We start from the raw sequence: 72,089 nt of genomic DNA, 5'->3' as shown, positions 1-72,089 counted from the left end.
TATACATAATATGGGATTTGGGGAAAAACGTTTATAAGGGAGTTTATATAACAACATTTAGGGTTAATATGAATTTGAAGTAAAAAAGCACTAAGTTATAATGTTATAGAACTTAGGAAAAAGGGGAAAAAAGAGGACTTTACACGAGAAATGTGGCTTTTTGCCAAAAGTAAGAATCTGGTTTTACTCAAACCTTTTATGAAATGAGATGGAGCGATTTTCAAGGATATTAAGTAGATCTCAATACCTTGGGGGAGGTTAGTAAATGATTGGGGAGAAGTGTGAAGGTGAGTTAGTCATGCCTCATTTGAGTTGCACCAAAAGAAGTGTCCGCCATGGCACTTGTGATAGAAGTGAAAGTTAACACATTTTTAGAAACATAATCCATCACAAGTCTCATTCTGCAACATCAATCTACCTACCTAGCCTATTACACCTAACATGTTTTCTTCCTTTTTACTTGGGTGCATTTAAACTAGCAAACCCTTGCTCCTTTTTTTTCTTTTAGCTGCCATCCTATCTAAGTCTGCCCTTATTTCTTCCAAGGGCTCAGATTAAACAGTTGAGCTCCTTTACTTCTCTACCTATCTACTTATCTGCCAAGATTAAGTTGTTTGGTCAGATTTTATTCTCTATCTCTAAAACAGGAAATTTAAACATGAACTAGCCAAGATTAAACTGTTTGGCCCTCCATTAACTGTGGCAAAAACTAACTGCACACAATGAGAGTCTTTTGCAAAAATAGAATAGTAGTGGAATTTTGGACTAGCACACTTTTCTGGTCTTTTTTATTTGGGGTTCATTTCTTTCTTTTTGACCATTTCATTCTTTTTGCCCTTTTATCTTTCTTTTAGGGCATACCCTCTTTTTATTTTTTTATTTTTTGATTTTTATTGAAATAAGGAACCTTTGCAGCAAGGAAAGGATGAACATATTTAGCATTTCACCAGTCAATCATGAAATATGACACCTATTGGTATAGGAGCATAACACTGGCTCCACTCGGGGATGGCTTCTCCTGATGAAAAGCCAAGAGCAGCAGGTCAGATGGCCTTATATTCAATTCTTGCTGTATTCTGAAATTTTCCCTTTGCTGGTTGCTTTATTGTATATATGACAACACATTTTGTGAAGCTTAGGGCCTTCTCTTCAGGCTTCAACTGCAACAAGTTACTGTCCAATCCACACTTAAATACATTTTTTCATTTTTTCTTCCTCCTTGAATCCTTCTTGAGCACCTTGTCTCTTGGGCAGGAGCTTTCAGCCTTGGTCCTTTTATCAAAGTCTTCTTAATCTTTTCCTGCACAACTATGAGATTTGGCCTAAAACAAAAAGGTGCTGCACTCGTCAAAGTAGAGTAGTAAATCATCAAGATCTTGGATTCAAACATTTAAGGATTTATTTTGTAATCTATTGAAAACTGAACTAAATTAAACTGAAATCCTACCTACTCTATTTTATTGAAAACCAGGTTGAATTAAACAATACAAAAGTGCCAATGAAGCCAATCAAGCAACTGTAGAAAAGAATGAACTGCTTGACTAATAGTCAGTGAAATCAGAAGCATATTTTGATCATGTGCCCCCATAATCAAAATTGTGACATAGAAAGGCCACTGCTGATGTATTTGGTCCTCATAGAGAAAACATGTTAAAGATTTTGAGTTGAGAAGAACCTCCATATAATCTGCTATAGGATCAACAAAAGCATAAAGTGTGATAGTTTCTTCTGGGCTTTCATTGTCTAATTCATTAGCTGTATCCTCAATACTAAACCCTACAACTAATTCTTCGGTCTTTCTCTTGAAAGCATAATCATCCTCAATCTGCAAATCAAAAGGTAGTACAATTTCCTCATGGTTTGGGGAAGGAAGATTTTGTAAGAATCCTTTAGGATCTTGGAAATTATATGACCGAATTTGAGAATGCAAAAGTTCAATTTCATTTTCATATTGTTCAACAACTAAATTAAGAAAACACTTTTGGACTTTATAAGGGTATTCTCTTGTTTTGACCGTTATAAACACCACTCCTAAAAAATCTTCATCAATCTGAAATTTTGATAACACCTCCCTGAATTCATTTAAAGCTTCATCAAATGAAAGATTTTCCACAAACCCGGTCATCCTGTCTCACTATTAATGCTTTGGAATATGGACTATTTGGTTGTGGAATTGCTCTGAAACTTGAAGCTCTGGATCTTCGAACAACAATGTTTTGATTGGAAAATGATTATCAAAAGAATCAAAGAATGATGATCAAATGTGCAGGGAGAGTTTATATTTACAATTTTTAAGTGAGATAAATTAAAAACTAGTCTAAGATTTTTCTCCAAACTACAATATACATTGGAAAACTCTATCAATTTAGAAAGAACATAATGTCTTGGATAACAATCCAAGTCAAAAGCCTGATCTTTTCATACAGTTCTTTCAGGTTCGTTCCTCCAGTGGAGTCTTAGTTGTGAAATTGATGTGGAGTCGCCAGGTGGATGATTTTAACCTTTGTGTGTCTGATCCCTATCCACCGTCATAGATCAGATCTAAACCTCTAAAATAATTCTGAAGAAAAGGTTCAATTTCTCCAGGAAACAAAATTTTGAGATTTGTATGATTATTTTGATTTCTTGTGATTTTTCAAAACAACTTTTATGATTTCTTTAAGAGGCTTTTGATATGAGATTTCAACTTTCTTAAAGATTTTATTTGAGACAAGGAACTGATCAAGTATTTGAAACTAACTGTTTCAAACATAAACTAGACCAGAGATAGACTGAAGCAACTTTTATCTACTTCTGTATATGCAAAAGAAAAAAATGTTTCAAAAGCTACCTGGCTAACTTCAGGCTCCATCTGTAGCTTATACAGAAAACAGTAGCAACAAACAATTATTCTGGTCCCCAGCGGAGTCGCCAATGATGTTATCACTCAGGTTGTTCCTAAAATTTTTGGAAAAGGAATACGGCCTAGGTAACCACAGACCAATCTTTTAGACACATATTCTAGCCAATTTGCATCTAGAGAGGGTTCTCTCTTTAAAATTTAGCTTTGTTTTAAAGTATATTAGACTAGTTATGAAGTACAAGGGTTTCGTTTTGAGTTTGGGTGGTGAGATTCAATAGAACAGTGAGGCATAACTGAAGAGTTCAGTCCATTGGGCTAATGGAGTCTATGAGGATGAGCTACTGGATATGGTTTCTTTGATAGAGGGTGGTACTACAGAGCAAGGTAATCAACCATGGAACAATCTGTAAGCTGGAATCAGATGGAATGAAATCTGTGGGTGAAGGGCAATTAACAATCCTTCATCATGCAGACAAAGGGAAAGTGAATGATTATCACTAAGAAGAAATTAAGAATTTCTTAGCATGTAATCAATATGATAGAATCAGGGGAAACAAGAGAAATTAAGAATTCACTGTTTGTGCTAATTCTCAAGAAAACATTAATAATAACAGAGATTGAACACAGAGTGCAGTCAAGAAAATTCTAGGCTATTCTTTTTCTCTATTATTAAGATCATGAAACATATATGATATAGTAAAGATAGAAATTTAAAACACAAGTAAGAGAAACTTATTGATCCATGAAATGATTCAAGAATTCTGTAACATAGTCCTCTGCCATCAATGCCATATCCAGAGAGTCCAACAACAATGGATTCCAACAGCTTTTGTATTCATAAGTTCAATATTACAACAGAGTCTAAGGAAATCTACACATACTCAACCTCTTCAAAACTCTAAGAAAGGGGGTATTTATACAACAAAATATGTACAATAGGTATCTCATAAAAGCTTTGAGATAATATCTAAGTTTAACCTAAAGTCTTTTACAAGCAAGGTAAAAATAGCTAAGTTATGCTGTGCTGGAAGCTGGCTCTTAGGGTTCGGTTCACAGGGGTCTTCTGCAATAACTATGTGCATCTGATAGTCTTTACTGCTCCTTAACTCTGATCTACTTTTCTTAGTCGGCTCTGATACTCTTTAATACTGATTTGATTTTCCTTTATTTCTCCACTTATACTCTTTAAAGCTTTATCTGATACTCTTTGACTTGTTGCGTACCCTATTTTCCTTTGTTCATTTCTGTCTGGTTTTTAGCCCAAAATATCTCTGTATATATCGGTTTCCCTTTTCTGCAAGCTTTGGAAATCCCTGTTTGCTTTAAAATGTGTTTAAACGAGGGAGAAAACTGCGAAATGGTGGGTTGACTGAGGCCGAGCTCGTCGATGGAGCTTTTTCCTAGTCGGGGGCAGTTGAAAACCTGAACTGAGAGCTTAGTCGCTTTTATGCCTGGAGCACATGGAGGCGCTAAAAATATATAACAAAATGACCTTTTCACTACTTTAATTGAAAAAAATGATTTTGGCGGGAAATTTTAATTCAAATGATGGATGACATCAGTGGAGGGTATGGATGATGTGGCAGGTGATCGCAATATCGCATCAGGGGGAGACAAGAGGTTTGGAGCCTTTATGATTTGCGATTTGCGATCGGATCGCATCGCAGAAGTCAAGGGGCGAAGGTTTATATATATGCAATTTGCGACAACGCGATATGCGATCACTGAATCGCATCGTGGAAGTTTAAAGGGGAAAATGGAGGCGGTGGGGTAAAAGTGCAATTTTGCAATTGTGAGTAGATCACTTCGCACGAGGTCGAATGGGCGCGGTTTATGGGTTAAGAGCCTGGGGTTTGGTTATTAATCAACCAGATGTTGATTAATTCTTTTGGGTGCGGGGAGGGGGTTCTTAATAGGTTTCAAATAAACTTATTAATTCCTGGCAAAACATGTTTATGGTTATATTTCAACCAAGGCGGGGATATATTAGATATTGGGGTTTTTATATATATACATAATATGGGATTTGGGAAAAAACATTTATAAGGGAGTTTATATAATAAAAGTTAGGGTTAATATGAATTTGAAGTAAAAAAGCACTAAGTTATAATGTTATAGAACTTAGGCAAGAGGGGAAAAAAAGAGGACTTTACACGAAAAATGTGGCTTTTTGCCTAAAGTAAGAATCTGGTTTTACTCAGGCCTTTTATGAAATGAGATGGAGTGATTTTCAAGGATATTAAGCAAATATCAATACCTTGGGGGGAGGTTAATAAATGATTGGGGAGAAGTGTGAAGGGAGTTAGTCATGCCTCGCTTGAGCTGCATCAAAAGAAGTGTCCACCATGGCACTTGTGATAGAAGTGAAAGTTAACACATTTTTAGAAACATAATCCATCACAAGTCTCATTCTACAACATCAATCTACCTACCTAGCCTATTACACCTAACATTTTTTCTTCCTTTGTACTTGGGTGCATTTAAACTAGCAAACCCTTGCTCCTTTCTTTTCTTTTAGCTGCCATCCTATCTAAGTCTGCCCTTATTTCTTCCAAGGGCTCAGATTAAATAGTTGAGCTCCTTTGCTTCAAATAAACTTATTAATTCCCCACAAAACATGTTTATGGTTATATTTCAACCAGGGCGTGGATATATTAGATATTGGGGTTTTTATATATATACATAATATGGGATTTGGGAAAAAACATTTATAAGGGAGTTTATATAACAACATTTAGGGTTAATATGAATTTGAAGTAAAAAAGCACTAAGTTATAATGTTATAGAACTTAGGAAAAAGGGGAAAAAAGAGGACTTTACACGAGAAATGTGGCTTTTTGCCAAAAGTAAGAATCTGGTTTTACTCAAACCTTTTATGAAATGAGATGGAGCGATTTTCAAGGATATTAAGTAGATCTCAATACCTTGGGGGGAGGTTAGTAAATGATTGGGGAGAAGTGTGAAGGTGAGTTAGTCATGCCTCATTTGAGTTGCACCAAAAGAAGTGTCCGCCATGGCACTTGTGATAGAAGTGAAAGTTAACACATTTTTAGAAACATAATCCATCACAAGTCTCATTCTGCAACATCAATCTACCTACCTAGCCTATTACACCTAACATGTTTTCTTCCTTTTTACTTGGGTGCATTTAAACTAGCAAACCCTTGCTCCTTTTTTTTCTTTTAGCTGCCATCCTATCTAAGTCTGCCCTTATTTCTTCCAAGGGCTCAGATTAAACAGTTGAGCTCCTTTACTTCTCTACCTATCTACTTATCTGCCAAGATTAAGTTGTTTGGTGAGATTTTATTCTCTATCTCTAAAATAGGAAATTTAAACATGAACTAGCCAAGATTAAACTGTTTGGCCCTCCATTAACTGTGGAAAAAACTAACTGCACACAATGAGAGTCTTTTGCAAAAATAGAATAGTAGTGGCACTTTGGACTAGCACACTTTCCTGGTCTTTTTTATTTGGGGTTCATTTCTTTCTTTTTGACCATTCCATTCTTTTTGCCCTTTGATCTTTCTTTTAGGGCATACCCTCTTTTTATTTTTTTATTTTTTTATTTTTATCGAAATATGGAACCTTTGCAGAAAAGAAAGGATGAACATATTTAGCATTTCACCAGTCATTCATGAAATATGACACCTATTGGTATAAGAGCATAACAATATCAAAGACAGATTACAACCATTCGTCTTCACATTGCAATCTTCCTCTGACAAGACAAGGTTCCCATCCACTTCTGCTAGCATTCCATGATGGCCTCAATCAACAATAGTTTTAAGGCTCTTCCCTTTAGGCTTCACTCCAAACTAAATCACACTTCTCCCTCACACAACTAGATAACTACAACTAGTAATAGCTTGCTATCTACTCCAAACCAAAATAGTATAAGCACACTAATATCAACACTCTAACTCTACAACTAGCTTGTGCTTGGGAAGAAGGGAGGTTTATATAGGAAATATGGATGGGAGATGGATCCTCTTCTCATGGTAGAAGGACTTATCCCTTGAGGTAGTTCCATCATTATAGGGGAAAGGAGCCCAAACTATCATCCTCGACCCCATCTGGCCAAACCATTTACCAAACTTCCGTTACGAAGCTTCTAGAGCTGGAAGCTTCGTCTTTAATTTAAAAAACTTTCCATAATAGGATTGGAATGATTGGAACAAATCTCAGTGGCTTCAGTCGGTGCAAGGAGTAGTTCTAATCTCTACACATCGATTCAGTGGAGATAAAGGTCATTAGCGTCGGTCTTGTACACTGGGAAAGATAGAAGTTTTAGGGGAAATGGTGCAAAAGGGAATTTATTTGCTCATGAAGAGGGCCACAATGTAAGTTTCTTCATGAAGGCAAAGCATGCAAGGTTCACTATGGAGGTCCTCCAGGATCAAGGAATGGGGAGTACAGGGACAGTGACAAAATGATGTGTAACAAGCGATGACAAAGAAGCAGATCTAACTAGAGCTTGATTCATACTTCGACGAGTTGATGCGCATTGCCACCAGCCCAGACTTTCCCATCAATGTAGACATCATGCACATGTATGTTACTGGTCCAGCTACATTAAAGACAATGATGTGTATGCTTTCAGACGATTTGGAATAAGGATCCCGAGCAGTGTACCCAGATGCTATGGAGGCAAGGGTCAGGTTTCAGACGAATGTCACCGTGAAACACACGGACACCATCAAGGACTATAGATCTTGGCATAAATATGTTACTTTTGATCAGCATGAGGTTGTTGAGGAGTTGGACTTCCATGGTTGTCTAAGTCAGAGTGATGTCTAGCATGGCTTGTTCAAGCCATTTTGTTCACATGGGTACATGTGCATTGTAATCTTAAGTCATGTCAAGTGTAAGTCAAGTGTCAATAGTGGATGTAACAATCATAGAGTAGGTGAAGAGTCATGAGGGTAGTTGAACGGTCACAAAGGGGAATGTCAAGGGTCACCCCACCCTTTGCTATAAATAATCCCTCATAACTCATTATATAGGCTTTTGGTCAACCAAGCTTCTGATAAGACTATCTTGGAGAGAGCTTGTACAGTGTTGTAACACGCCTTGGCTTCTCCACCACACGGAGCTAGTTCATCTCTTTGGAGGAGCAGGTGGATGTGGCTGTAACATTCCACTGTTTGGGCTAGCGGGTTTACATGGATGTATTGTATGACTGGAACTTACACTTCCTTATATAATAAGGTCCAGCACATTTCATGCATATGTTGTATTGTATTTCAGTTGTCTTGTGTACTCTAAATAGCATATGTATTTTCTTTCTTACGCATGCATGTATGGACTACTCCGTATGAGCATGTATGAATATTTCTGAAATGTGTTGATTAGTTTAACCATCACTTCGGATTTCCAATTGACTTGATTTCCAGCTTGTGATGCATCTTTGCTCATGTTTTCCCTTCCCATCCCAGTACTGTTACAGGTTTCCAAGGTGCGCACTCATCTCAACCCATCGATGTTAAAACCTCTCATGCACCTTCCTTGACTCACTACAACAGTCACACTCTTTCTACTAACAGAGTTATCTTACTTTCCTCCGTGAAAAATCAAGGTCAAGGCGTTGCTATATGACCCACTGTTGGGACTCCTACAACAAACTGTCTGAGGTCTAATTGGGACTTCTTACTGGGAAGATCCCCTTGACATGTTGTTGGGTCCAGCACCATCAACAGGATGAAAGGACCAAATATCTGTTGATACTAAGAGACATTGAACTAGAGATTGAACAATTTAATGGACCTAAGAGTCATGGATTCACCTGTACTGATGCTAAAGAGAATTTGATCTGACTTTAGATAAAGAGGAATCCAATCCTGAAAGATAGGGAAAAAACTTGGCGACTCAGAAGTAGGGCCATCTGGTTAAAGGAGGGAGACGAGAATACAAATTTCTATCATCATGTTGCAAATGGGCATAGGGTCGTTAACACCATCTAGCATCTCAAGGATGAGCTTGGCACACAAGCAAATACCTTTCACGAACTGGCCAATCTTGGTGTGTCTCATTTTGGACATTTATTCAGAGCTCCCCCTGATGCAAACATTGCTAATATTATAAGGGTAGTTGGACTATTCCCTAGATATGTTAATTAGGATGCGTTGAAGATAATTAATCTTGTAACCATGGGGGAGGTAGAGGCTACTATAAAGTGTTTTAAGAAGGATAAGTGTCTTGGACTAGATGGCTGGTCAATTGAATTTTATATTGCGTTCTTTGAAAAAATTGGATAGGAGTTAATACAGGTCTTTGGCGAATGTATGATGCATTCAACATTTATCACTCTCATTCCCAAGTCAAATGACCCAGAGATTTTTGATGATTATAGACCCATATCCCTATGTAACTGTCTATACATGATCATTGCTAAGATCATTTCAAATCGGCTCAAACCCATCCTATCATAGCATATATCCTCAGAGCAATTTGCATTCCTTGACCATCAACAAATACATGAAGCAGTGGGCACAACACAAGGAGCACTTCACTCTATCAAATAAAATAACCTCAAAGGGATGATACTCAAAATTGATTTGGCAAAAGATTTTGATCGCACTTGTTGGTTATACATTCGAATTCTTCTTACGCACCTTGGCTTTCCTCTACTATTCATTCAATGGATTATGTGTTGCCTTAACAATGTATCTTATAGCGTATTAATCAATGGATCCACATCCTCTTTATTTCATGCAGAATGAGGACTGAGAGAAGGTTGCCCACTCTCCCCCCTACTATTCCTATTGATCATGGAAGCCATGAGCTGACTCATCATGGCGGATCGATTGCAGGGTAGACAGAAGAGCATCAAGATCACAAGCAATTGTATTCTCACCCATCTCTTATTTTTCGATGACATTCTTATTTTTCTAAATGGATCCATTGGGGACTCTATATCTTTTGCTGCTGCATTTAGTTTATATTTTCATGCTACTAGGATGCACTGTAACAATAAAAAATCCACACTATCCACTTATTGGTGTAGCCAGAATGACATCCATTCTGCTCTATAGTATTTTCCCTTTATCTCCTTGCAGATTGAGGAGGGACTCAAATATTTGGGATTCATGTTGAAACCATTGAACTATTGAATCGCTGATTGGGTCTGGCTGGTTGCCAAGATAGAAAGAAGATTAAATATCTGGCAACAGAGGTGGTTGTCTTGAGCTGGAAGACTGAATCTCATCAAATTTTCCTTGGAGGCCACTCCTGTCTACTAGATGTCTTTAGCTTGGATACCTAAGGGCATCATTCATAGAATACAATAGTTATGTTGCAGATTCCTTTGGAGGGGTAAACAAACCGGACACACCTTTGCCTGGGTTCGCTAGGACAGGATCACACTTCCAAAGAAATGGGGCGAATGGGAACTAAAGAATATTGATTATTTTGCTAGTGCTTTGGAAGCCAAAATGGGCTAGAACATTTTATCATTGAAGAACCTCTGGACAAAGGTTATCCACTAGAAGTACATCTCCCCATTAAAATGAATTCCTTTATTTACCTAATTTAGCTTTTTCGAGAAATATTAATTAACTAATTTAGTGGTTTGACCAGGATCATTAGGTCAAAATTAGCCGTTAGCATTATAGCTGTTGGAGTCTCTGCACACTCTATTTAATCACGCTAAGCCGGATTGGTTCTTCAACTTGTCCTGACGATGAACCACACTGGTTGGTTCGAAACGCGTCGACAAAATATTGGTTATGTGATTTTGCCGAAGATTATCTAAATAGCATATCTACTGTCTTGCAGGCGGTACTAAATACATTAAATCATGTTTGGGATGGATTGACCTAGAGAATAGGAAATGGTCGCTATGTCTGGATTGGAATGGACCCTTGGTTTGGATGTGGAAATGCTCATATGCTCCCACCTGGACTTATCCATCATTTATCAAATTCGGGACATACCAAGTTGGCACATATTGCTAGCCATGAGCACAAAAATATGTTTTGGCAGGCATGGAAAAATATCATAACTTTGAATATACGACCATCATGGGCAAACAATTGGCAAAAATATACAACAACTTTGATGGAATCCCATGTTTGGATTACTGAGTGGGAGGATGAATTAAATTGGTACCATGCACCGAATGGGAAATACTCCCCAAAATATGGATACCTATTTATTAATGTTGAACACAGACCCGATGTATCTGAATGGTGGTGGTCTATTCTTTGGAAACTGAAGGCGACCCCTAGGGCTAAACTATTCATGTGGTGCATCCTTCGAAACAAGGTCCCTACTGCTGACATCCTTCATAAGCGCACATTTCATGGTCCGAGCTGGTGTGTTTTGTGTAGACAGGACATGGAAACATGTGATCACTTATTCCTTGGATGCAGGACCACTATTTCCATCTGGTCTAAGATTACTACTCAACTACAGATTCAAAATAATTGGACTGGCATGGACACTTGGGAAGCTTGGCATCGATGGTGGACTACTGCACAAACAAACAAGTGTCGGAATCTACCAGTATGGTTTGTTGGTATATATGGCTTCAACAGAACAAGATTATTTTTACTGATTTAGAGCCATGTTGGGACAACATCATTGTCTCACTCATATCCGATTACCTAAGCCTACCAGAGGAGACCCGTGAACCCACAGTGCGCAACATCATACCTAAGATCATTGATTATGACATGCCATGGGCTTATTTTGATGGATCGGCACAACCATTTGGATGTGGGGGTGGAATAATCCTTCATTTAAATCATACTCACTCCTACAAGATTCAAATGGGTTTGGCGGGGTGGGGGGACAAATAATTATGCTGAAATTATATCCCTCGGGCACTTGCTACATTTTTCACTTGTCAAAGGATGTGGAAATTTACTGATTTTTGGTGACTCACAGATCATTATTAAATGGTTTAATTAAAAAATTGTTTGTCACACTCAAACACTTTGACACATTCTGGATGATTCTTTGAGACTGAGGTCATACTTTGACATATCTTCTTGTCAAAATATCTACAGGGAACGAAACAACATTTTTGATTTCCTTTCCAAGGAAGCCACGCAACTGCCAAGGGGCATCTAGTTGATACAAGAGGAACAGGACTAGAAGTCTTCAATTACTACCACCACCCATTCATGGATGGGAAATTTTTATGGGGCCAAGGGCCCTTTTTTATGAGTATTTTATGTCTATATTTTGTTGTATATATTTTGAATTATAGCATCTTATGTCTATAATATTACTGAATTTTCATATGTAATTATTCATAGCAATCTCCCTTCAATGGGATCAGCATATTTTTTGAAAAACCAATACTAATTGTGGCTAGACCACATATATCTCATATGCTACTCAGCATCTTCAGCATGTAATTTTCTTTATTTATAATGAAAATTATGATTTTTCCTTGGGAAAGAAATAATAGGGGGTACAGGGCTTTTATATGTCGTGTATAAAAAATGGAGCTCAAAGTTAATGAAAAAATATAAAGGGGTATAAAAAATGTTAATGAAAAATGGATACCTACAATATCTAGTGAAGTAAGGGTTTTTTAAATTGGGAAGTTGTATTGAATTCATATTGGTTGGGGGTTACCTAATGTGATTTTTAGAGATATTTTCCAATATGTAGTCAAATTAAGGGTATTGTTTCGTATGCCACGAATGTAGGTGTTATGTCACAAAATCATTGAGTGAAGCCCCTATTAATATTTCTTAAATCAACATTGTTCTTTGTTATGATAGTTGCATTTCATCATTAATGCATTAAGTTCACCCCATATCATCATTACATTATTGATCTACACCATTATACATCAACATATGTAATTATATAGAAAGAAACAACATCACCATCATCATCAATGCATTAGAATATAAAAGGAATAGTAGAAGAAAGGATGCACAAACATAGAGACACCAGGATTGGTCCGAGACTAGGGAAAAACCCACTATGGGGAAAACCCTTGCAAATCTTCTTCTTATTAGATCGTCATCAAATGAAGTAGCAAAAGAGAGTACAATTATCCATAAATTTATCTATGCAACAAAACAATAATGATATTCATGAAAGATATCTAATCTTGCTAGGAATCATAATCCTCATACTGATGGTCGTAATGTGATGTCACAAACTGATGTCAATTGTTATATACTAATGTCACTATGTCGAACACTATTGAGTATTGATGTCACTATCAATGAGCCCAATACATATGTTTGCAGAGGAAACTAAAAAATCAGATCTACAAATCTATAGATTTGTATAGTAGTAGAGCGAAACTCAATCTACCTAATCAGTGAAGTCAACTGAAGCCAAGATGTCAAACCCTAGATCTGAAGTTAGGTCGCTCATCCAAACTGTCTATGTGCGACCGAAACTCCTTGGTCGCTCTCTCTGTTACTATATGCAAGCAACTCTGATTGCAGAGTTGCTCTCAGGAAGCCTTCGTGCATGTGATTGTGAAATAATAATGCTAAAACCTAGATTCACTCCCTTTATATTGTTGTGCGAGTGACCCTGATGTCCTGATCTCTCTCAAGACTACTCTATGTGAGCGACTAGGGATTGGAACCTTTTGATCTGCCTCTGAAGCCATAGTCTCTACCATAAGCCTTTGTGCTAATGACTAAGAGTCTATAGTTTCTCTCATAGGCTTGTGTGCCGATGAACATGGACCAGAATGCCCTGTTCTATGCCAGTGATCGAGATCCAGAAGAACCTGACCCAGAGCGAACCTTTCGCCTGTAATTTTATACCATTGAGAAAACTCCTTCCGTCGAACTTGTGAGAACCAAGACAAGAGAGAAGAGAATATGTGTCTAAATGATCTTGAGGCCTCTTCTATTTATAGGATTTCCTGAGGGGTTACTTGGGGTTAAGACTGACCCAAGCAGTTACTCATGTGGTTAGGTCCAGCCCACTCCATAATGTATGCATGAATAAAATAACTCATAACTCAACTTCCGCTTCACCAAATTGGGTGATCTTTAGGTCGATGTTTGTCCTCTCGAAAAGAGGAATCCAATGCAATAATTATCACAATCATTTGAGCTATCCAAGGTGGAATTTTATTGTATTTGCCAAAAGTAACAACCCCTGCATTAATTACTTACCTCTTTTTAAGGCCTTGCACATAAATGTTAAGTCCGCTAAATGATAATAATGACAAAGTCTAAAAGTTATAAGTTTTTTTCCTTTTTCACAAGAAATTGGATATAGATTCAATGATTTAAATTTTGGCAAAATTAAAGCCATTAATTATAAAATGTACCTAAAAAGCACCAAAAGATAAACCATTTTAAATAAAATACACTAATGATAACCATCAACATCATTATTAACTTACTCCCCAAGTCAAGCATGTTTTGATCAATATAATTAAAAAAAACATAGTTAATGTTATTGAAACATCCCTTAATTTCAAATAAATTCATTGAATGGAAATAAATTTGGAAGAGAAAAAAAGGGAAGGGAGAAGTAAATTTAGGGAGAAATTATGGTGTAATAAAGAGTTTAAGGATATGATGAAATTAAGATATTACAAGGAAATGATCAACTTTAATATTGAGTATCAAAGAATCATTTATAAAGAAGAAAATCAACGGTGCTAAAATAAGAACAAATCCGAGTGATTTCCATAGTGAAATAAGGTGATGGAGAATTCCTAAATGTTATGGGTCAAAAAAATCATTGTAACAGTAAGAGAGTTGAAGATGAAAAATGCCTTCTTTTAAAATGTCTTATATACATCCACATTAAATCTTAATTTCAAAATATTTGTTACAATATCAACCTTCTTAGCCTTTTAACTCATCAAAACTATGGTAATATAAAAATATTTATTTAAAATAAACAAGAAATTCAAGCAAACTAAGTAATTCCTTAGCACTTTTTATGGCCTTCCACATAAATGCTAGGTCTCACTAGATGCTAGGTCCACAAAAAGTTATATAGTTCACACAACTTCTTAGTCCCATGATAATCCATTTGGTTCCATGGGTTAAAGTCCTAGCAGTTAGTAAAATATCTACGTTGCTAACAAACCCTAGATTAGGTACAAGTCCTGAGTCACGGCTCTCTTATTTTCTCAATTAGCTAAAGAAAAAATAAAAAGGACCTGAGTGGAAACTGCTCTTATTTTCTGAATTAATAACAAAATAAAAAGGACGTAGAGGATTCCACATAATTAAGATGGTCCAATCTCTAGACATGCTTATTATTTTGCTTGTCATGGCATCTTCCTCTCTTTCAGCCTCTTCCTGCACATTGGATAGTAACAACTGCTATCAGTATGATGTGTTCATCAATCACCAAGTTCCTGATGTTAAGAAAACCTTTCCAGCCATCTTTTGTTGGAAATAATAATCCCAACCACAACAATAAATAGTCTGATAGCAGCCATACCTGTTAGATGTATTTTTGCAGATTGCATCTTTGCTTGAAGATAGAATGACTGAAGCCAGAGGGGAACCATTCAGAAACTCAACAAAGGCATTTAAACAAGTTATGTACATTGGCAAACAGATATGGGCAAGCATTCATTCAGCAACCTTTGCCCACACTCCAGAAACACCTGCGCGATTCTGATCACACTCAACAACAACATCATATTAATTTCGCTCTGTCATGAATTAAATGTAAAATTGTATGCTGAGTTAAATATGAATGTAAAATTCATTTTGACTATATAGAGAGGTTAGAGAGAGTAAGAGGTAAGAAAAAGAGCGCAAGTCTCTGTGGAGAAAATGGTGGAGCAAATTTTGGTGGGTGCGTGAAAACAATAGTTACTCTGTTTTATTGTGTGTTATTCTGCATAAGTTTAAATCACTGTAAAACTTTTATTTTACTTGGTGAATGAGCCCTAGTCTCATGTAAATGTATTTTTCATGTTTAAGAAATGAATACTAAGTTTTAGTGTGTTTCTCCAAACCTATCTTGTTATTTTTGCTGTGAGTATTCATTAAGTCTCTGAAATAGCTGCGCAGTGCATGAAATCCAAGTCTGGGAAATAGCCTCGCGGTGTGCAAAGGTAGCTCCACGAAATCAGCTTCGCGGTGCGTGAACCTAGTTTTGCGAAAGTAGCTTCACGTTACTTTGTTTTACTGTGTGTTATTCTGCGTAAGTTTAAATCACTATAAAACTTTTATTTTACTTGGTGAATGAGTCGTAGTCTCATGTAAATGTATTTTTCATGTTTAAGAAATGAATACTAAGTTTTAGTGTGTTGCTCCAAACCTATCTTGTTATTTTTGCTGTGAGCATTCATTAAGTCTCTGAAATAGCTGCGCAGTGCGTGAAATCCAAGTCTGGGAAATAGCCTCGTGGTGAGCGAAGGTAGCTCCGCAAAATCAGCTTCACGGTGCACGAACCTAGTTTCACGAAAGTCATAACTCTTTGCCTCTCCCCTCCGCGAAAACGAAAATTAAATTCCTAAATTTTTCTAACATGGTATCAGAGCAGGTTAAACTCTGTTAGTGTAAAAACAAGTGTTTTTACTAACAGTGAAAATTGTTTTGAGCGTGCATTGTTTTTTAGCATATTTACCAGCAAGTAGAAAGTTTTTTTTACGCTCAGAAATGGCAACATCAAGCACAAGTTTGAATAATCCTCAAATACCTCAGTTTAATGGCAAAAATTATGATTATTGGGCTATTACAATGAAGACTCTGTTTTCTTCTCAAGATATTTGGGATTTGGTGGAGAATGGTTTTCAAAAACCAGCAGATGCAGTAGCATACAATGCCTTATCTCAACAAGAAAAAGGTGTGTTAAGGGACAACAAGAAAAATGATTCAAAAGCCCTGTTCTATATTTTCCAAGCAGTTCATGAAATTATTTTCCCAAGGGTTGCAGAAGCAACGAAATCAAAGCAGCATGGGACACCCTCCAAACAGCCTACCAAGGCATGGAAAAAGTCAAAACAACAAGCTGCAAATGTTGAGGAGATATTTTGAAACACTTTGTATGAAAGAGTCAGATAATATAGACTCGTTTTTTACACATGTAAGTGGGTTGGTTACTCAAATCAAGTCTCATGGTGAGACACTCGAGGAAAGAAGAATAGTTGAGAAAGTTTTGAGAAGTTTGCTAGCAAGGTTTGAGGCCATTGTTTTGGCCATAGAAGAGAAAAAGGATCTATCACAGTTCTCAGTGGATGAGCTTAATGCATCACTAATTTCTCATGAATATAGACTGAATAGAGCAGCAAGCTCCTCATTGGAGCATGCCTTCAAGACACAAGTATCATTTGGTTAAGGTCAAGGCAGAGGAAGATCATATGCTAGAGGAAGAGGAAGAAGCCCACACAGAGGTGGAAGAAGCAACCCTTCAAGCTCAAGTGGAAGAGGCAGCAATCAAAATCCAAGTCAAAGCCTAAGCCAAAATCAAGCACAAGGTTAGAGGTATGATAAATCCCAAGTTCAATGTCATTACTGTAAGAAATATGGTCATTATGCAAATGAATGTAGAAAGAAGCAATATGATATTAGTAACAAACCAAGTGTAAATTTCACAAGAGAAAATCAGAACCATGATAGCATGTTTTTAGCTTGTAATGTAGCACAAGAAAAACTTAGTGATATATGGTATCTAGATTCAGGGTATAGCAACCACATGTCAAGAAACATAGAAATGTTTTTTGATCTAGATAAAAGTGTGAAATCTGAAGTGACATCTGGGATTGATAACAAAGTCTCTCAAGGAAGAGTTAATATCATAACAAAGAAGGGGGAGAAGAAATACATCTCTGATGTTTACTTTGTCCCCGGTCTAAAACATAATCTCATGAGCATTGGACAGCTCATGTAGAAAGGTTACAATGTCTTCTTCAAAAATTATGTGTGCACAATTTTGGATAGACCTCCAAGAAGACAGCTGATTGCAAAGGTTCAGATGGAAAACAATAGAATGTTTCCCTTAAAAATAATATTAGATTTGCAGAAAGAAGGTGCACAAGCACAACTATCTATGAACTCACAAGAAAATGGAAGAAAAGGGGTAGTTGTCACACAAGTAAACTTTCAAGCAGAGGTAAAAGATGAAAACTAGTTATGGCACTTGAGAATTTGACATCTCAACTTTGGAGGTTTGAATATGCTACATAAGAAAGGCATGGCAAAGAGTTTACCACTCATAGAAAAACCAGACAACATATGTGAAGGATGTATCTTGGGCAAGCAACATAGAGATACATTTCTAGTAGGAAAGTCAGTGAAGGAAAAGGCACCTTTGGAGATTGTCCATTCAAACCTATGTGGACCAAGATAGACACCATCAATTGGTGGAAACCGCTATATATTGACCTTCATAAATGACTACACAAGGAAGACATAGGTCTTTCTCCTAAAATAGAATAGTGAAGTGTTTGAGCACTTTCGCCAATACAAGGCTCTTGTTGTGAAGAAAGTGGACACTACATCAAATTCCTTAGGACTGACAGAGGTGGTGAATACATCTCAAATGATTTCCTTTGTTTTTGTAGGGAGCATGGAATTCACAAGCAATGTACAATAAGATATACACTGCAACAAAATGGTGTGGCAGAAAGGAAGAATAGGACCATTATGGAGATGGCAAGGAGTATGTTGAAGGCAAATCATTTGCCAAATGACTATTGGGCTGAAGTCGTCACTTGTGTAGCATATATATTGAATAGATTTCCAACCAAAAGTGTCCAAAACATTGTTCCTGAAGAGGCATGGAATGGAAGAAAGCAAAATGTCACTCACATGAGAGTTTTCAGATGTGTGGCTTATGCACATGTCCCGGATGAGTTGAGAAAGAAGTTGGAAAGCAAGTGGGAGAAATGCATATTTGTTGGATATAGTGATGAATCCAAGGCATACAAATTCTACAATCCATTAACCAAGAAGGTCATAATCAGTAGAGATGTGCAGTTCATAGAAGAGGAAGCATGGGATGGAAGTTTAGAAAAGACAGTCAATGTCAAAGCATGCATACCACATGAGGACAAAGAGGAATTAACAGTAGCAAGTAATTCCTCAACAGTGACTCCCTCTACTCCTATTCAAGTGCAGCAAAGCAAGCAGCAAGCGACACCATCAACAAATAATAGGACAGTTTCGTACAGCCAAGCAAGTGCTTCTCCAAGCACACCATGAAGCAGAACACCAAGTGACATTTCAAGTCCATCTTCAGCAAGCACAAGAAGGCCAAAATTCAGAAATTCAAATGAAATTTATGAGTAAGATGAAGTTTATTGTGGCGCAGGTCTGAATTCCTTATTTGCATTATTTTGTCATGTAGATGACCCAATTCACTTTGAAGATGTAGTCAAAGAAGAAAAATGGGTTGCGGCAATGAAGGAAGAAATAGAAGCAATAGAAAGGAATGACACACGGGAATTAGTGAGCCTTCTGAAAGGAAAACATGTCATTGGAGTGAAGTGGGTCTATAAGACCAAAAGCAACATTGAGGGAAAGATTGAAAGGCACAAAGCAAGGCTAGTTGTCAAAAGATACAAGCAGTAGCATGGAAGATATTACGTGGAGACATTCGCACCAGTCGTGCGAATGGAGACATTGCACGCATTTGTGGCGATTGCCGCGCAACACAAATGGAGAGTGTATCAGATGGACGTAAAGTCAACATTCTTGAATGGAGTGCTGAAAGAGGAAGTGTATGTCACACAACTGCCTAGTTTTGAGATTGAAGGCCAAGAAGGCAAAGTGTATCGGTTGAGGAAAGCTCTTTATGGATTGAAGCAAGCACCGCGTGCATGGTACAGCAGGATAGATGCTTAATTGTTGGAAAATGGTTTCAACAAATGTGATAGTGAGTCTACTCTCTACATCAAAGAGAGTGAAGGTAAGATTCTCATTGTCATCTTTTATGTAGATAATTTTGTTTTTACAGACAATGATGATTTCCTCATCGCTGATTTCAAGCAAGTCATGAAGCGTGAATTTGAAATGACTAACTTGGGATTGTTAAGATATTTTTTGGGCATAGAAGTGAAAAGAATAGAAAATGACATTTTTATCTCTCAAGCAAAGTGTTAGCACCTAAATCTACCCTAGGCTGAAGGAAGGAAAAAATAAGGCTAACCACAAACCACGCTCAGTCTGGTAGCTAGCCCTACCAGAACAGGAGAGGGCTCTCTCTGAGTCACGCTCAGTGAATAGATAATCACAAAGGGTCTGAGATGACTTACAATGAAATATTTACCTTAGGCTAGTAAGTGAATAGGGATTCAGGAAACAATTTTCATGAATGACCGAGCTTCTGGGATGGTATGGGACCAACGGTCAACAAAGAACAGAGAATTTAATACAAAGGCACAAATTATTTCGTGAGGCAAGGCAGGCAGAAAGTGTAGCAATTTTAGTTTGAGATAACGCGAAATGAAAAGATTGTCGAAGAAAGTGAAAAGGGCATAGTTACATGAATCCTTTTCAAAAGAAGAAGAACACTGAACATGAAATTTTCCCACAAGAAGAGCAATAAAATTGAATTCTACCTAATCTCACTTAGAAAATTTCACTGGAAATGAACATGAATTGAATTATGAAACATAAAAAATACATATGAAAACATAAGAGACACATTTTCTACACTCACAACCACAAGAATCTCATGAAACAGAGCTGCTACCTTTCATTAATTCTCTGTCAAAAGTATACAGTGAAGAAACAGAGTTTCTTTCCCACAATCTCCCAGAAGTTACAAGCCAACCAACCCTTTGCAAATAGCTTGCATACAATATATAGAATGTGTAGGGAAGAGATAGAATGCCCAAGGGTTGGGGAGTTACTCGAATCATTAAAAATTGGAGATGAAGAGCCAACCATCAACTACAGGTACAGCGTTACAAATATGACATTTGGCTTGGGTGACCGTTTGCCTTCCTTCGCCACTTGGATAGAAGCCAATTTGGAGAAAAAATAATTTAAATGCCGCCTTTGGTGCCAAAAAACCAAAGTGTAGATGAGTGGGCCCACTTGCAGAAGTCACGAAGTGAAATTTCGCGAAACAGAAGAAAATTTGGCAATAATTCCTCTGTGCGCCGCGCCATTTTCTCTGTGCGCCGCACTACTTTGGGGCCTGTTTTGGGGAACTTGTGGGTGTCCAAAATGTGCCCAAGTGGGCTTGTTGGAAAGCCTATCCTGTCTACTTTCTAACCCAACCAGAATTTTTGAATTTGGTGCTCATTTTCCCTCCAAATCTCCATTCTCCCAACACTGCTTCCTGTGTGTCAAAAAAGGGGCAGAGAGGTCATTGTTTGGGTGTTTTTGACCTCTAGGAGACTTAGATCTTGCCCAAATTTATTTTCCGGACACCAGTAGTCGTGATTTTCCATGCTGAATCAAAAAATGCAAACCATTCCTCATTTGGAGCTCTAGAATTGTAGCGCCGCGCCACTGCACAGGGAGAAAAACCCTATTTTTTGCCCAAAAATTTTTGATGTGACCAAAAATTCCCCAAATTTCTTGAAATTTGGGCTGGAGGTTCTCTATGGGGTGCTATGATGTGCCAAGGAAGCCTTAGCCAAGATTCGAAGCCGATATTTCTCTTTTGCCTCCTTTTCCTTTCTTGTTGCTTTCCTCAATTTCGCTTTCAAACTCTTTATTCGGGCCTTGGTGCCTATGTTTCGTGCCATGTAATGGAAATCCATCCTCCTCAGTATGGTTTTGTCTCTGTCGGCCTTCTCCAGTAGTCTCCCCAGGTGGATGTTGATCCTCTTTAGCCAGGACTCATAGTCATTGTTGATTTCTTGCTCCAAGGTAGTGAGCTTGATCCTCCTTTGTTGGGCAGCTTGTCGATTCTCACGGATGTTTTGCAGCTCCATGATCTCATGTTGGTCCTCAAGCTGCTTGTTTCTCTACTCCAAATACTTGATTATCCATTTGGCCCTCTCCACATTAAGTGACAAGTCTTGAATCTCTGTGTTATGCTCTTGAATAGTCATCCTAAGTTGGTCGCTCTCCACATCTGCATCATCATCTTAAATGAGGATGAAATCGGCCTCCTGTTCACCTGATTGCCCCTCGTCATGCATAGGCTTTCTTGTCCTTGTCCTGTATTGCTCTGAGGGAAGCATCAGCAAGCAAATCCAACTTAACCTTCTCTTTTTGCCTGATTAGGGTTTCCTGGAGTATTTTCTTCAACTGCTTGATTTTGAATTTGGAGACCTGATTCCTTGTGTAGCAATGAGTAGCCATGTGTCTTTGAAATTTTTTGTCTCTTTTGGCCCTCTTAAGAAGATTGTTTAAATTGAAATTTACTTTGTCAAGCCAAAACTCCCTATTTTCATTGATTTCTGCTACAATTAGGTCAACTGAAGACATCTGCTCCCTTTGTTGCCGAAGTTCCCTTTTGAGTCCTCTAGTCTTTGAACCCTTCCTTGTCACTTGCTCTTGATGCTCATCTGAATCACCTGTGTCAACTAATTATTTTTTCTTTACATCTTCTTTGCTAACATCAACCTTATTCTTATTCAAGAGTAGTTGATTTACCTTCAATTTCTTATTATCCTGCTCTATGAATCAAACCATGAAATTGGCCTTAGAAAAAATTTCCTTAGGCTCTTGATCTTAGCATCTTTCTCCATGATGGCCTAATCTACTATCTTATGCTATTCATTAACATTCAAGTTTACTATATCAGTGTAAAGATGGAATTGCTCCTCATCTTGCAAAGGTGCCTTATGTTTTGATGGTGATCCCTATTATTGTTTTCTTTCGCCAACAGCTTCTCTAAGTGGAAGTGGATCCTCTCGAGCCAAATCTCTCAATCAGCCTCTATATCCTGCTAAATAGGTGTCTTCTTGTGTTTGACTTTATGAAATTTGTTGCTTTCAATCATAGGCATATAACCACCATATCACTCATAAAATTTGATGAACAAGTGATGTTATAGAGCCTACCTTGCAATTTGATGGGCTTCACAGGCAACTTGAGGCAATTTGGCACAATTTCAGGCCTTTTAGCCCTGTGCGCCGTGCTCTCTATGTGCGCCACGCCAGTGTAAATTTACACTGGAAATTTTCTCCCAGTGCGCCGCGCTCCCTCTGTGCGCCATGCCATTTTCCAGGTGACTTTTGGAGGCCTTCCTAGTGTCCAAATTGGGTGTAGGATAGCTCGTTGGAAAGGTATTTGAGTCTAATTTCCAACCCAACTAGAATTTTTTAATTTGGAGTTCATTTTCTCTGTCAAAAATCAAATCTCCCAAGACTAGTCAAAATGTGCCAAATGAGGCTGCCTCAAGGCAGAGTGCTGTTGTAGTCAACTTTTGAATGCCTTCCTCAACTCCACATTTAGCTCATGATAGCTCATTGGAAAGATATTTGTGTCTAGTTATCATTTGACTCATCAAGCAAGTCATTTTTTCAACTGAGCTAGGAGACAAATTGATTTTCCCAAGGTCACTTCAGAGGTGCATCAATTCTCCTGAGGCAATTGTATTTTTGACATTTCTCTAAAACCATGACACCTGTGTAAAAAGTGAAGACGTTTTTTCTTCCTTGGCCTGTTTTGGACAAAAAAATCTCTCAGGTTTTCCAAATTCATCTTTCCTTGCTCAGAAACATCATTTAAGTGAAACCTACCCCGATGTGTGGAACAAGAGATTTGTCGAAAAGAAGTGAAATGAAGGGGATAGGGAGCTTCTAAATTCTTGAGGAAATTTTGGGAAGTAGGGAGGGATGTTATGAAGTAGGGGAAAGTGGAACTATGAAATTGAGCGAGGGGAAGGGGTCCAAAAAGGCAAAACATAGACCTAACCTAGAAAACTGCCAGGTTGTAGCAAGAAACTAGGGTTTGTCTGAAAATGAGGAATTTGGGGAATCTCAGTGATGGGAAGTGTTTGATAAGGTATTTTAAGGATAGGGGAAGGTGTATGAACATCAAGATACAATTTTTTCCGATGACTTGACCGTCCAAGAGAAATTGCCTTCAAAACACTAGGAGAGGGAAATGACCATAGCTAGGCGCAACTGAAGCATGAACAAGGTGTAAAATGACCCATTGGAACCTGACATGATGATGAAAACCCTCTGAATGATGGTAGACTCAGTTGAATAGTGACATAGACTGACATTTGGATGACTTTGGAAGGAGTGGAAGCAAACCCTAGACCTAATGCCTAGTGATCAAATTTTACTTGAAGACTCACTGAAATGACAAAATTTGACCTTGACACTCTGAGACCACTTTGTAAGAGCATATTTGATCACTGGAGGAAGGCTGCAAAGACTGACACTAACATTGGCTCCAATGGGGGATGGTAGCTCCAGCTCCTTGGAGGTGCCAAGAACTGCAGACCTTTGGGAGAGCAAACAGTGCCTTCATCCATTGGGCTATGGAGTCAAAACACGGAAACTGACATTATGCAGACAGACTCTAACTGAAGACTCAAACTGAAAACCATAATAAAACCAGACATGACTAAATCCTAACTAACAAATTGGAAAGATGCTCATATTTGAGCTTATTCAGCAAACCTACCCTAATTACTCTTTCCACCACCCGATCAAGTGAGATGGAATAGCCAATGCAACCAGGTAAGCATCATGGTTGATATTTGATTTCTTCCTAAATGCTTTCTGATGCATAGGAAAAGGGAAGAATTGAAAGGCAACTCCCATGGAAACTTGGAATCAAGTTCACTTCTGACAAACTTGCAAAGCATGAACTGGCTGGATGACTTCAAGAATGCTGCAAAAGCATCTTCATAAGCATTGCCATTGATTTTCATTAACATATTACTGCTCTGGTCCAAGTAATCTTCATAGCTAGATATTGAACCTTTTCTCACATCTGCATTGTCTTTCTCTGATGATTGCAGCAAGCTGTCAAAAGGATCCTGAATTTCGTGAAGGACCAAACTCTGTTGTTGTTTCCATTCAGAGCAAAAGTCTCCTTTATCAATCTCCTCATATGACTGCAAACTTTGATCTGAGCTTTGTAATGAAAACTCCATTAAACAAGACAATGAAGGTGGCCTTGGAATCATATTATTATCAACATTCTCTTTTGTCACATGGTTGGCTGATGGAGAAGAATTTTTACAACAAATAGAATCTAACACATGAGCAAAAGGATCATCAAAAACTTGAGGAGACTACTGCGATGTATTTATTGAAACTATATGACATCCTATTGGCTGTTCATCTTTTTCTTTAGATATATTATGAAGATTCTTCCTTATAAACTGAAATGCTTCGTAACACAAGGGTACAGAATCCTCTTGCATCATTAAATCATGTATTTCGGCTGCCTCACCTTCATCTGTAATCTGACCTTGAATTGTGTGTGGTGGCTGCAAATTTGGTTCCATATCCAAAATGATTTCATCAATCATCTCAGGGGAAGATTTCTTATTAACGATATGCTCAAAAATTTCGCCATCTGTCTCATCCTCAACTTTAAAACTGAGAGATTGTTGATTTCCTACAAACTTTTCATTTGAAGATTTACTATGCAATTTACCCTGCAAAAACTAAAATGATTCAAAACAGAGAGGTAAGGAATCTTCTTGTATCGTTTGATCATATATGCCATCTTCTACGTCCTCATGTGCAACCTGACTATTAATGGAATTTGGGGGCTGGAACTCCGAATATAAGAAGTCTGGAACAAAGTTTTCATCGCCCTCAAGAGGATCCAAATCAAGATTTGTCGATAGCTGATGTCTGATTGCATGGAAATTATCTCTAATGAACTGACATGAATGAAAGCACAAAGGCAAAGATCCTTCACTTACTTCAAAATCTGCTACACTTTCCTCATCATTTCCATAGCTGATATGCCTCGGTTAATCACTGTACTCGAGCTGTTGTAAGCGAACTTCCTCATCCCACAAACTAGCTGCTAATTTGTCTTCAAGATTAGCTTCTTTTTGGCAAGCATAATCATCATCATCATACTGATCAAACTAAGGAAAATCGTCAGTATAAAACACGTCATCAAGCATACATGGCATATCAACAGGTCTTTCTTCTCCAAGATGATCTACAAAACAATCCTTATGACTACTGAGACAAGAAACAAAATGTTTTGGATCAGCCACTTGTTCATGAACATCATTTTCATCTTTTGTAGTCATTTTCCTCACCATATCTTCTACTGCACTCACCAAAATGTCAAGCTTTTCCTCTGAAGGTGTAATTTTCTCTGGATCCACCTTTTTCATCTCTTCTTCTTTCAACCTTGCCCGTCTGATCAGCAAATGAGCCTCTACATTTACTGCATTGTTTTTCATCTCTTCAAGTGTTGCGACATTCTTTTCTCTTATCTGAAACTCCATTTCTGGATCAAAGGCACCCGCGTGGTGCAAGAGAGCAGATCCAGGAGGGGGTCTTATATCAACCGGCATTGAATAATAAACTTGATTAAATCTGGCTGAAAACTGTTGTACTGTCTCCCCTAGCAGTCTTTTCAGCTGATTATACTCTTCTACGATAAGGAAAAGGTTCTGTCTGATCCTCCACCTGTCAAGAAAAACTTTGATGAACTGCTGTAAATCGATGATGCTCCCATCAGGTAGGGCTTTGAACCAACGCTTGACTTTGCCTTACAAAGAAAGAGCAAAAATCCTTATACTGACATCTCCTTCATCAATTTTGAAAAGGTCTAGAAAATTCTCAACATTCTGTACATGTTGCTCAGCATTGACATTCTTACCTTCACCATCAAATCTTGGCAAGTATAGATCATAGTTTTTGGGGAAGGCATGAAGAACAAAAGGTAAAACAAGAGGTTTATACCTATCTGGGATTATAACAGCAGTAGGAATATATACAAGAGCGACGGGATCAGATTTGTGTTCTTTAGGATCATCACTCCGAAGAGAGTCATCATAAGACATAGGAAAAGTAAGGAAGCCAGGATCAAAGGGAAAATCACTATTTACACTTTTTGAATAGACCGAGTGAAGATTTTGATCACCTTTATCATACAACAAATTCTGAAAAACTTTCAGGGCAGCTTCAAGAACAGCGAAGAAGTAATTTACAAGAAAGCAGAGTAGAACTTGAATACCATTCCACTTTGGATACCCGAACTTTGTGTAAGATCCTTCCATTTTCTCAGAGAAAGAGTTAGTCCTCTAGTGGAGTCACCATAAAGCACCGATTGTTGGATTCTTCAGTGAATGGAGTCACCAGGTGAATGATTTCAGCCGTCTTCTATCTGATCATTGTCCACCATCAACCATCAGATCTAAACTTGAGATATGAACTGGGGCAAAACAATCTTCAAGCAAACCATTTTCGTTCCCCAGCGGAGTCGCCACTATGTTAGCACCTAAATCTGCCCTAGGCTAAAGGAAGGAAAAAATTAGGGTAACCACAAACCATGCTCAGTCTAGTAGCTAGCCCTACCAGAACAGGAGAGGGCTCTCTCCGAGTCACGCTCAGTGAATAGATAATCACAAAGGGTCTGAGATGACTTACAATGAAATATTTACCTTAGGCTAGTAAGTGAATAGGGATTTGCGAAACAATTTTCATGAATGACCGAGCTTCTAGGATGGTATGGGACCAATGGTCAGCAAAGAACAGAGAATTTAATACAAAGGCACGGATTATTCCATGAGGCAAGGCAGGCAGAAAGTGTAGCAATTTTAGTTTGAGATAACGCGGAATGAAAAGATTGTTGAAGAAAGTGAAAAGGGCATAGTTACATGAATCATTTTCAACAGAAGAAGAACACTGAACATGAAATTTCCCCACAGGCAGAGAAATAAAATTAAATTCTACCTAATCTCACTCAGAAATTTTCACTGGAAATGAGCATGAATTGAATTATGAAACATAACAAATACATATGAAAACATAAGAGACACATTTTCTACACTCACAACCACAAGAATCTCATGAAACAGAGCCGCTGCCTTTCATTAATTCTCTGTCAAAAATATACAGTGAAGAAACAGAGTTTCTTTCCCATAGTCTCCCAGAAGTTACAAGCCAACCAACCCTTTGCAAATAGCTTGCATACAATATATAGAATGTGTAAGAAAGAGATAGAATGCCCAAGGGTTGGGGAGTTACTCGAATCATTACAAATTGGAGATGAAGAGCCAACCATCAGCTACAGGTGCAGCGTTACAAACATGACATTTGGCTTGGGTGACGTTTGCCTTCCTTCGCCACTTGGATAGAAGCCAATCTAGAGAAAAAATACTTTAAATTCCGCCTTTGGTGCCAAAAAACCGAAGTGTAGATGAGTGGGCCCACTTGGAGAAGTCGCGAAGCGAAATTTCCCGAAACAAAAGCAAATTTGGCAATTTTTCCTCTGTTCGCTGTGCTACTTTGGGGCCTATTTTGGGGCACTTGCAGGTGTCCAAAATATGCCCAAGTGGGCTTGCTGGAAATCTTGTCCTATCTACTTTCTAACCCAACTAGAATTTTTGAATTTGGTGCTCATTTTCCCCTCCAAATATCCATTCTCCCAAGATTGTTTCCTGTGTGTCAAAAAAGGGGCAGAGAGGTCATTTTTTGGGTGTTTTTGACCTCTAGGAGACTCAGATCTTGCCCAAATTTCTTGTCCGGACACCAGTAGTCATGATTTTCCATGATGAATCTAAAAATGCAAACCATTCCTCATTTTGAGCTCTAGAATTTTAGCGCCGCCGCAGTGGCGCGGCGCACAGGGAGAAAAACCTTGTTTTTTGCCCAAAAATTTGTGATGTGACCAAAAATTCCCCAAATTTCTTGAAATTTGGGCTGGAGGTTCTCTATGGGGTGCTATGATGTGCCAAGGAAGCCTCAGCCAAGATTTGAAGCCGATCTTGCTCTTTTTCCTCCTTTGCCTTTCTTGTTGCTTTCCTCAATTTCGCTTTCAAACTCTTTATTCGGGCCTTGGCACTCATGTTTCGTGCCATGTAATGGAAAGCCATCCTCCTCAGTATGGTTTTGTCTCTGTCGGCCTTCTCCAGCAATCTCTCCAGGTGGATGTTGATCTGCTCTAGCCAGGACTCATGTTCATTGTTGATTTCTTGCTCCAAGGTAGTGATCTTGATCCTCCTTTGTTGGGCAGCTTGTCGATTCTCACAGATGTTTTGCAGCTCCATGATCTCATGCTAGTCCTCAAGCTGCTTGTTTCTTTGCTCCAAATACTTGATGATCCATTTGGCCCTATCCACATTGAGTGACAAGCCTTGAATCTCCGTGTTATGCTCCTGAATAGTCATCCTAAGTCGGGCGCTCTCCACATTTACATCATCATCTTGAATGAGGATGAAATCGGCCTCCTGTTCACCTAATGGCCCCTCGTCATGCATAGGCTTTCTTGTCCTTGTCCTGTATTGCTCTGAGGGAAGCATCAGCAAGAAAATCCAACTTAACCTTCTCTTTTTGCCTGATTAGGGTTTCCTGGAGTATTTTCTTCAACTGCTTGATTTTGAATTTGGAGACATGATTCCTTGTGTAGCAATGAGTAGCCATGTGTATTTGAAATTTGTTGTCTCTTTTTTCCCTCTTAAGAAGATTGTTTAAATTGAAATTTACTTTGTCAAGCCAAAACTCCCTATTTTCATTGATTTCTCTTGCAATTAGGTCAATTGAAGACATCTGCTCCCTTTGTTGCTGAAGTTCCCTTTTGAGTCCTCTAGTCTTTGGACTCTTCCTTGTCACTTGCTCTTGATGCTCATCTGAATCACCTGTGTCAACTAATTATTTTTCCTTTACATCTTCTTTGCTAACATCAACCTTATGCTTATTCAAGAGTAGTTGATTTACCTTCAATTGCTTATTATCCTGCTCTAGGAATCAAACCATGAAATTAGCCTTAGAAAAATTGTCCCTAAGTTCTTTGATCTTAACATCTTTCTCCATGATGACCTAATCTACTATTTTATGTTATTCATTAACATTCAAGTTTACTATATCAATGTAAAGATGGAATTGCTCCTCATCTTGCAAAGGTGCCTTATGTTGTGATGGTGATCCCTATTCTTGTTTGCTTTCGCCAATAGCTTCTCTATGTGGATGTGGATCCTCTTGAGCCAAATATCTCAATCAGCCTCTATCTCCTGCTGAATAGGTGTCTTCTTGTGTTTGACTTTATGAAATTTGTTGCATTCAATCATAGGCATATAACCACCATATCACTCATAAAATTTTATGAACAAGTGATGTTATAAAGCCTACCTTGGAATTTGATGGGCTTCACAGGCAACTTCAGGCAATTTGGCACAATTTCAGGCCTTTTAGCCCTATGCGCCGCGGCAGTGTAAATTTACACTGGAAATTTTCTCCCAGTGCGTTGCGCTCCCTCCATGCGCCGCTCCCTTTTCCAGGCGACTTTTGGAGGCCTTCCTGGTGTCCACATTGGGTGAATGATAGCTCATTGGAAGGTTATTTGAGTCTAATTTCCAACCCAACTGGAATGTTTCAATTTGGAGTTCATTTGCCCTATCAAAAATCAAATCTCCAAGGACTGGTCAAAATGTGCCAAATGAGGCTGCCTCAAGGTAGAGTGTTGTTGCCGTCAACCTTTGAATGCCTTCCTCAACTCCAAATTTAGCTTATGATATCTCATTGGAAATCGCTTTGTGTCTAGTTATCAATTGACTCATCAAGAAAGTCATTTGGACAACGAAGCTAGGAGAAAACTTGATTTTCCCAAGGTCACTTTAGAGGTGCATCAATTCTCCCGAGGCAATTGTATTTTTGAAATTTCTATAAAACCATGACACCTGTGTAAAAAGTGAAGGAATTTTTTCTTCCTTGGCCTGTTGTGGACAAAAACCTCTCTCATTTTTTCTAAATTCATCTTTCCTTGCTCGGAAACATCATTTGAGTGAAACCTACCCCGATGTGTGGAACAAGAGATTTGTCGAAATGAAGCGAAATGAAGGGGATAGGGAGCTTATAAATTATTGAGGAAATTTTTGGAAGTAGGGAGGGATGTTAGGAAGTAGGGGAAAGTGGAATCTCCAAAATTGAGTGAGGGGAAAGGGTGAAAAAAGGCAAAACACAGGCCCAACCTAGAAAACTGCCAGGTTGTAGCAAGAAACTAGGGTTTGTGCGAAAATGAGGAATTTGGGGAATCTCAGTGATGGAAAGTGTTTGATAAGGCATTTTAAGGATAGGGGAAGGTGTATGAAAATCAGGATACAAGTTTTGCCAATGATTTGACCGTCCAAGAGAAATTGCCTTCAAAACCCTAGGAGAGGGAAATGACCGTAGCTAGGCACAACTGAAGCATGAACAAGATGTAAAATGACCCATTGGAACCTAACATGATGATGAAAACCCTATGAATGATGGTAAACTCAGCTGAATAGTGGCATAGACCAACATTTGGATGACTTTGGAAGGAGTGAAAGCAAACCCTAGACCTAATGCCTAGTGATCAAATTTTACTTGAAGACTCACTGAAATGACAAAATTTGACCTTGACACTCTGAGACCACTTTGTAAGAGCATATTTGATCACTGGAGGAAGGCTGCAAAGACTGACACTAACACAAAGTATGTGGCAGAAATTTTGGAGAGGTTTAAAATGTAGAACAACAAGTCCACACCAACTCCAACTGTCATGGGGTTGAAGTTGAGCAAAGAAGATTGTAGTGGCAATGTCAATCCGAGATTATACAAAAGCATGATAGGCAACCTGATGTATTTGATCACCACTAGGCCAGATATAATGTATGCAGTAAGTTTGGTGTCAAGTTTCATGGAGACACCCAAGGAGACACATTGGCAAGCAGGGAAAAGGATTCTAAGGCATGTCAATGGGACAAAACAATATGGCATTTTGTACATAGCAACAAGTGATTTCAAGTCGGTTGGTTACACTGATACTGATTGGGCAGGTGATGTCGATGATAGAAAGAGCACATCAGGATATGTTTTTCATTTGGGTTCTGGAGCCATTTCATGAGCCTCCAAGAAGCATCCAATAGTGTCACTGTCAACAGCAGAAGCTGAATATGTCACAGCAACAACAACAACGTGTTAGGGAGTTTGGATGAGAAGGATGTTGAGGGATCTTCATCATGACCAAGAGGGCGTGACAACTATTTTCTGTGACAATACCCCAGCAGTTGCATTGTCAAAGAATTTTGTCTTCCACAAAAGGACCAAGCATATTGATGTTAAATATCATTTTATTAGAGATTTGATTAGTAATGATGAAATTGTGTTGCAGCACTACAGCTCACAGGAACTATTTGTTGATATTTTCACAAAGCCATTGGTAGGTGAAAGTTTTGTTTATCTCAGAAACTATTTGGGAATTGTCAATGGTGGAAATTTTGATTAAGGGGGAGTGTCAGAAATAATAATCCCAGCCACCGTAATAAACAGTCTGACAGCAACCATACCTGTCAGACGTATTTTTGCAGATTGCATCTCTGCTTGAAGATAGAAGGACTGAAGCCAGACACAAACCATTCAGAAACTCAACAAAGACATTTAAAGAAGCTATGTACATTGGTAAACAGATATGGGCAAGCATTTATTTAGCAACCTTTTCCCACACTCGAGAAACACCTTCGTGATTCTGATCACACTCAACAACAACATCATATTAATTTCACTCTGTCATGAATTAAATGTAAAATTGTATGTTGAGGTAAATATGAATGTAAAATTAATTTTGACTATGTAGAGAGGTTAGAGAGAGTAAGAGGTAAGAAAAAGAGTGTAAGTCTCTGTGGAGAAAATGGTGGAGCAAATTTTGGTGGGTGTGTGAAAACAACAGTTACTCTATTTTATTGTGTGTTATTCCGCGTAAGTTTAAATCACTGTAAAACCTTTATTTTACTTGGTGAATGAGTCAGTTGAATGGAAAAAATTATGATTATTGGGCTATTACAATGAAGGCCCTGTTTTCTTCTCAAAATAGTTGGGATTTGGTGGAAAATGGTTTTCAAGAACCAGCAGATGCAGCAACATACAATGCCTTATCTCAACAAGAAGAAGATGTGTTAAGGGACAACAGGAAGAAGGATTCAAAAGCCCCGTTCTATATTTTCCAAGCGGTTCATGAAAGTATTTTCCCAAGGGTTGTAGCAGCAACATAGTCCAAGCAAGCATGGGACACCCTCCAAACAACCTACCAAGGCATGGAAAAAGTCAAAACAGAAAAGTTACAAATGTTGAGGAGAGATTTTGAAACACTTTGTATGAAAGATTCTGATAATATAGACTCGTTTTTTACACATGTAAGTGGGCTGGTTACTCAAATCAGGTCTCATGGTGAGACACTTAAGGAAAGAAGAATAATTGAGAAATTTTTGATAAGTTTGCCAGCAAGGTTTGAGGCCATTATTGTGGCCATAGAAGAAACAAAGGATCTCTCACAGTTCTCAATGGATGAGCTTAACTCATCACTGATTTCTCATGAACATAGACTGAATAGAGCAACAAGCTCCTCATTGAAGCATGCCTTCAAGACACATGTATCATTTGGTCAAGGTCGAGGCAGAGGAAGATCATATGCTAGAGGAAGAGGAAGAAGCCCACACAACGGTGGAAGAAGCAGCCCTTCAAGATAAAATGGAAGAGGCAGCAATCAAAATCCAAGTCAAGGCCCAAGCCAAAATCAAGACAAGGTCAGAGGTATGATAAATCTCAAGTTCAATGTCATTACTGTAAGAAGTATGGTTATTATGCAAATGAATGTAGAAAGAAGCAAATATGATATTAGTAACAAACCAAGTGTAAATTTCACAAGAGAAAATCAGAACCATGATAGCATGTTTTTAGCTTGTAATGTAGCACAAGAAAAATAGAGTGATATATGGTATCTAGATTCAGGGTGTAGCAACCACATGTTAGGAAACATAGAAATGTTTTCTGATCTAGATGAAAGTGTGAAATCTGAAGTGACATTAGGGACTAATAGCAAAGTCTCTGTCATGGGAAAAGGAAGAGTTAATATCCTAACAAAGAAGGGGGAGAAGAAATACATCTCTGATGTTTACTTTGTCCCCAGTCTGAAACATAATCTCATGAGCGTTGGACAGCTCATGCAGAAAGGCTACAATGTCTTCTTCAAAAATGATGTGTGCACAATTTTGGATAGGCCTCCAAGCAGACAACTAATTGCAAAGGTTCAGATGGCAAACAATAGAATGTTTCCCTTAAAAATATTATCAATTTTCAGAAAGAAGGTGCACAAGCACAACTATCTATAAACTCACAAGAAAATGGAAGAAAGGGGCAGCTGTCACACAACTAAACTTTCAAGCAGAGGTAAAAGATGAAAACTGGTTATGGCACTTGAGATTTCAACATCTCAACTTTGGAGGTTTGAATCTGCTGCATAAGAAAGCCATGGTGAAGGGTTTACCACTCATAGAAAAACCAGACAGCATATGTGAAGGATGTATCTTGGGCATGCAACATAGAGAATCATTTCCAGCAGGAAAGTCAGTGAGGGCAAAGGCACATTTGGAGATTATCCATTCATACCTATGTGGACCAATGCAAACACCATCAATTGGTGGCAGCCACTATGTATTGACCTTCATAGATTACTACGCAAGGAAGACATGGGTCTTTCTCCTAAAACAGAAAAGTGAAGTGTTTGAGCGCTTTCACCAATACAAGGCTCTTGTTGAAGAGCAAAGTGGACACTATATCAAAGTCGTTATGACTGTCAGAGGTGGTGAATACATCTCAAATGATTTCCTTCATTTTTGTAGGGAACAAGGAATTCACAAGCAATTTACAACAAGATATACACCACAGCAAAATGGTGTGGCAGATAGGAAGAATATGACCATTATGGAGATGGCAAGGAGTATGTTGAAGGCAAAGCATTTGCCAAATGACTATTGGGCTGAAGCTATCGCTTGTGCAACATATATCTTGAATAGATGTCCAACCAAAAGTGTCCAGAACATTGTTCCTGAAGAGGCATGGAGTGGAAGAAAACAAAATGTCACTCACATGAGAGTTTTTGGATGTGTGGCTTATGCACATGTCCCAGATGAGTTGAGAAAGAAGTTGGACAGCAAGGGGAGAAATGCATATTTGTTGGATACAGTGATGAATCCAAGGCATACAAACTCTACAATCCATTAACCAAGAAGGTCATAATCAGCAGAGATGTGCAGTTCATAGAAGAGGAAGCATGGGATGGAAGTTTAGAAAAGACAATCAATGTCAAAGCATGCATACCACATGAGGACAGAGAGGAATTAACAGCAGCAAGTAATTCCTCAACAGTGACTCCCTCTACTCCTATTCAAGCGCAGCAAAGCAGGAAACAAGCAACGCCATCAACAAATAATAGGACAGTTTCGCACAGCCAAGCAAGTGCTTCTCCAAGCACACCGCGAAGCGCGACACCAAGTGACATATCAAGCCCATCTTCAACAAGCACAAGAAGGCCAAAATTTAGAAATTTAAATGAAATTTATGAGCAAGATGAAGTTGATAGTGGCACAGGTCTGAATTCCTTATTTGCATTATTTTGTCATGTAGATGACCCAATTCACTTTGAAGATGCAGTCAAAGAAGAAAAATGGGTTGCGGCAATGGAGGAAGAAATAGAAGCAATAGAAAGGAATGACACATGGGAGTTAGTGAGCCTTCCGAAAGGAAAACATGTCATTGGAGTGAAGTGGGTCTATAAGACCAAAAGCAACATTGAGGGAAAGATTGAAAGGCACAAAGCAAGGCTAGTTGTCAAAGGATACAAGCAGCAGCATGGAAGAGATTACGTGGAGACGTTCATGCCAGTTGTGCGAATGGAGACAGTGTGCGCAGTTGTGGCGATTGCCGCGCAACACAAATGGAGAGTGTATCAGATGGACGTAAAGTCAGCATTCTTGAATGGAGTGCTGAAAGAGGAAGTGTATGTCACACAACCGCCTGGTTATGAGATTGAAGGCCAAGAAGACAAAGTGTATCGGTTGAGGAAAGCTCTTTATGGATTGAAGCAAGCACTGCACATGGTACAGCAGGATAGATGCTTACTTGTTGGACAATGGTTTCGACAAATGTGACGGTGAGCCTACTCTCTACATCAAAGAGAGCGAAGGTAAGATTCTCATTGTCGTCTTATATGTAGATGATTTTATTTTTACAGGCAGTGATGATTTCCTCATCACTGATTTCAAACAAGTCATGAAGAGTGAATTTGAAATGACTGACTTGGGATTGTTAAGATATTTTTTGGGCATAGAAGTGAAGCAAATAGAAAATGGAATTTTTATCTCTCAAGCAAAGTATGTGGCAGAAATTTTGGAGAGGTTTAAAATGCAGAACAACAAGTCCGCACCAACTCCAACTATCATAGGGTTGAAGTTGAGCAAAAAAGATTGCAGCAACAATGTCAATCTGACATTATATAAAAGCATGATAGGCAGCCTGATGTATTTGATCGCCACTAGGCCAGATATAATGTATGCAGTAAGTTTGGTGTCAAGGTTCATGGAGACACCCAATGAGACACATTGGCAAGTAGCAAAAAGGATTCTAAGGTATGTCAATGGGACAAAACAATATGGCATTTTGTACACAGCAACAAGTGATTTCAAGCTGGTTGGTTACACTGACAGTGATTGGGCAAGCAGTGTCGATGATAGAAAGAGCACGTCAGGATATGTTTTTCATTTGGGTTCTAGAGCCATTTCATGGGCCTCCAAGAAGCAGCCAATAGTGTCACTGTCAACAGCAAAAGCTGAATATGTCACAACAACAACAACAACATGTCAGGTAGTTTGGATGAGAAGGATGTTGAGGGATCTTCGTCATGACCAAGAGGGCGCGACAACTATTTTCTGTGACAACACCTCAGCAATTGCATTGTCAAAGAATTCTGTCTTCCACAAAAGGACCAAGCATATTGATGCTAAATATCATTTTATTAAAGAGTTGATTAACAATGATGAAATTGTGTTGTAGCATTGCAGGTCATAAGAACAATTTGCCGATATTTTCACAAAGCCATTGGCAGGTGAAAGTTTTGTTTATCTCAGAAACCGTTTGGGAATTGTCAATGGCGGAAATTGTGATTAAGGGGGAGTGTTGCAAATAATAATCCCAACCACCACAATAAACAGTCTGACAGTAGCCATACCTATTAGACGTATTTTTGTAGATTGCGTCTCTACTTAAAGATAGAAGGACTGAAGCCAGACGCTAACCATTTAGAAACTCAGCAAAGGCATTTAAAGAAGTTATGTGCTTTGGTAAATAGATATGGGCAAGCATTCATTTAGCAACCTTTGCCCACACTCCAGAAACACCTGCACAATTCTGATCACACTCAACAACAACATCATATTAATTTTGCTCTGTCATGAATTAAATGTAAAATTGTATGTTGAGTTAAATATGAATGCAAAATTCATTTTGACTATGTAGAGAGGTTAGAGAGAGTAAGAGGTAAGAAAAAGAGCGCAATTCTCTGTGGAGAAAATGGTGGAGCAAATTTTGGTGGGTGAGTGAAAACAACAGTTACTCTGTTTTACTGTGTGTTATTCCGTGTAAGTTTAAATCACTATAAAACTTTTACTTTACTTAGTGAATGAGCCACAATCTCATGTAAATGTATTTTTCATGTTTAAGAAATGAATACTAAGTTTTAGTGTGTTGCTCCAAACCTATCTTGTTATTTTTGCTGTGAGTATTCATTAAGTCTCTGAAATAGTTGTGCAGTGCGCAAAATCCAAGTCTACGAAATAACCTCATGGTGCGCGAAGGTAGCTCCACAAAATTAGCTTCGCAGTGCACGAACCTAGTTTTGCGAAAGTAGCTTCACGAAAGTCATAACTCTTTGCCTCTCCCCTTCGCGAAAACGAAAATTAAATTCCTAGATTTTTCTAACATCTTTACCATGCCCTCGACTTACACCGATTGTGAGTTTTCCTAGACCAGGAAGAGTTGTAGAAGGGAGATAATTTAACTCCTCAGATAAAAGGTGTTATTGGAACCACCACCGTCCATATATCCACCAATTATTGTGAGTCACTTTGGTGTCTGGATGAGCTGCTGCACATGCATATTCCTGTCTTCTATCATGTCAAGCTTTTAGAACTTCGGTCGCCGAGGGGAGGCTATGGAGTGTACACTCGAGCCCTACGTACTCTAGAAGAAAAGAAAACATATGACTTTCAAACTCGTCAAAAGACGTTGTGATATGATTTGGATACTATTGAAAAATGGACACAGGCTCTTTCCGATGTTGCGGATATAAGTGGTTTCGAGCTAGAAGAATATAATGGCCTGTGAGACCTCTAACTATCCTGATTTTTCTTCTTTGTTTTCTTTATTAGAATCAAAGGTATATCATATTATATCTATGCTTTTCACAACAGTAATTTCATTATCGACATCATATCATTCAGTGACGAGGCGCAGCTGCTAGTTGATGTCACGGAACGAGTATTGGAAATAGTTTCAAAAACACCCCTGGATGTCTCCAAATATCCTACTGGACTTGATATCAAGCTAAAATATTTTGAAGAAAAGTGTTTTTGCAACATCACAAAGATGTGAAGGCAAGGGTTGTAGGAATTGTGGGACTTGGCGGGATTGGCAAAACCATCTTCGCAAAAAAATTCTTCAACCGTGAGAGATCAAAGTACCCTTGTTCTTATTCTTCAACTGTGAGAGATCAAAGTCATTGCAGAGTACACTTCTTCATGATTTGTCTCCATTTTCTAAGCAAATAAACTAAAGGTATAGAGAATCTTAGGAAGCATCTCTTCTTCTAGCTTTTTTATCATTCTAGGTTGTTAGAAAAAAATTACGGGAGAAATCAGTTGCGGCAAAGTAGGCAATGTCAATTTCACTTGTGGAAAGATAAATCTTAGGTTGCGGCGAGGATATCGCAACCACACAAGGACTTAATTAAAACACAGAGTTCACTCACTACTTGTGTAAGATTAAAACCATAACTCAACTGACCACACTTTATACTATATGTCAAAACATAAAGAAATTACATTCTCATGATAAATTGAGGTTGCAGCGCCAAGTGAAAAACACAACTAACTTACTGTGATTTACGCATTACTCAGTTGCAGAGTAAACTTCTATAAAACTCTGTAAAATTGGTTTTCACACTCCCACTAATATTTCCTCCACGATTTTCTCCTCACTACCTCATAGACTCTCTCTCTAAGTTTCCCAACATTACAACATTACAAATGACTTTTACTTGCATATTTATCTTAACATACAAATTTGACATTAATTACATGACAGAGAAAATATTTAATACGTAACATGGACGATTTTACATAGTAAATGATTTTTTAAACTTGCAGGTGTTGTGGAGTGTGGGAAACAGTCATGGAATGAATGCTTGCCCATACTTATTTATTAAAATTCATTAAGTTCTTTAACTTCTGCGATGCATTGTGGAATGGTCCACTCTGAACTTCTTTTCTTCCGCCTGCAAACAAAATCACAACCATGCAATGGTTGACTGGGCAAGCATGGTGTTTATCAGTGTGTTTAAGGCGATGGTTGGGATTATTATTTCCAACACTCCCCCTTAATAACAACTGCCGCCATTGACAATTCCCAAACAATCTCTGAGATAAACAAAAATTTCACGTGCCAATGGCTTTGTGAAAATATCAACAAATTGTTCCTGTGACCTGCAGTGTTGCAACACAATTTCATCATTGTTAATCAACTCTCTAATAAAATGATATTTAGCATCAATATCCTTGGTCCTCGTGTGAACAAATTCTTTGACAATGAAATTGTGGATGTGTTGTCACAGAAAATAGTTGTCGTTCCCTCTTGGTCATGGCGAAGATCCCTCAACATCCTTCTCATCCAAACTGCCTAACATGTTGCTGCTATTGCGGCGACATATTCAGCGTCTATTGTTGACAACGAAACTATCGACTGCTTCTTGGAAGCCCATGAAATGGCTCCAGAACCCAAATGACAAACATATCCTGACGTGCTCTTTCTACCATCGACACTTCCTGCCCAATCACTATTGGTGTAACCAACCAACCTAAAATCATTTGTTGCGGTGTACAAAACACCATACTATTTTGTCCCATTGACATACCTTAGAATCCTTTTCGTTGCTTGCCAATGCGTCTCCTTGGGTGTCTCCATGAACCTCAACACCAAACTCATTGCATACATTATATCTGGCCTAGTGGCAATCAAATACATCAAGCTGCCTATCATGCTTTTGTATAATGTCGGATTGACATTGCTACTGCAATCTTCTTTGCTCAACTTCAACCCCATGATAGTTGGAGTTGGTGCAGGCTTCTTGTTTTGCATTTTAAACCTCTCCAAAATGTCTGCCACATACTTTGCTTGAGAAATAAAAAAGCCATTTTTGTTTGCTTTACTTCTATGCCCTAAAAAATATCTTAGCAATCCCAAGTCAATCATTTCAAATTCATTCTTCATGACTTGCTTGAAATCAGCGATGAGGAAATCATCATTGCCTGTAAAAATCAGATCATCCACATATAAGACGACAATAAGCATCTTACCATCATGTTATACCATGCACGCGGTGCTTGCTTCAACCCATAAAGAGCTTTCCTCAACCGATACACTTTGTCTTCTTTACCCTTCTACCTCATAACTAGGCAATTGCGCAACATATACTTGCTCTTTCAGCGCTCCACTCAAGAATGTTGACTTTACGTCCATTTGATACACTTTCCATTTATGTTGTGCAGAAATCGCCACAATTGTATGCACCGTCTCCATCCTTGCGACTCACGCGAACGTCTCTGCATAATCTCTTCCATGTTGCTACTTGTATTTTTTGACAACTAGCCTTGCTTTGTCTCTTTCAATCTTTCCATCAACATTGCCCTTGGTCTTATAGACCCACTTCACTCCAATGACTTGTTTTCCTTGCGGAAGGTTCACTAACTCCCATGTGTCATTCCTTTTTATTGCTTATATTTCTTCCTCCATTGCCACAACCCATTTTTCATCTTTGACTTCATCTTGAAAATGGATTGGGTCATCTACATGACAAAACAAAGCAAATAATGACTTCAGACCAGCGCTGCTATCAACCTCATCTTGCTCATAAATTTCATTTAAATTTCTAAATTTTGGTCTTCTTGTGCTAGCTCAAGATGGGCATGACATATCACTTGGAGAAGCACGCACTTGACTGTGTGACGTTATCCTATTATTTGTTGATGGTGTTCCTTGCTGCCTGTTTTGTTGTGCTTGAATAGGTGTAAAGGGAGTCATTGTTGAGGAATTGTTTGTTGCTGTCAATTCCTCTTTGTCCTCATGTGGTATACATGCTTTTACATTGACTGTCTTCTCTAAACTTCCATCCCATGCTTCCTCTTCTATGAACTGCACATATCTAATGATTATGACTTTCTTGGTTGATGGATTGTAGAGCTTGTATGCTTTGGATTCATCACTGTATCCAAAAAATATACATTTCGCCCCCTTGTTGTCCAACTTCTTCCTCAACTCATCTGGGATATATGCATATGCCACACAACCAAAAACTCTCATGTGAGTGACACTATGCTTTCTTCCACTCCATTCCTCTTCAGGAACCACGTTCTGGGCGCTTTTGGCTAGACATCTATTCAAGATATATGTTGCACAAGTGACATCTTCAACCCGATAATCAATTGGGAAATGTTGTGCCTTCAACATACTCCTTGCCATTTCCATAATGGTCCTATTCTTCCTTTCCGCCGCACCATTTTGCTGAGGTGTATATCTTGTTGTAAATTGCTTGTGAATTCCATGCTCCCTACAAAATTGAAAGAATTCATTTGAGATATATTCGTCACCTCTGTCAGTCATGAGGACTTTGATGTAGTGTCCACTTTGCTTCTTAACTAGATCTTTGTATTGGCGAAAGCGCTCAACACTTCAATTTTCTGTTTTAGGAGAAAGACCCATGTCTTCCTTGTGTAGTCATCTATGAAGGTCAATACATAGTGGCTACCTCCAAATGATGGTATTCGCATTGGTCCACATAAATCTGAGTGGACAATCTCCAAAGGTTCCTTTGCCCTTACTAACTTTCTTGCTGTAAATGTCTCTCTATGTTGTTTGCCCAAGATACATCCTTCACATAGGCTCTCTGGTTTTCTATGAGTGGTAAACCCTTCACCATGCCTTTCCTATGCAGCGAATTCAAACCTCCAAAGTTGAGATGTCCAAATCTCAAATGCCATAACTAGTTTTCATCTTTGGCCTCTGCTTGATAGTTTACTTGTGTGACAACTGCCTCTTTTCTTCCATCCTCTTGTGAGTTCATTGATAGTTGTGCTTGTGCACCTTCTTCTTTCAAATCTAATCTTTTTTTTAGGGGAAGCATTCTATTGTTTGTCATCTGAATCTTTGCAATTAGTTGTCTGCTTGGAGGCCTATGCAAAATTGTACACTCATCATTTTTGAAAAAGACATTGTATCCCTTTTGCATGAGCCATCCAATGCTTATGAGGTTATGCTTCAAACCGGGGACAAAGTAAACATCTGAGATGTACTTCTTCCGCCCCTTCTTTGTAAGGATATTATCTCTTCCTTTTCCCATGAAAGAGACTTTGCTATCAGTCCCTAATATCACTTCAAATTTCACACTTTCATCTAAATTGGAAAACATTTCTATGTTCCCTGATATGTGGTTGCTATACCCTGAATCTAGATACCATGTATCACTTTGTTTTTCTTGTGCTACATTACAAGCTAAAAACATGTTATCACGGTTCTGATTTTATTTTGTGAAATTTACACTTGGTTTGTTACTAATGTCAGATTGCTTCTTACTACATTCATTTGCATAATGACCATAATTCTTACAGTAATGACATTGAACTTGAGATTTATCATACCTCTGACCTTGTGTTTGATTTTGGCTTAGGCCTTGACTTGGATTTTGATCGCTGACCCTTCCACTTGAGCTTGAAGGGCTTCTTCTTCCACCTCTGTGTGGGCTTCTTTCTCTTCCTCTAGCATATGATCTTCCTTTGCCTCGACCTTGACCAAAGGAAACTTGTGTCTTGAAGGCATGCTCCAATGAAGAGCTTGTTTCTCTATTCAGTCTATGCTCATGCGAAATTAGTGATGCATGAAGCTCATCCACTAAGAACTATTAGAGATCCTTTGTCTTTTCTATGGCCACAACAATGGCATCAAACATTGCTAGCAAACTTCTCAAAACTTTCTCAACTATTCTCTTTTCTTCAAGTGTCTCACCATGAGACCTGATTTGAGTAACCAACCCAATTACATGTGTAAAAAACGACTACATCCTTAGACTCTTTCATACAAAGTGTTTCAAAATATCTCTTTAGCATTTGTAGCTTTATTGTCTTGACTTTTGCCATGCCTTGATAGGTTGTCTAGAGGGTGTCTCATGCTTTCTTGGACTTCGTTGCTACTGCAACCCTTGGGAAAATACTTTTATGAAATGCGTGGAAAATATAGATCAAGACTTTTGAATCCTTCTTCATGTTGTCCCTTAACAAATCTCTTTATGCTTGAGACAAGGCATTGTATGCCGCTGCGTCTGCTAGTTCTTGAAAGTCATTCTCCACCAAATCCCAAACAAAAACAGGGTCTTCATTGTAATAGCCCAATAATCATAATTTTTGCCATTAAATTGAGGTATCTGAGGATTAGTCAAACTTGTGCTTGATGTTTCCATTTATAAGTAAAAGGAAAAACTGTCTACCTTCTCGTGAATATGCTAAAAAACAATCTTACCTCAAAACAATTTCTTTAACTATTAGTAAAAACACTTGTTTTTACACTAACAATATTTAACCTGATACCATGTTAGAAAAATTTTAGGGGCGCAAAGGAAGTCAGAAATTGGTTGGGGCAAAGTAGGCAATGTCAACTTTAGTTACGGAAATGTAAATCTTAGGTTGCGGTGAGGATATCGCAACCACACAGGGACTTAATTAAAACATAGAGTTCACTCACGGCAAAATAGAGTAAAATAAAAGAGGTTGCAGAAATTTACTTGTGTGAGATTAAAACCATAAAGCAACTGACCACACCTTATATTATATGTCAAAACATAAAGAAATTACATTAGTGTGATAACTGTGATGTGTTGCGGAATTGTCCTTCTGAACCTCTGCTCTGACTTCTGTCTTTCTGCCTACAAAAAAAATCGCAACGGTGCAGTGTGCAGTGGTTCATTGGGAAATCATGGTGCAAGTGTGTTTAAATCGGTAGTTGAGATTATTATTTCCAACATAGATGATGTTAATAATAACGACCAGTTGTATGCATTGCTTTTACTCGCTAGAGATGTTCTTGATTCAAAGAGCTTAATTCTAGTTACGTCTCGCCATAAGGACGTACTTACAACCTCGGGAATTGAAGAATCATCTATTTATAAGCTATAGGGCCTCAATCGACAGCACTCCAAAGTGCTCTCTGCTGGCACGCTTTCCACCAACCTCATTCCGTTGCAAGATTTGGGGAATTGGTTGATATGTTTTTGAAGGCCTGCAATGGATTGCCATTATCTCTTAAGGTTATCGGGGCGCTTCTTTATTGCGAAAAGCATCTTGAGAACTGGGAAGCACAATTGCTCAGAATCTCCAAAATACTTCCAGCGGATATAAGGAATGCATTGAAAAATAGTTACGACAGTCTCGAAGAAGACAAGAAGCATATTTTCTTAGACATTGCCTGTTTCTTCATAGGAGAAGACAAGCATACCGCCGTCAGGATATGGAATGGATGTGAGTTGTCGAGGAGGCTAGGTCTTCAGAAGCTAGATGATACGTGTCTCTTGGAACTCCATAGGAAGAAATGCACCATGTTGGACCCTGTCTTGGAGGTGGATGGGAAAGAATGTATAAAAATGCATGACCATCTTAGAGACCTGGGAAGATATCTAGCAGAGAAAGAACCTTTGCGACGTCTTTGGCGCCTAGATGTCAATCTTTCCCCAAATTGACAAGTACGGATTACACAAATTTTCAAAATAGCAAGGCCGTTTGTCAAATTTTGATTTCTTAAACTTTTCAAGGGTTCAATATTGTTTCTAACAGTTTCCAGATAACAATTTAGGTGCGTGGAATTACAAACTTTGCTCAGTGTAGTCCTTCGGTACATGATATGAGTGATTGGCAACAAAGCAGATTGCCACTGCTTAGTGCTAAGGGTTGTGTGGATAAAGTATTGCGCGACCGACAGTTACCACAACTAATATGGCTCCGCTGATCAAACTGTCCGTATTCCTCCTTACCTTGCAAGTTTCCAATGAAAAATTTAAGAGTTTTATGTGTAAAGGGGAGCAAATTGAACAGACCCTAGCAAAATGTGTTGTGCTCCCCGTTAATGGCGGTGTAGAAGGATAATCCAATGCTTCCTGTGTGTTTTGTTGCATGTGCTTAAATCTAGCAATGTGTCTATTTACTAATACCTGCAGGTTTTGGTGTAACGACAATCGTGACTCCAACAAGTGGTATTGGAGCCAAAGATCTCGAGTTCGAAACACACCTAGCTCGCGTTGGGGGGAGATTGTTGTGCTCCCCGTTAATGGCGGTGTAGAAGGATAATCCAACACTCCCCATGCGTTTCGCGGCATGTGCTTAAATCTAGCTGTGTCTGTTTACTAATACCTACGGGTTTTGGTGTAGCAACAATCATGACTCCAAAAAAATGAATCTCAGATTCTTCAAACATTGCCGCTGGAAACTTTTCCATCTGAGTTCTGTTATCTCTAGTCCTTGAAAAACTTGGAGTTAAGGAGCTGTTCAAAGTTGAAGTCGCTTCCAAATAGCCTTTGTAGATTAACTAACCTCCAACATATTAACTTGTATGAGTGGTACGATCTGCAGATGCTCCCAGATGACTTTGGAAAGTTGACTGAACGTCGACATCTTCGCTTGACCCGTTCCCGGTTGCAGGCCTTTCCAGACTCTGCGATCTTGAGGATGCTTCAACATATTGACTTGAAGTTCACCAAATTCGAAATCATTCCAGAGTCCTTGTATGAGTGGTACGATCTGCAGATTAACTAACCTCCAACATATTAACTTGTATGAGTGGTACGAAATCATTCCAGAGTCCTTGTATGAGTGGTACGATCTGCAGATGCTCCCAGATGACTTTGGAAAGTTGACTGAACGTCGACATCTTCGCTTGACCCGTTCCCGGTTGCAGGCGTTTCCAGACTCTGCGATCTTGAGGAGGCTTCAACATATTGACTTGAAGTTCACCAAATTCGAAATCATTCCAGAGTCCTTTTGGAAGTTAACGAACCTTCAACATATTGACTTGTCGTATTGCAGCCGTTTGAAAATGATCCCATCTTCTTATGAGAATCTAATCAACATCCGATATGTTGACTTGTAACACTGCATCTGTTTGGAAATGATCCCCCCTCCTGGTTGAGAAAAAGGAACCTGGAGATTAGAATTCACGAGTGCAACCGTTTGAAAAAAGCGGATTCCAATAAAGCTGCTACATTCCATGTTCACAATGATAACAATACATAAAATTGAGGCGAGGGTTTCCCCATTCTCCCCATACTTTCCACCACTCTCCCCATACTTTCCACGAAAAAGAAAAATATTATTGATAATTCAAGTTCAAACTCATGGTTTCCGAGCCTCGCTGTTCTGAATTGATGCATCAGTAAAAATATTATTGATAATTCAAGTTCAAAATCATGGTTTACAAGTCTCGCTGTTATGGTTTGATGCGTCATTTATTTTTACTCTTTGATAAGGATCCTTTACGCAATTATTATATGAAATATGAAATTAAATAATAGTTTTTTTTTTAAATACCATGATATTTAATTATAAATATTACATGTATCTTTAAGATTTAATTAAAAAAATATTTAACTTTAAATTTATTAATTATTTGTATTTTATAAAAGAGTATTTGTGATTATTTATATTATTAAAATGTTTTCAAGTGTGTCACTACTTTAAGATTTGAATTCTTGTTTGTAGTATGGTAAAAAATTATTTATATTTATTTATCATTTAACTTATACAATTAGACAAATTTTTATTAATATTCATTAACTATTTAAATTATATGATAATGATGGTGGTGGTGGTGGTTAACGTCCATTAAAACCAAATTGGTCTATTGGACCTATAATTTTCTTAGTTTTTAATTATCTGGCTCCTCGTCTTTCTTGGCGAGATTGGTGTTGTAGCTTTCCTTTTTTTTCTCTACGGTCTTCCAACTTCCTTTATCTTGCATCTCCTTTATCTCTTTTGGTTCTTGGGACATTGGTGTCTTAGCTTCGCGATCTATTGTATTCGTCCTTTTGAAGATAATCGGAGAAGAAGTTTGGTCTAGGAGATCTCCTTTGCTATTAAATGAAGATTTATTTTGTGCGGCATTCGAATCCTCATAACTGTTGATTTGTTGGGCGGGGCTTTTTCCCTGCTTGTTTTGAGAGTTGTTTCTTTCTTGCCCAATTTCTTGTGATTCAGAGTTTTCTCTAGAGTATTCTTCTTTGATGACAGTGTAGTGTTCTTTTTGTGCTCTTTCCCACCATGTAGATCTGTGGTGGTTTTTTCTAGCAGAATTTTTCTTGGAGGCTTTTGGGCAATTTTTGGCTAGATGGTTTGTCTCAAAGCAGGATCGACATCTGAAGAGGACATTTTCATAATCGAGTTTTTGGTTCCACACATAGTCTTTACTTGTTAGGTTTATTTCAGCTGGGAATCCGGTGCTGAAGTCCATTGCCACATAGATGCGTGCATAGGTGGTTCTAGCATATTCCTCTGTCTCTGGGCACTTGCAGTAAAATTTCCCAATTACATTTCCAATGGCTTAATATAATTTCCTAATTATATTAAGTTTATTGGATTTAATCTCTATAAAATATTCATCAATTATTTTTAATAATAAGTAAAAATAGAAAATTACAATTTATTTTAAAATAATTATATTTGTTGGACACCTAATCCTCAATGGGTTAGTGTGGAAGCGGAATAGACAAAATGAAATCCAAGAGACCCTGGGATGTGGAACCCAACAGTCAAATCATGTACTATAAATATATATCTCTTGTTAATAAAAATATACTCTCATGTTTTATCTTTCAGATTATGCTACTGCCCATGTGTGTTTAACATGGTATCAGAGCAGGCGATTGCTGGTCCTGCTCCATTTTGAGTCATTATAATGAGCCATTATTTTCCTATGAATATTGACCTATCATTTAGGTTTCCTTGAGCGCTTGGCATTATAAGGGCTATTCATGGCATTTGCGCCAGTGGCTAGTTCTGTCAGAGATTCTGACGAGCTTTGAGTGTTTGATGCCAGAAATGGCACCCGTTTCTAAAGAACGTTGGACAATCCTCTAATTACCACATTCCATTGCCACATCCACCCTTTAGCTGCTTCTGTGGAGTCTGTCTACTGCGCTCTTTGTCTGCCATAATTATTGTCTGGGCCATTCTGCTCTCTGTGTTACCCACTGTGTGGCTTCTATGCATACATTGTCTGCCATATTCCATATATTCCTACCTGCGCTAGTTCTACCATGTCTTTGCTTTGAAAACCTTCTGAATCGCTGCCATTCATTCATTCAATCCATCATTAATTCCATAGGCGCTCAGCTGGCTCCTCTTCCTTCTTTCCAAGCATTGAATGCCTTGAGGATCAACAGATTTGGTAACATTGCTTTTACCTCTATTGATCTCGGTGTTTTCATCCCGGAGGATGGAAAGTGGTTTCCATTTGACCATATTTCTTTGTTGAAGGACTCAATTATGTTGAATAATTGTTGTAATAAGAATGTGCATTGAGAAATCAATGGGAAAGTTATGTTTTAGAGCAGATTGTTCAGTTGTGGTTCAAGCGTGAGTGAAAAACAAAACTCGTGACTAGTATGTATGATGCATATGGATTTTGTATGATGCATATGACTGTGAACTGGTATGTTACGTATGGTAAGACTGTTGAACACAGGTGCTGAGATCGATACCGGGGAGGTCCCGCGAGGACGCAGTGTTTTTTGGCGGATTTCAAGTAATTGCTTGCCAGCTTTCTATAGAAGAAGACGGATACCGTGAGACCGGGGTCCATGGTTTTGATTATCTTAATGTTTTTAAAGATATGCACTATCTTCATAATCTTTGAGCCTTAATTGCGATATAAAGGTTTCTTGTCACAATTCCCATGCTGTGATTTGTTTTTATAAGGAATTCTGGTAATAATTTGACAAATTTGCCTGTGTACTTGTTCTATTAAATAATTGGCGGAATACAAGGCCAGGGATTATGTTGAATTTCATGTTCCAAAGATTGGCTGTTGAATTCTGTGAAGCTTATGTCATTGTGACGATTTAGTTATTTATGTTTAACAGAAAACTAGGATATGATCTACATATCCTCCGTGATGATCTGATATCCTAGAAAATTAGAGTGTCAGCTGATAACTCGTAGCTTAACTGATAGGTCGCGTAACTCTTGATGATAACTCGCATATCGGCCGGTATGGCTCGCATGACAAGTGATATTGCCGCATATTCGACTGAGGTTACTGGCATATCAATGTGAAATCGCTCGATTAAATGGTAGAGACACGCGTAAACGCTTGAATATCTATCGACCTGCTTATCCTTCATTAATAATCAGCGTACCGATTCGCAAAACACATGCATAGTGGTGGCTGGCTATAATTGTCAGCAATGTAGGTAAGATTAGTGTTGCTTGAGGTCGAGGTCTCCGAGTAGGGCTAATTCGAGGTATTTTGTGGGCAGGAAAATGCAAAGCAATAGTGGATTTTCTCCCCCTTTTGAAAATTAGCCTCTGGGTGGTACTGTTACCAGTTTGATAAGAGGGTCTTTCAGCTAGCTGGTCTATGGGTCTTTCACAGATACTCAATGAAGCCGCTGCAAACGTTTTCTTTTGGAATTACCGTGCTAGACAGAGATCTAGTGTGGTGTTGACTATGGATATGGCAGGCTACTGTGGTCAGATTTTTGCTTGTGGTGTTGTTTGAGTAAGCTATTCGGTCAAGACAAGGTCATGAATTATGAAAAACTTCAAGTCCTGTTAGGGTTGAAAAGCATTCAAGATGAAAGGAAAGGGCATGTAGTAGCAAAACCAATGGCTTCAAATTGTTATATCACTTAAAAAAATTGACACTTGCTATTGGGAATTTCAATTACTATCGCTGATATTTGAATTTGGAGTGCTTTCTATTATTCAATTTCATGTGAGATAATTGTTATGTTTTGTAGCTGTTAGAAAAACAGAAATTGGTGAAGGAATGTTTGGAGAAGTTGATGAAGGACATTTTGAGGACCCTTGATTTGAAATGACAGAACATTGAACCATTATAGTTTTTGTCTACATATATATGCATTGATTCCTTGATTCGACTGCTGCATAAGAGTTTGGTGGGCTGTATAAAGGCTGTGATTGTTTTGACAAATAAAAGTAATCTTTTGTGGAGAAAAGTTTAGCTGCTAGTCATGAGTAAACTCTTATTTTTATGTAATGGATTGTAATTGGTGCTTGCTGGTTGCACACTGATCATTTTCTATGCATTTATAAAGGATATGGCTGTGTATTATGAGTGGGTATTACTTTTCTGCATTGAGTAGTAGTTGTGATCAGTTTTTAAGGTGTAATTATGACATTAAAAAAGAAAATGGCCATAATCAGTGAAGTATTAGAGTTCCTTAAAACTCTGATATTGTCTACTAATCATGATACATTAAAAGTCAACAAAGTTTCTCTCACAGACATTCAGGTCTGTCTACAAAATGCACAAGAGAAAATTGATTTTTTGCAGCTCAAAACTTAACTACAGCAAGAAGAATTAAAACAGAGGAGTCATTCTGAACCTATTTCTATTCAGAAAATTGAAATAGACTCCAATAAAGCAGCAGTTGTACATGCAGATGCAGAAACTCAGACTGCACTTCCCAACCCCATCATCAGACTTTGGGAACATCTTGTCCACAACAAGCATAGAACTGGTCTTGGATATGACAAAGACTTGTCCTTTCATATTCCAGACTACTCAAAGCCCATTTAGTTTCAGAGTGATGGATTCATTCATGACAGTTCACCTTCAGATGTTCTAGATTCTGCTCCTCTTCCACAACAACAACAACAGATTGTGAAATTCCAACACTGTCACCAACTTGGCCATTTGAAAGATCACTATTTTGATTTTTCTCCATGTAAGCACTGTCATAAAACCACCCATTCTTCACACAGATGCTTCAGAAACAAACATCCTGCAAGAACAAAGATTCAGCTTGGATGGATCGCTTCTTAGCAATGGGCATCAACAACCAAGAAGATATTCCAATCACATGTTAGAACTTGTTCCAAAGTATTGAACAGTCTTGCAGTTAAGTTTTCTCCATCATCTCACCTTGTATCTGACGAGGGGGAAATGATGGTCATCTACAAGCTTCAAAGCCACATCAAACAAGCCTAAGCCACAACCTGTCACACTAGATTCAGAGTTGTAGCCAGAAACAAAGATTCCCCTGAGCATGTCTTTAGTTGGTAATCTAGGACACTTCCTCTAGCATAAGATTTCAGCTTCTTGCCAGTTTCGGAGGAATTCCAAGAACAAAATTGAGAACACTTCCTCTAGCAGAAGACTTCATCTTCCTTCCAGTTTTGGAAGAGTTCTAGGAATTTCTTTTAGCATTCCAGAGTTGGTGGTAATTCTTAAACCATCACAGGTTAAGACTTCCCTTTTTAGGTTTAAGTTCTCCCTCTTATGCGAGGTGAGATCTCCCTTTCATGGTTGAAGGGATCCCTCTTAAAAATAATAGGAGCACTTCCTCTAGCAGAAGACTTCAGCTTCTTATCAGTTTTGGAAGAGTTCCGGGAACTGCACTAAGAATTACAGTGTTTGTGGTCATCCTTAAACCACCGTTCTTTATACCAACATTTCAGAGAGCACATTCAGCCTAGTGCTACCATGCATTTTTGCACGTTATGTATTACAACTCTCCTCTTGGACTCATACATAATCCTTCGGATTAAGGGGGGGAATGTTGGACACCTAATCCTCAATGGGTTAGTGTGGAAGCAGAATAGACAAAAGGAAGTCCAAGAGACCTTGGGATGTGGAACCCAACGGTCAACTCATGTACTATAAATGTATATCTCTTGTTAATAAAAATATACTCTCATGTTCTATCCTTCAGATTATGTTGCTGCCCATGTGTGCTTAACAATATTCTTTTTATTTTCTATTTTGACTAAAAACTAACATAACCATATAAATTAGATGACTTATAAACATACTACTCAACGCTGATCAATATTACAAAAACATAATTAAAATTCACATTTTATCAAATCAACAAATATGAAATTACTAGAATTATCTATTATTTCAGTTATGTTAAGTGCATTTAACACCCAATTTCAATAATATCAATTATCCATAGAAAAGAGATTGAGATGCACTTACCAACCACCATGCTCTCCTAGATTCGATTATGATGCTATTCTCTTTCGTTATTGCAAGATGTTTTTCTCAATCCATCAAAACAGCTGTGAACACCACAAATCTGTAAAAGACACTCACGATTGCCTAAAAGTTTGAAATTTGTTGGTTTTCAGATATGAATATGCTTGGCCTCACTTTTGTAGATAAAAACTAAGACGATTCTTATTGCAAAAAACTTGATATTTCTCTCTTAATATAGAGAGGAAGAAAAGGCCAAAAGCTGGTTCACTGCGGCTTTTTTACTTTGTCGGGTTTCATTTTCAGGTGGTGAGAAGAAACCAAGGCTTGTAGTGATTTCTATGGTTATTCTCTCTTGATATGGAATGGAATAGAAAGGAAGGTTGGTTCAAGGAGTGTTTTACTTCGTTTAGTTTTGGTTTTCAAATGGTAAGAAGAATCCAAGGGTGGGTTGAAAGTGGTTTTCAATTACTTTATCAAATTTAGGTTTTTACTTGGTTTTATAATTCAATGTTCATGGTGGAAAGTCATTACAAGTATGGTAAATTCTTTAACTTCTCTCTTAACCTTCAGATTCTAGGATATTCCCAAATTTTATAATTGGCATAAGTTTAATGATCATTATGTGAGTTTAATATGGGATAGTGTGTATTAAAAGAAGGGTGCCAGAATTGACCTCTCTCCTAATCTTCAGAATCTAGGATATTCCTAGAATCTAGAATCTATAATTGACATAAGTACGAAACATGTTTTTAAAGCAACTATTCAGTAAAGCATTTCTTGAGGTTTCAATTCAACTATTTAGTAAAGTATTTATCAAGGTTTCAATTTTTGAGGTTTTAATCTTCACGTGAGTTTAACATTGGATGTTGTGTATTAAAAGGCAGAGTGACCATTCAACACTTTTCCATAGTTTGAATTTAATTTTCCTTTCCAATTCCAAAATATTCATGCCTATTTACATAAAAATGTCATGTACACAAGTTTCCATTTTTTTTATTAAATATATATTTTAAATGTATATATGTTTAACTCATATATTAATTTTTTATTTTTTATTTTAATTATTAATAATTAGTATAGATCCATTTTAAATCTCTATCTCCCAAACTCTAGGAATGATCAAATCCCTCAAGATACAAATCTCTTTTGAGTGCAAAACTTGAGGAAAATTTTGCACCTCGACATATTTGACTCATTGACTCTTGGTAGGTTTGAAGTGATAATGGATCTATGTTGGTTTTGAGAAAAACACTAATAAAATGATTTAATTATAAGAAATTATTTTATTTTTACTTGTTTATATAGATAGCTGACATTTAAACATTTTATTTGTAATTCACGTTCTCTACATTAAAATGTTAATACACATCCCTTCCAAAATAAAAAACATATATTTGTATCTATAAGATATTCTCTCTCTCTTCACATACATAATTATTTATGTTGTTATTAATATTTTTTTAAATGTTACATGTCTATCTATTTGTTACATGTCAACTTCATAACTAACCCGAAGGATGTAAACTCCATATTAAGTCTAACCCCAAGTTCGTCAAGGAGAATTGACCCCATGACCTCCCATTACCAAGTGCTTTAGTGATGGCAAATTGATCAATTGAGCTAACCTACAAGCATATATATACATATATAAATACAATTAATGTTCAAATCTTTTACCCAACATATATTTTGAAAAAATCCACTTATATTCAACATTAAACATTTTCTATATATTAATATTTTTTAGATATTATATATGAACTCCATATTACCTATTACTGATGAAATAATTTACACATCTTCTTCACAATGGAAAGTGAAAACATAAGATTTTTTTTTAATATATATATATTTGAAACAGATATATATATATATATATATATATATATATATATATATATATTTGAAATAAAATTATGTTATTTAAAATGGACATTGAAATATTTTATTTATAATTCAAATTAATTTTGTGTTATTAAAATATTTTTACTTCAATGAAAAAGGTAAAACTAATAAATCAATTCAATTCAAATTGTTATATTATAATATTATTTTTATTAATAAAACTACAAACAATTTCTTTCACTAACAAAAATCATGATTTCGTATCACATTAAAATAATTTAAAATAATAATATATAACCATAATATTTCAAAACATATAATTAATAAACATACACAAACTTAATAAATAAAGGATTAAAAATTAAAATACTTATAAATATAGAAATGTGAAACATATGTGATATAAATAGTTGTTCATCATTTAAATTAAAATAATTATATTTCATAGCTTCATAAAAAAATAATTGTAAGTTTGGGAGGACTACATCTTCATCATGTCTAATATATCACCCCAATCCCATAACGAATTGAACCAATGACTTCACATCAAGTAGTGCTTTAACAAAACACTTCATAATTTCGTATTTTATTTTAATTAATAATAATATAAAAATTCAATATTTAGAATATTTTTTTCACATTGAATATTCTAAAAATTCAATATTTAGAATATATATCATATTGAAAAAAAATAAAAAAATAAAAATTATATGTGTGGGGGAGGAATTTGATAAAACTAGAAATAGAATTATATGTGTGTGGGGGGAATTTGATAAAACTAGAAATAAGATGTTTTAAGTTGTGAGATTTATATAAACATAAACAATATTACAAAGAACTAGTATAGATCCATTTTAACTTTGGACCTACCAAATGCTAAGAGGGATCAAAATGCCCCATATGCAAACTTTTCCACCATTTTTACACTAAAAAAGTTTGCATATGAGAGATTTGATCCCTCTCGATCCTTGGTAGATCTAAAGTTAAAATGGATTTATGATAGTTTTCTTTCAATTTAATTGTTAAAATTATTATTTATTTCATTTGGTTTTGGCAAGCCATGGAATTATGGGGGGAAAATAAACTAAATGAAAATTTCACCAGTTACTCCCTTCCTTGGAGATAAGTTATCTCAGTTGGGAAAATAAGCCACAACTTTGGTTGGAGTTCGAGTAAGGAAAACCAATACCTCTAATAGGATATTTTTGAGAGGACGCCGGATGTTGCCATATAGGGTATTACTGAGTTGGTTGGCCAATGGAATCCCTATATATACCTATAGAAATAAAATTAATGTTAAAATCTTTTACCCAACATATTTGACTTATATTCAACATTAAACTTTTTTACTATATTAATATTTTTTAAATATTATATATCAACTCCATATCCAACATATTTGACTTATATTCAACATTAAACTTTTTTACTATATTAATATTTTTTAAATATTATATATCAACTCCATATTACGAATGGAATAAATTACACATCTCCTGCATAATGGAAAGTGAAAACATAAGAATTTTTTTAATTTAGATTAATTTATTTATACATATATAAATTTGAAATAAAATTATGTTATTTAAAATGGACATTGAAATATTTTATTTATAGTTCAAATTAATTTTGTGTTATTAAAATATTTTTACTTTAACGAAAAAGGTAAAAATCATAAATCAATTCAATATAACTTGTTGTATTATGATATTGTTTTTAGTAATAAAACTACAAACAATTTCTTTCACGCAAAAAAAACATAATTGCTTATCACATTAAAATAAATTTTAATAATATAATATAATCATATATTTTCAAAAGATATAATTAATGAACATAGAAACTTAATAAATAGATAATTAAAAATCAAAATATTTATAAAAATGTGAAATATATGTGATATAAATAGTTGTTCATCATATAATTAAAGTAATTATATTTCATAACTTCATTTTTTTATATCTTCACCATGTCCAATATATCACACCCTGTGACTTCAAATCAAGAAGTAACAAAACACTTGCTATACAAAACCCAATGGACTTCAGAACTTAATTATTTTTTAATTAATAAAATATAAAAAAATCAATATTTATATAACACACACACACACACACACAGATATATATATATATATATATATATATATATATATATCTATATATATATATATATATATATATCCAATTTTAAGGTCACTTCCTGGTGACTTCACATCAAGGAGTGCCTTAACAAGTCTATGAAGGGATACATACTCTACCCCTCTGGTTTGGAACTTATGACCATTTAGGAAAGAAACACATGCTCTTAACCATTAGGCCTTCTCAAACTATATCTATATATATATATATATCACATTGAAAAAATAAATGAAAAGAATTATATGTGTGTGGGGGGAATTTGATAAAATTAAAAATAAGAATTTTTAAGTTGTGAGATTTATATAAATATAAACAATATTATTAAGAACTAGAATAGATCCATTTTAATTTTGGACCCTACCCAATACTAAGAGGAATCAAAATTCCCAAAATGCAAACCTTTCCACAATTTTACACTAAAAAAGTTTGCATATGAGAGATTTGATCTCTCTCAACCCTTGGTAGATCTGAAGTTAAAATGGATTTATGATGGTTTTATTTCAATTACTTAATGCCTCTCAATTATTGTAAATATTCTCTTGATCTACTTTTTATTACGATGATTTGGTAAACTATGGGTTATGTGGAGCCCTAAATGATAAATTTAAATGTTAAAGTTATTATTTATTTCATTTGTTTTCGGTAAGCCATGGAGTTATGGGGGGAAAGGAACTAACTCAAAATTTCACCTTCAAGTTGCTCCCTTCCTTGGAGATAAGTTATCTCCGTTGGGAAAAGAATCCATGGAGAGAGAGAGACAAAAGGGAGGAGTATGAGACAACTTTGGTTGGAGTTTGAGAAAAGAAAATTAGTACCTCTAAGAAAGGTAAATATTTTAATTTGTGGTTTCCAGGACATAGAATATATTTTCTATATTTCCTATAATATGAATTTTCTGCAAATCTTTGTAATGACTGGTTATAAAGAGATGATATTCCTTTCCTGTAGAATAATTTTGTGACAATGACAAATGTTTATAGAAGGGTTTGACATTTAAAAAGGAAGTATTGTTGTGTTACTATAAAATGGAAGGAAAGTTATATGTTGTATGGTTTACTGCTAGTATAATAATATAACAAGTTATTATGGGAACTGATTAGTTCCATTTTAACAAACAAAAGTCCATTAATGGAGTAGTCTATATTTTTGTAACGATTTATACCTAAGCACGTTCAACCTACTGGTTGTAGCACTAGTAATAACTTTAATAAAAACAAGTAAGGGATTTAATTTGAAAGTCTGTAAAGAATCTATGTATTAGACTAAGCAGTTGCCTAACGAGGCGGAGGAATTGCATGGACGACCAAAAGTGGCCGGAATCTAGGCAAAAACAATTTCAAAAAATCTTGTAGAGATAGTGTTTGAATTGTGTTTTTGATGGTGGAAATGGATTCAGCACCATAAAAAATGTCTAAATCACTTAAAATTTTGAAATTTAACAACTATAACTTGGATTTACAAAAATCCTTGCCAGATTTTCTCTAAATATAACCAGAATTTATATAACTTTCCGAATAACTCCTCTGCCTCTTTAGACTATGCGTTAGACTAATATATATAAATAATTGTTTACTACGCGTTAGACTAAGATACATAAATAATTAAACAATTGGCATTGAACGAGTATTATCATAAAAAGACATAAAGATAGAAAAAAAAAAAAAAAAGAGATGTAACTAGCATTTGCACCAGATGTTGCAAAGAAAACGCCGTAAGGCATAAAGTGCGGAAATCCATTCTGTATAGTCTCTAGAGAAATCACAACGTTTCCATGAAGAGTTTCAATGATTGGTAGAAAAGATAAACATCAAACCACACAAAAAGAGTCATAGTCCAGGAACGATGTGGATACACTATTTCAGAATTTATGTGTTAGATGCGACACTAAAAGAGAGTCATAGGCGAGGAAAGATGCAGATATATTCCCAATAAACATTATTTCAGAATGATATACTCCCAATAAACACTATTTCAGAATTTCTTGCGTTTGATGCGACAGTACATTCGATTTCTTTGAAGGTTTTCTATGTTATGTGACCTACTGAACATAACAATTGAAAGGAATGGTCAGTAGGAGCTTTCTTTCCACCCTCCGACCTCCTCCGTTGCTGCTTCCTCACAACAATCTTCTTCTTCTTGCAATTTCCAATCACCATAATATGAAAAAACATATTTAAGTTCATAGGATTGAAGTAATTTGATGGGAATTTATATGAAAAAACACAATTACATGTTAGGGTTATGGAATCGAAATTAATTTGATAATAAATTCTGGGAATATTTTAGAATTTGAGAATATGATAGAATCTGCCTGGTCAATTTGTTTGACCTGTTTCACCTTAATCTTATTTGTAATCTCTCTAAGATTCTCATATTCTACAATATTCATGGATCTTGAATATACTCAAAACCTACCATATTCATGGATCCATGAAATTCTAGAAAAGTATTTAACTTTAAAGTTTAAACTTTGTATTGCTCCCTAAGATTTTAAAATTCTATTATTCATATATCTTGAATATTCTCAAAATCTACAATACATCCTTTATATCCATAGATCCTTTATATCCTTAAATCCATTAAATTCTAAAAAGATATTTAACTTTAAAAGATCTAGAAGGAATAAGTTTAAACTTTTTATTGAGATTATCTTCTTACATCTGTAAAACAAAATTTGAAAATGAAATTTATAGTGATTGGTCAATATCCAGAGCTAATATGAATCCATCCTATTACCATTCAAAAAAATGTTTCTGATATAAAGAGCCTCTGCATATATAGAATCTACCTTAATAGTGAATGTGAGGCCAACTTTTATCTCCCCACAGTAGTTCTGGTCTAGAAGGACAACATTGTAGGAAGTTGGGGGTAGGCTTCCTTCCATGAATACTCCCTCCAGGGGAATGCTGTGGACCACAATCAGAAATATAAAGATATATGATCAGAAAACAGAAATATTGAAAAACGATGAAAGACTGTAGGATCTGAAAAAATGACTGAGATCATAATGCTGGAGACTCATCTGCACCTTGCTTCCCCAACGAAGTCATCCACGTTTCCACTATCGTTGTCCATTATTTTTAAGGTGAGTTCAGCAACCCCGTCGGCTACAATGAAAACAAATTGCTCATTCCACTCGGGATTGCTACCTTTACCTGCAATTTCAGAGATCCGATCTATTAATTTTTAACTCTATATATTTTTGGGGGAAAAATTTGTGAAATCTCCCTACTTCCCCTGCATATAGAAAATATTTGTGTAATTTCTTCTTCCCACAAATAATCCAGGGGCACTCAGTCATAACTAAGACCTCACCACGAACTCTTTCTTAAAACGATGTAACCATTTTCTCCATTGTTTGAAAAGCATTTGAACCCTGGATACCTATAAACAAACTTAAAAATTATGCGAACGGAAGAATTTTATCAGAGATTGGGGATCTATTTATCAGGGACTAGTCAGTGATGCTCTCAATAATATATGTTCTCAATACACAGCTAAAACCATAGGAATATGCATACTCAAGATAAAAACATTTATATTTTAAAGAAAGGCAAGACAAAATTTCTAGCTATCTCCCCTGACTTGTTCAGATGGGGGAGCAGAGTTATTGGTTACCTTCTACAAGAGTAAGGGCACAGGGCTTCAAGGTTGCAACATCTGATGAATCCCTCAACCTGTTGCCATGAACCTGGTATAATTCAAGTTTTTACCAAGTCATGGATACTTCAAGAAAACTAAGATGGCCAATGTTGCCATGGTCACACTTAAGCTTTACAAACTAATAATAGAACCAGTTTCACTGTACATAGCTATTTCTATCTTGACACGAACACCTGTGTTGTTAATGCAAGTAGGGTCATACCACATGATATCTTGAACAGAACCAGTCAATTGCAATCCACCAGCGTGTCAAACAACCCCATTATTTAATGAGCTTCTGAACTACTGATTTTCTTACCTCATGGGATAAAGAATAGTTGGTCAGATGGCATGTCCCCACATTCACAGCTAATAATCGACATAAATTAAGAATACGGTCTGTGGAAATTCCCTGTTTCCATAAAAAAAACATATATTAAAATCTACTGTCGAACCAAACATAACTATCCATAGGTCTGGATGCTGCAAGATTGGATTATATTCATCATAATTCTTAAAGCTGGATCGAACATCTATGACAAGACTTATGTTACCACCTACCGTCATAAGCACTGGATAATATTTTTTATGAGATAGCGTACCTTTAAAATAACTTGAGAATCATCTGGAGTGTTCGTGATGTCTAGCACAGTAGGCAGGACTGCAAGCAACAAACGATACCATATAGTCATTGGTTGCACCATAACAATTTCTTATTTTTAAAAGCAAACGGAGACCTCATATTTGTATTGATATAAAAGTACTAAGATCAGATGAACTTGTGAATAGCCAAGAAGCTGCCCACAGCTGGTCTTTGCCTTTTCAACCAATTAATGACATCGAGATTAGAGAGAACAACCACTAAAACGCAATGACAGGGCATCGGAGAGTAACCACAACACGGCCCATGCGATGCCACAGCCAAAATAATTGGAAAAAGGATACAGAGTATTTCTTGAAAAAGGATACGAAGTATTTCTTGAAGATGTAAATCATAATATGACTCATCACAAATAATTTTTCTGAGATTCAGAGGAGGAGGCAGAGAAATAAAATGTTACAGATGCAATAAGCTGGGACATAGAGCTTTTGAGTGCCCAGAGAATGCAGAAACAAAGCAGAGGAATGCAATTGTTGCTCCAGCTGAGGGAGAGGCACCAGTGGCAGCAGTAACAGAAGAAGTAAATACACCAGAAAGTTGAAGAATCTCCGCAGCTCCTAACATGCGTGATTGATTGCATGTGATATATAATTACTTGTGTATTAAGGCAGCTTGGCGATGGTAAAACCTTATATTCTATATATACGTGACTGTTTCATTATTCTATTTGGTCGAATACAGAGTTAGTTTCATTATTCTGCGTGGTTTTCATTAGTGGTTCCTAGCTGTTTGCGCAGAGAGGGCTCTCAACTACGTGTGGTTGAACTTACAAGTGCGGGCTCAAAAGAGCGTTGCTGCGGTAGATTAATGTGTGCCTAGTCTGTCTGCGGCAGACAGTTCTATTATTTAATTATGATGGTCGGGTGTGAACTCTAAACGCTGATCCTCTATTGCATACATTCATAGGGGGTTGTCTGTTGGTATTAAGGCATGATTGTATTAGAATGAAAGTGTATTAAACTGCTGTTGAATCATTTGTAGCGTAAATCCTTTAAAAAGGTTGTCACTAATAATAGATGTATAGTCCCCTTGTAAAGCCTGCGTGAAATTTTTAAATTTGCTGCCTTTGATTATAAATCAGAAAGGTTGTGGCTCATTGGAAAAGGAATGAAGCTATCAGTTTAATGACTGATACGCCTGAAGACAATACAACGGAAATAGAGGCGGATATTGAGGAGATTGCAGTCAAATTGGAGAGATTATCCCTAATGTCTGCACCCCCGGAGAATTGTCAAGAAAGTTCAGGAAAAGTGATGGATTTTCTTTGATGGTTTTTTTGTTTTTGGAGTTCAATGCGTTATGAATTTCTGAATACAAAACATCAAAATTATCATCTCCAAAATGATCATTCATAGTCGAACATGACTGCAACGATTTTACACCCTAAATAAAATTTGTCAATGGTATCAATCACTGTTTCTCAATCTCAATAAATCATTTATGCTTTCTTTTCATCCCTGATGAGGGATGATGATGAGTGAAGTGCCAGAAAAGTTGTTTACTGTTTCAGTGATTTTTCCATTCTTTTTGTTTACTAATTGAGCAATGTTTGATATTGTGGGATCCTTTATCACTGTTGAGGGCAATACCACATTCACTAGGCATTAAAACAACCTCTCTGCTGCCTTTCTGAGGCTGTGAAAATGGAAGCTATTGTTATTAGTTTGGGTATGGAAGTCTTTCATTAAATATTTGGATAGATTTCATTGTCAAAGAGAACCAAGACTCTTATGCTTTGGAGATAGTGTGCATTCTATGAGGCAGCGCAGTAGCAGGAACTTTGGGTATAAAATCTTTTGGGAGATGGTAATATGGTATTCTTCAAGACCTGGTTTGGGTAAACTAAGAAATTGGTGCATATCTTCTCTGTAAAAATTGTAAAGCAGGTTTGAGATTTTAAGAATGCATATGGATGAATATCTTTTCCAATGTGTGTAAAATGTGCTGAAATTCATTCAAATCTAAAAGATTAGGTTTAGAAGTTTTGTGTAAGGAAGTCACTTTCTGGAATTCAGTAAATGGTTACTGGGCAAAGTTGTTGATTAAATCTTCCATGTCCGAAAATAATGAAAGCAGAGGCATTGGATTCATGACTTCAGATGCCTTGGATAATCACATGGCTCAAAGAAGGGACTACGGATCAGATACGTTTTTGAATACAGCATTGCCACCTCAATAGTACCAAGGTTCACAGAAGTATTAGTCAACCTTATACTACCCGGCTGGTTTGTGGATGGTCCTCTGGCTTTCTGGTACAAAGAAGGGCAATCAGAGAATATGTTGTGGAGAGTTAAGGAAGTGGGTTCTACTGCCAATGAGTTTCTAACCAGAGCTTTGGTCAATTCTGATACCGGTAAAAGCCATGTTTGCCAAGTACTAATCTTACGAGGTGTGGTTCAACACCTTAAAAAACTTTTCCTCTATAGTCAGTTGTGTCAGTTGATTTGCTCTATTATTTGAGCTGTGATTGATTCTTCTGAAGGAGGCGCTGGCAAATGGGTTTTATGCTATACACTCCAAGGAAACCTCTAAACCAGTGTTGTTGTGATAATTGACAGTCATTAGTATTGGTTTGGGCATGCACTGTTTACAGTTGTATGTGGGGAGATTTCGTTGTCTAATTACTTTATGCTTGTTCCTCAGAGTAGTCTCTCTTAAGACTAAGAGGAAGAGAATGAGTTTCAGCATGCAATATAAGATTGTAGTTTGAATGCGACATACAGTTTATTTATATAATTTATATTCATTCTCACTTGATTGATATAATTTATCTTATGAGTGGTTTACCTTTTCCATTTGAATCTGAGATCAGATGAATCAAATGCATTAAGAAATCGTGATTTAGGTAGTTCCACGTGTCAAAAATAGCGCAAAAAGGTTATGCTTGAAGCTGTAATAGATATAATCTGATTTTATTTTGCAGAATATTTTGAGCCTAATACCTGTTATGGAGGATAAGTCAAATTTGATATATCGCCCTGGGATGCCTCTGTTGAACATATCTAGCTGCAGTGACTGAGCATAGGAGTCAAACAGCGAAAAGTGAAAACAAGAAGAAGAAAAAGACTATTAAGGAGGGAGACATTTAGATGCCTTGGAGATGATCTCACAGTAATCTAACCGTAACCTACTGCTATATGCTTATGAAAATCTGGACTTTTCTAATGCTGTTTTCTTTTAATCAAATCATTGTTATTTCTTCATTGTAAAGGAGTTGTGTATCATGTCTTTATGATCAGTATGAATGTTATTTACTCTGGATGCTATGTTATCCACAGATGTTAATAGTTAGTAGCAAGATATTGTATTCAGTCTTTATTTTTTTCTGTTTTTTATGATCGAACTGCTTCCTCACATCTTCCATATATTGGAGTTATGATACGATTTTCAATTCTTCATTTTACACAATTAATTGGGTTACAGAGATTTTTAATTGGCCTCCTTTGTTACTGATTTATATCTTTTGTGTCTTCTGGGTGATATAAAAATGGAGCCTTGTTGTCTATATAATAAATCCGTATCAGAAAGCTCAACTACAAGCTGCTAATGCATACACACCAATGATTATACACATGAACTTTTAACCCAAGAAAATCATAAGTTTGCAACTTTGTCTTTGGTTTCTTGTTCTTACATAATATAAATCTGTGAACTTCCTAGGATAGAAGTATCTTACTTATTTTTCTGGAAGATGCCCGATGTTTATAAAACTGATCCATGTGTCCCTTCTTTTTTCCTCCATCCTGTTTGCCTTTGCAAACTCTCATGTTCCTTTTCAACAGCTCTCTCTGGTTTTCCCTGCTGTAGGGTGACAATGTGAACATGGAAGCACTTCTACAAGCTGGTGTTGAGACAACGCCCAGTCAACCCAATGGCAAACTGATTAGGTTCTGAGGGATGTGCAGAAATCACAAGTGGATAGACATTGCCACTGCACATATAAATCAACACAAATCCAGAATCTTGCTTAGAATTAAAGACATTGACAGACATTTCAAATCTTGAACATCTAAAATATCTCAACATAAATGGGTGCATCAAGCAGGAAACCGTGAATCCTGAAGGCCTGAGATCACTGGAAAAACTATGCATGGAATTTTGCTTAGAATTAAACACATTGACAGATCTTTCATATCTTGAACATCTTAATTTTCTCAACAAAAATGCGCGTGTCAAACTGGAAACCCTGAATCTTGAAGGTCTGAGATCACTGGAATACCTGATATAGTATCTGATATGAAAAACCAAAGCCAAAGTCAAAACCGTCAATAGCCACTGCATTGAAAAAGGAATCAGATCATTAAAAGATAAGTGAAGATCATTAAAATATATTTACAAACCATTCAAAAGAGGTTAAAAAACAGAAAGTCTAAATCAAGTGTTTGAACGCTGCAAACAAACCATTAAAAGAAAGGAAATTACAGAGCATAAAATCACAGGATGTGAGGTAGCCTCTTACCTGAAAAAAAGGAAGCTGAGAAAAGATACTCGGATAAAACTTGGCCTGAAAAACATAAATGAAAAACTTAATCCTGTTTGGATTTTGGTATTGGCAGGGTGGGGTATGCGAGCAGGCTAATGCTTCCGGGAATGCAAAAACAAAATTCAGGTTCGCAGAGGGAACTCAGTTCTACTGGTGACCATTAGATTCCAGCCATTCTCGTATGCCCAAAGCATTCTCAACACACCCAAGAAAGTTTGGATTCAGCAAAGGGCATTGAAGACTCCTGCAGAGGCATTAACCACAAACAAATTAAGCTTGAAAACTATCTAGTGGGCTGGAGAAATTCATCAAGAAGATCTTCTCCTCAAGATTGATTTTGATAGAGTCCTACACAGATTAGAATGGTATATTACTTCAGATATGATGAGATCACTGGAATACCTGATATAGTATCTGATATGAAAAACCAAAGCCAAAGTCAAAACCGTCAATAGCCACTGCATTGAAAAAGGAATCAAATCACTAAAATATAAGTGAAGATCATTAAAAGATATTTACAAACCATTCAAAAGAGGTTAAAAAATAGAAAGTCTAAATCAAGTGTTTGAACGCTGCAAACAAACCATTAAAAGAAAGGAAATTACGGAGCATAAAATCACAGGATGTGATGTAACCTCTTACCTAAACAGAGGAAGTTGAGAAAATATACTCGAATAAAACTTGGCCTGAAAAACATAAATGAAAAACTAAATCCTGTTTGGATTTTGGTATTGGCAGGGTGGGGTATGCGAGCAGGCTAATGCTTCCGGGAATGCAAAAACAAAATTCAGGTTCGCAGAGGGAACTCAATTCTACTGGTGACCATTAGATTCCAGCCATTCTCGTATGCCCAAAGCATTCTCAACACACCCAAGAAAGTTTGGATTCAACAAAGGGCATTGAAGACTTCTGCAGAGGCATTAACCACAAAAAAATTAAGCTTGAAAACTATCTAGTGGGCTGGAGAAATTCATCAAGAAGATCTGCTCCTCAAGATTGATTTTGATAAAGTCCTACACAGATTAGAATGGTATATTACTTCAGATATGATGACATGGATTGGTATCCTAAGGTCAAAAAAGCAATGAGGTATAACGTTGAGAACCTAACCAATCAAGTTATTCTACAATGGTCCATCAGAAAGGGTTTTCTTTGTCCAATAAAACATTTCATCACAGCTAATGCTCTAGGTTAGCTAGAGTCAAGTGCAAATCGAAGGAATGATCATTATCAGGTGCCTACAAGATGTTTTAAAATCTTGAACATATTAATTTTCTCAACAAAAATGCGCGTGTCAAACTGGAAACCCTGAATCTTAAAAGTCTGAGATCACTGAGATCACTGGAATACCTGATATAGTATCTGATATGAAAAACCAAAGCCAAAGTCAAAACCCGTCAATAGCCACTGCATTGAAAAAGGAATCAGATCATTAAAATATAAGTGAAGATCATAAAAGATATTTACAAACCATTCAAAAGAGGTTAAAAAATAGAAAGTCTAAATCAAGTGTTTGAACGCTGCAAACAAACCATTAAAAGAAAGGAAATTACGGAGCATAAAATCATAGGATGTGATGTAGCCTCTTACCTAAACAGAGGAAGTTGAGAAAAGATACTTGGATAAAACTTGGCCTGAAAAACATAAATGAAAAACTAAATCTACATTGAGAATTGCAGAGTCCCCAAGTTCTATGTAAAAATGTTGGTTTATGGCTTACTATGTAGGATTCCCTAAGGCTCTCCTTCGTGGAAGGTGATTGATAATCAAAATGAGTACTAAAGGTTTTCCAGGCGGGATTTGACATGGAAAAATTCGTTTTACCTTCTGCCCAGCCGACCCCAAAATTGGCTCCCCTGAAATAGAGATTTCCACTAAAGATCATTATGAAGGTTTGCAGGGGGAGTATAGTCAGCCATGTTCTCAATAATATCTGTTCTCAATACACGGCTAAAACCATACGAATATGCATACTCGCTGGATGCAACGCTTCTCTTCTGTTGTTGAGTTCGGCACTGGATAATGACATAGGGATCCATGTTACCTGCAACCACAACCACATTAGAGAAAAATTAAATCAAAGATCCAACTGAACATATACCAGAACACATAATTCAGCTGTCTCATTAGCAATATTCGAATCCAAAGATTTATCAGATCGCCTAAAACGTAAGAGATCGGCTCGGATGATAATATATTATAGAGGAAATCAGTGTTTTGCAGCCCCTCGGCACTGTTTTGCAGCCCCTCGGCGTTGACGAGCAGCACCTCCAGAGTTCCCCTCGGCATCTTGATTCTTTTCCTTCTACCTCCTGAAGCCGATTTCCACAGATCCAGGGTCCTGGAATATAGTATCGCCAAGCGAGGGCAAGTACACCTGGAAGTAGCATAGCGTCAAGCGAGGGCAACCATCTATCTGCGGGGTCTCATCGTATACCTGTCTAATCAATTGGATGGATGAGATTATTTTCATCGTCTAACACTTAAATCAAAGGCTCAGAAATGTACACGTAACCCAAGAGGAAAGTTGATTTAAAAGGGAAACGCCTTACGGCGTAATTATATGATCACACACACACATATCTATATATATATCTATATATATATATATATAACTAACCGAATTAGAATATACAAATTGAGCAACTAATTAATAGTCGAAAGGAACAGTGCTCGATGAGCGACTGAAGGTTTATATATACACATTGAAGGACAGAAAAATGACCTGACTCAAAAGTAGTATATATTTGTTTACAATAAACTCTACCAGATTATATGTATATTAGAATTCTATCACAGTGAATTTTAGCATATTGTTGAATCAAGACCGATTGTAAGAGAATGGATAGCACTAGTAAATCAGTTACAAATACTAAGGATTATGGTGGATAAAAATCAAAACTAGCTATCGAAGTTCGTAACTGGAATAGAAGACCCACCAATATCCGCAAAAATATACATTACTTTTTATAATACATTCTACAACTCGAAGTATCAGATTCATGAGTTATTACCCTTGTGTCTAATGTTAATGAAAGAATAATTAAAATATTCATGTATTAAATATCAAATATTCCATATAATAACTTTACCTTGAAAGAAATTCCTTTCACATACATTTATAACAAATATGCGAGAAAGTATAATCCATTAAAATTCTTAATAAAAAAAATCAATTTGAAACCCCTTGTTGAAATAAGAAGCCAACAAATTAAAGTAAATATGAATATGGTACGTTTAGGATCTTATGACATTTTAATTGGTATGGATTAGTTGGAAGGACATTGGTACTTAGTAAACTGTAAAGATAAAACAATTAATTTTTTTAATGAATAAGGTGTTAAAAAATAAATTTAAGGAATGAAGAGGTTTTCAAATATCCTCATAGTTAGAAGAATGTATTAGGAAGGGTTTTCAAATATATGATGTCCAAGTATATACTGATTCTAAAAACAAGACAACAATTTTGGAGAATTTGTTAGTTTTTCAATATTTTTCCGATGTGTTTCAGACGATATATTGAAGTTACTTCCTAAGCGGGATATTGATTTCACTATTGAGTTGATCTCAGGAGCTACCTGAGTTTCAAAGGCACCCTACTGCATGAGCATACCTCAATTAATAGAGTTAAAGATGCAATTGTAGGAGCTAATTGATAAGAAATATATTCGCCCAAGTGTATCACTTTGAGCGGCCCCTATGTTGTTTGTTAAAAAGAAGGATGGAACTCTGAGACTTTGTATTGACTATCAACAACTAAACAAACTAACTATTAAAAACAAATATCTATATCCTAGGATTGATGATCTGTTTGATCAAATCAAGTGTGCTACAATTTTTTCTAAAATTGTTTTATGGTGAGGATATCACCAAATACGAATCAAAGAAGAAGATATCTATAATACAATGTTTAGGACTTGGTATGGGAATTATGAGGTTGTCGTCCTACCATATGACTTACTAATGCCCCAACTACATTTATGAGTCTTATAAAAGGTATCTTCAGTCCTTATCTTGATAAATTTGTCTCCATCTGTATTGATGATATTCTCATTTATTAAAAGAGCTTGGAAGAACATAAGAGACACTTGTAAATAATATTACAAACTCTCCGTGAACATCAACTATATGTTAATTATATTAAGTGTGACTTTTATAAGGACCAAATATAATATTTGGGACATATAATCTCTCAGGAAGGAATATTTGTGGACCCTAAGAAAGTTAAAACTATTATGGAAAGGCCTATTCCTAAAATTTTTGTAGACATTCGATATTTTATGGGTCTTGCGGGGTATTACTACTACTTTATAAAGGGATTTTCTAGAATTTCCTATCCTATAACTTCTTTGCAGAAAAAGGGAAAAGCATTTAAGTGTACAATGGAATTCCAATATAGTTTTGAGTAGCTAAAACATCTGTTGGCTACAACCCTAGTGCGAAGAAATGAAATAACAGGAAAAAAGTTTGTGGTCTGCATAAATGCATGACAAGAAGGGATGGGGGTGTGCGAATGCAAGAAGGTAGATTAGTAGCTTATGAATCATGGAAATTGAAAGATCACGAACAAATATACTCTGCTTATGAATTAGAGTTAATTGCAGTAGTTCACACCCTAAAGCTATGAAGGCATTACTTGTTGGGTAAAATGTTCATTTTAATGACCGACCATAGTAGTTTGACTAGTTTATTTAAGAAGGTGAATCTTAATTCCCTTCAAGCACGGTGGACTTCTTTTCTAAGTGAATTTGACTTCAACATAAAAAATATGAAAGGGAAGGAAAATCGGATGGTTGATGCATTGAGTAGGAAGTTGCATTGTGTGTATGAAATCCATTATAGTCAAATAGAATTTAACTTTACAAATCATATTAAAGAAGTTGCCTTAAGAGATCCTGAATATGAATGTCTATGGCTGCAAACTAAATAGGAGAATAACTCTAGAAATCAACTTGAGTATGGCTATAATAAAGATAATTTACTAACCTATAGGAAAAGAATATATGTCCCTAATCGACAAGTTGTTAAACAATTAATTTTAGATGAATTTCATAAAAGACCTTATGCTACCCATCATAGATACCATAAATTGTTTTCTGCAAGAAAAAAGAATTATTTTTTGCCTGGTATGAGAAAAACATTGTAGAATATGTAGCAAAGTGTCGGGCATGTCACCGATTTAAAGTTGAACGTCAACACTCAGCTCTTCTACTCCACCCATTACCCATTTTGATCCAAATTTAAACAAGAACACAACAAATTACAGATACAACCATAAATACAAAGATGCACTAGAAATAAAACTTCATTTCATTAATATCAAATATTGAAATATGCTTACAAATAGAATGGAAATAAGACTAGCTCGGGCGATGGTAGCTTATCTCTGAGAAGAGATGTGGCGGCTACATGCCTCTGAACTATGTTACAATGAGGCTCAAAGGCCTATTTATTATTTGGAAACAATGGAAAACCATAAACATCCAAAAACCTAACCCTAAGAGATGAAGCACCAAACTATGGGCCTCGTTTGGGTAAATTGGTATATCAACTTCTCGAGGTCGTAACTTGTGCATATGATCTCTATTTGACATGCACAATACCTGCTTAGAAAGATCTATCTGAGGACTACAACTTTTGAATGACCAACATCAATTAATGACCCATTTTGGTCCCATTTTTTAGGGCCTCAAAACATCTCCATAAGTTCAAGACCCGAAAAACCGCCAAAAATAGTAAATTGTGCTACAAATAAGGAAACTGGAAAAATGAAAGAAACAATGGTGGGGGTCCAAGTGGAATAGGCGGGTGGCCACCAATATCCACCTGGATCATTCCTCCCCCCCTTAAGAAGAATTGGTCCCCATTGCGTTGAGTTCCTCCATGAGATGAGGAAAGTTTTGTTGAACTTGGTCCCTGGTGAGCCACATGCCCTAGTGAAGGAGTTGGCCTGCTTTGACAACTCAATATAGTTGGATCCTTTGTTGTTGAGTGATCTTGATTTGTGTGTCCATGATACGATCAAATGTACCTTGTTCCATGCAATCTAGATTTAACTTTGTAAGTGTGATTTATTCTACAATGTTTGATGTGTATAGCAATGGTGGGAAGTATGGTCGAAGGAGGTCCACATTGAATATTGGGTGCAGGCCAAGGAATGGGGGAATGCTGAGCTCAAATGCATTGTCTCCCATAGCCTTGGTAATGGTGTAAGGACCATATCAGAGTGGTTTGAGTTTCCGATAGGCTCCAGTAAGGTGTTCCTTTTGCAAATGAAACCAGACTTTGTCGCCCACTTGATACTTGCGTGGCATCCAATGTTGATCATGTCGTTGCTTTTACTTGGAATTTGATTTCTCTAGAATGTCTTGGACTTGCTGGCGTATATGTTGGATGTGCTCAATGAATTTGTTTGCCTTATCGACTTCAAACTGGACATGAGTCAAATCTACCTGAGTAGCTACAAATGGTATGGACACATCAGTGGGACATAGTGGTTGGATTCCCAAGCCCACCTGAAAAGGGTTGTGACCAATCGAACTTTGGAGAGCCCAATTATAGTTGTGTTGGACATAGGGGACACTCTCATCCCATGTGCGTGGATGCTTTGAGTTGTACATGCGCAGATTGTGTACGATCATCCTATTGACGACTTTTGTCTCGCCATTAGTTTGGGGATGGAAAGTTGTGGACTTAATGAGCTTGGTGTCCAGCATCGACCAAATACTGGACCAAAATGTACTGAGGAACCTTCTATCTTGATTTGAGATGATAGACTGTGGGATCCCAAAGTGTACCCACACCCGTTCAAATAAGAGTTTAGTAGTGGCTTCTGTTGTGATATTCTTCTTGCAGGCCACCATAATGGACATCTTCGAGAATTTGTGGACAACCACAAATTCAAAGTCGTTTCCATGCTTAGTAGAAGGAAGGCCCGACATGAAATCGATGTAGATGGATTCCCAAGGTCCACTAGGGGTAGGCATCGGAATATAGAGGCCTTTCTTCTTGATGGTCGGTTTGGCAATGACATAGGCAGTGCAGGCTCTGATGTACTTCCCGACATCCTGTCGAAGATTCAGCCAATAGAAATACTTTTGTAGTACTACCACCATTTTCTCGACCCTAAAATGCCCAACAGACTAACTATAGTGCGCTTCCAAAACAGGGCATCCTAGAGG

At 36.9% G+C, this 72,089-nt stretch overlaps 1 protein-coding gene across 1 annotated transcript; it reads right to left on the bottom strand.

Annotated features, from left to right (window-relative positions):
* Positions 1-32,060: 32,060 nt before the first annotated feature.
* On the bottom strand, positions 32,061-64,356 carry LOC149212365 (uncharacterized). Its single transcript, XM_089388661.1, has 7 exons — positions 64,102-64,356; positions 60,367-60,425; positions 60,084-60,176; positions 59,741-59,813; positions 59,151-59,277; positions 58,911-59,028; positions 32,061-32,174 (listed from the first exon to the last, which is right to left on the bottom strand). The coding sequence occupies exons 1-7, from the start codon at positions 64,247-64,249 to the stop codon at positions 32,061-32,063; spliced, it is 732 nt and encodes a 243-aa protein (XP_089244787.1). The 5' UTR covers positions 64,250-64,356.
* Between the last annotated feature and the right edge of the window lie 7,733 nt (positions 64,357-72,089).

The sequence above is a fragment of the Pinus tabuliformis genome, chromosome 1_1 (genome assembly GCF_031772625.1).
Source record: "Pinus tabuliformis cultivar Carrire ecotype Pingquan chromosome 1_1, CPIR1, whole genome shotgun sequence".
Taxonomy (NCBI): Eukaryota; Viridiplantae; Streptophyta; class Pinopsida; order Pinales; family Pinaceae; genus Pinus; species Pinus tabuliformis.
The sequence above is the reverse complement of the archived record's forward strand: the minus strand, read 5'-3'. Positions and strand labels throughout refer to the sequence as shown.

What these genes read in the sequence shown, in the direction of transcription:
- LOC149212365 (XM_089388661.1), bottom strand. Translation starts at nt 64,249, where the DNA reads ATGTTCACATTGTCACCCTACAGCAGGGAAAACCAGAGAGAGCTGTTG. An exon ending in TGCCCTTACTCTTGTAGAAG is followed by an intron (nt 59,278 to 59,740) that starts GTAACCAATAAC and finishes CTGAAATTGCAG; the next exon opens with GTAAAGGTAGCAATCCCGAG. An exon ending in GACTTCGTTGGGGAAGCAAG is followed by an intron (nt 59,029 to 59,150) that starts GTGCAGATGAGT and finishes TGTGGTCCACAG; the next exon opens with CATTCCCCTGGAGGGAGTAT.